The 72,089-nt window shown below is 35.5% G+C and overlaps 1 protein-coding gene across 1 annotated transcript; it reads right to left on the bottom strand.

Annotated features, from left to right (window-relative positions):
* Nucleotides 1-13,481: 13,481 nt before the first annotated feature.
* GABRG1 (gamma-aminobutyric acid type A receptor subunit gamma1) lies at nt 13,482-58,278 on the bottom strand. Its single transcript, XM_036417250.2, has 9 exons — nt 57,896-58,278; nt 42,274-42,422; nt 39,208-39,275; nt 31,361-31,581; nt 30,580-30,662; nt 28,336-28,473; nt 28,055-28,207; nt 24,295-24,506; nt 13,482-16,022 (listed from the first exon to the last, which is right to left on the bottom strand). The coding sequence occupies exons 1-9, from the start codon at nt 57,997-57,999 to the stop codon at nt 15,753-15,755; spliced, it is 1,398 nt and encodes a 465-aa protein (XP_036273143.1). The 5' UTR covers nt 58,000-58,278; the 3' UTR covers nt 13,482-15,752.
* Nucleotides 58,279-72,089: the final 13,811 nt, after the last annotated feature.

The following is a 72,089-nucleotide window of genomic DNA, read 5'->3' as shown; positions in this document are numbered from 1 at the left end:
AGCAATATTCTGTGTCAGCCATTGGCACTGTGATTGCTGAATCCGATTTGCTAGAATTTTATGTAAGATGCATTACCGACACCATTAAAATGTATTGCCTATACCTATGCAGCAGGTCTATAGTTTTCTCAGTTCTCCTTTTTATTTTTCAGATTTTGAAATAACATTTTTTTGATAAGTCAAATTGAAACTCTTTCAAAGCTTATTTCTAGTGTACTCCTTGAAATGTAAGATAATTCCTTTTTATATTTCTCTGGATCCAGTGTCTTGCTCCTTGATTCATACTGTTGTTATAATAGGGAAAACTTTCTCATCAATCACATATGTTCCATGCTGGCTTGTTACCATTGTGTAACTGTACAAAGTATTCTCAGATGTCTCAAGTCTTTCTCTATTTCATGTTTTATCTTCCTTACATTTCCAACTTTGATTGCACAAGCTATCTTTTAATTCTCACCTCTTTTAACAGTGATTTTTCTCTTTCACTTTTTAATTGTTTACCTGTTTTTAGCAATTAACTCATGTAGGTTGTTTTTCTTGCATTTGAAAATTTCCACTTTTCTAATCAATACTGATTGTATTAAATGTTGCCTATTTTTCTGATTAAGTATATATTGTGCCCCACACTTTAAAATACATTTTTGTACAATTATTGCATTGTAATTATGATTGTTTTCTTTTGAATCATTATTTCAGTGATTCTCTTAAATAATAGCTATTGGCTTCCTCTTATGTGGTGTCTAATTCAGCCCTTTGACTTTCTGAGATTTACAACAAACAGGAAAGACAATCAATCACTTAAGCAATCAATATGTATACATATATTTATAGAAGTTACTAATATATAAGTGCTACAAAGTGAATAAGTGAGGCTCAGATCTGTTAGATATGGAGGTCACAGAATAATTGTGGAGGTTCCATATTTAGAGAGGAGTCAGAGGATGCCTCCTTAGGCTACATAAAAACTTAGATCTAAAATAGAGAAAGAAAGGACCAACCAATCAAATTGCAGGGGAAAGGGTAGTCTAAGAAGAACTAATAAATGCCAAGGTTCTTAGTTGTGAATACCCGAGAGTCTTTGTCTTTGAAGAGGCACTAGACAAACTTGTATTGAATAGATGTTGGCAAGGCCTGATACTGCAGGACTTTCTAGGAAATGAGTAACTGAACTAATTTAAATTAACAAACAAAAGTCAAACTTCTATGTAAGTTAGAAGTATAGATTTAATTTAAGAGTTCAGTAGAAATAATGAAGATGCCATTCTCTAGCTCACAGTGGAGCTAGACAGAAATAAATCCTGAAAGTAGAAACAACGGGTATGTAGCAGATATGTGTTTTCCCAGAAAATAGAAATATTATACATATTTAAATACCTTACCAACCCACCAGTCTGAAGTAAAGGATGAATATATATCCCTACGTTCGTGTAGTTCACATTTATTCAGAATAATTGAAGGATGCTATTATAGACATATATAGGTTATAGTATTATTACCACTAAAGAATCCTGAGTCCCTTCACTCAGAGTTCTGTAATTTCTAAAGAAGAAAAGTTGCAACAGTTACTATTACTGCTTAACGTACTCCAAAAGCTACTGCATGAAATAATAATGTTAATATGCTCACACTGTTTGTAGATTGACTTTGGGTTGTGCATACACTATGCAATATATAGATGGTATCTCATAAAATTACACCCTTGAAACAAAATTTAATTAACCAATGTCATCCCAATCAATTTACTTTAAAAATGAATCTTGATATGGCACAATGGGAATGGCTTGTCTTAACTCTACAGCATCCTGGTCTTCAGCAGGAAAAGAGTAGAAGGCTAGAAATGATTCAATGCTTGAGGACTGAAATTTTCTGGTCTCATCTTCAGTCCCAGGTTGAGTAATTTTGCTACTGGTTATCAGCTGGGACTTTAGCTATTCTAATAGCTAGAAACCAGCATATTATTTCTCCATGCAGTTTCACTGGTTGGCCTCTAACAGGCTTATTCACAGCATACAGGCTAGGTTACAGGACCAAGTGCCCCCAGAAAGCCAGGCAAAGGTTGTATTACCTCATAGGTTCTAACACTGGATTGCTCACACTATCTTCATCAGAATCACAAGCTAGCTCCTTTTAGAGGAATAACATTAAGTACTACTTCTTAACTGGAGGAAGGTCAAAATCAAATTGTAAAAAGATCATGTCTGTTGGGAAATGCTGCATCCATTTCTGGAAAACATAATCAACTATGCAACTGATTCAATAAATAATGGAACTCTGGAATTACGATTTGATTCACATATTTTCAAAGAGCCAGTCACATCTTTACTTCATTGAAATGTATCTCTTTAAATGTTATTTTAATTTCATCTGGATCGTTTAAGGAAAGTAGGTCATGGTTGAAAACCACACCATTTAAAGACTATTAGAAACATACATTTTTCCAAGATAGCAGAAAAACATTTCAACTTACTAACATTTCCTATCATGAATCACAAAATGAATCGGCTTTACAGTAGGCAGTCAGCACGGCTCAATAAGCTAATCAATGAACTAAGGCTTGAGCATATGCTATAACATTCCCCTAAGATATTTTAAGCCCAACAAAATAGTTCTAGCAGATGCGCACCAAATATTTTTAATGCAACAATAAGATCCATAACAGAAATACTTTTTTGCAAACTCTTTGGATTCTCAACTGTCTACTTTCATTGCTGTTCAACTAATCTGTCAAGTTATATTAAAGAATAGATCTGAAAAAAATTGAGAATCCTATAATATGATTGCTATTTCAAAGTTATGTATTATTGGCAAAGGTTACAAAATTGATAAAAATATTGAATTATAACTTCCATGTAGATTGACACCAATGCATTCTTCATCTTCCATATGCTCACTACTAGAGAATAAGAAACAGAAGGTGTATGAGATTCACATTCAACTAGGCATACATGTCTGCCAGTAATAATTTGCTGCAGGGAAGTCATGCAACTATTATTTTCTTCCCTTTGCTTCTTTTAATGTTTGCAATAAGCCTGCACAGTGCCTTAAAGAATAGAGTGTTACTGTTTTTAAAACTATAAATACATGAAAATTTGGAGTCCAAGGCTTATATGGGAAATTGGCAATGACATAATAACCCTTATTGTTCCTATACATTGACTTTTGCAACTCCAGGTCTTAGATCTGAATTCTAGAAAGAGGGGGAAGGCCAAAAGCTGACAAGTCGCAAGACCTATTGCAGTATAGGTCCTAGTATAGGTCGTAAGAAGAAAAAGAAAAGCTTGCTATAAAGAATACCCAGTTACTTTCTTACATCTAATTAATGAAAACTTAATCAAATGGTCAACCTGAAATTATAAGAAAGATTTGGAAGACAGATATTTATTTTCTTTTTTTGCTTCTATAGTAGAAATAGACCAGGGGATAAAGGGACTACAAATAGATATATACATTTTTAAGCACCTTCTTTGGTGTCTGCTGAACATCCTAGAGTCAGTGCATTTATTATCCTCCACATTTTACCATTGAGACAAATAAAGGTTGGGGATGGTTAAGTAGATCCCCAATGCCATATAGACCTAAGCAAAAAACTGGGCATCTGAATTCAGAGTCAAATTTTCTTTCTTTCTTTCTTTCTTTCTTTCTTTCTTTCTTTCTTTCTTTCTTTCTTTCTTTCTTTCATTCATTCGTTTATTTTATTTTATTTTATTTTATATTTTTGTTGATTTTTTACAGAGAGAAAGAGAGAGGGATAGAGAGTTAGAAACATCCATGTGAGAGAATCATTGATCAGCTGCCTCCTGCACACCTCCTCCTGGGGATGTGCCCGCAACCAAGGTACGTGCCCTTTACCGGAATCAAACGTGGGACCTTTCAGTCCGCAGGCTGACACTCTATCCACTGAGCCAAACCAGTTTTGGCCAGAGTCACATTTTCAACTGCTCTAAAATGCTTTGTATTATGGCCTTGGATCAAAAAGTCATTATTTCAAGAAATCTCCCTTTCATGTGCTTTGCCATTCCCATAAACATCAGAGGCCAATATAAACAGTTTGGGTACATCTAAGAGATGCTAACTTTACATAAAAGTTATCTTTGATAAATCTTTTGAAGTATATATATTAGCTCCAAGTTTTAAATTAAAAACAAAACAAAATACCAAGGTTTCTAAATTTAAGTAATTTATCTACAGCCACCCCAAAATAAAGGAGAGCTAGGATTTGATTCCAATTCTGCATAATTTTAAAACTTTTCCCCTCATTTTTGCTATACAAAGCTTGTAATTTTCATAACTATAATGGTTATTCCTCATGCCAGCCTTCTATGCTCAGTCTGCAAAGAAGATTGTAGAGGTGATTACAGTAGATCCTTGAACAACACAAGGGCTAGAGGCTTTAATCACCACATAGTTGAAATCTGTATATAACTTTTTATTTTATTTCTTTATTGATTAATGTATTATATATGTGTTCTTATCCCTCCCACCACTTCCACCTTCCTGGTCTCTGTGTCATTGGTTATGCTTATATGTGTGCATACAAGTCCTTTGGTTGATCTCTCCCCTTTACCCCTACCCTCCTTACATACCCTCTGAGGTTTGAAGGTCTGATCGATGCTTCTCTATCTCTGGGTCTGTTTTTGTTCATCAGATTATATTATTCATTATATTTCATAAATGAGTGAGATCATATGATATTTATTTTAATCTGACTGGCTTATTTAACTTAGTATAATGCTCTCCAGTTCCATCCATGCAGTTGCAAATGGTAAGAATTCCTTCTTTTTTCTTTTCTTTTTTCTTTTTTTTTTTACCACAGTGTAGTATTCCATTGTGTAGATGTACCACAGCTTTTTATATAACTTTTACCTTTTCCAACACTTAGCCTTCCTTCAACCTCTCCCTCCCAACTCCCCACCCCCACCTTCCTCTGAAATACATCAATATGTTCCACCCTTCTATGTCTCTGCATCTATTTGTTCATCAGTTTATTTTGTTCAGTATCCATGGAAGGGCCATTTAGATATTTATAATATCACTAGAGGCCCATTGCATGAAGATTCTTACAATATGCCTTCCTTCCCCTGGCTGTCGACACTTGGTTTTCCTCCAGCACCTGGGACCCAGGTCTTCGCTCTGGCTGCCACCTTCCATATTTGCTCCAGCCAGAGCCTTCAGTCTTTGCTCTGTGTGCCACTCCTGTAGCTCGGCCTCCGCCCAGTACCCTCCCCCTCATAACAGGCGCCCTGTCCCGCATCTGCATGCATGTTGCCCAAAGGCTTTAAGTGGCTGGGGGGCAGGGCCATCAACATCTTTGTTGGGTTAATTTGCATACTCACTACTGATTGGCTGGTGGGTGTCATGAAGTGATTTTCAATTTGCATATTTCTCTTTTATTAGTGTAGTTTAGCAGGCCATACAAAATTATCAACCTAAAAATTAGCCTGCTGTAATTGGTCAAACATTTAATTAACTCACCCCTAATGCCTTGGCTGGGGCCAGAGCAAATGATTTTGCAGACATGATATAGACATTTCCCACCCCTGCTGTGGTGAGAATATATTTTCTTATCTTCATTACTCATCCTTGAAGAGATAAAGTAAGGGAAGATGGGAGAGATTAGTTGTGCAGTAAAAATATTCAAAATTTTTCATATATGCCAAAGACTCAGATTTTATGTTATAAACAAAATTTATAGGCAAAGAAGTTGAACTTGCGATATGGTATGTTGTATAAATCACCCTTGCTCTCTGCTGTCTTCTTATTTGTCAGATTGAATTGCTTACTATTGGTCACTCTTATGCCATAGGTTTTGCTACTTGCCAGCTGAGATTATCAATTAAAAAGTGCTTGTATTGTTCAGCAATATGCTAATATTAATAATTACTATTAATGCAAAGTGAGGTTTTCATTGTTTAAAATTTTTTTAAGTCAGAATAAATGATTAAAATTTTAGCATAGTAATTTGAAGGTGAAAAGCTAAAAAATCAAAATTAAAATTCTAAATCTTAGTGTTAATGTAAGAACATTATAGCAGTATATTTGATTTAGTGTTCAGAAACTTGGTTATGTAAATATTGAGTATTATTTCAAAAGTTACCTATTGCATAGTATTATCTTAAAGAGCTTTCCTGTATTATTCAGTGTGAAAATTTAGCAAACTATGTTTTGTGACTATTTGAAATGTAAATTTTGAAAAGTAAAATGCATATACTGAGATGCAGAGGGAAAGTACATGAGTAATGTGCAAGGCAAATTAAATATTTATCCCAATAAAATTATTCAGAAAGCCCTGCTCAGATTTTAATACTGTAAAAAATTTTAAAAACAATATTTTATATTGAAACAAACAAGTTTAATGAAGAAACATACTTTAGGCTGTCTCAAGGGGAAGAATATTAAAATATTTTAAATTTTGCATTTATTACTATTTTTGCTTAAAGTGTATGTCCATGTTAATGTTCATTTATAAAACATTTATAATAATCTTTGTACTATGTCCCTTTGTTTTAGTTTTTTTTTTCTCCACTGACCCCCTCTACCCTGCCCCTCCCCTCCCAGGTTTTCACCAGACTATTGTCTGTGTCCATGGGCTATTGTTATCCTACCTAATAAAAAGAGTTATATGAAAATTAACCATCACTCTGCTACACCTACCAGTCACACCCACCAGCCAATCAGAGCAAGTATGCAAATAAACCCAACCAAGATGGCAACAGCCACAGAGAGAAGGAGGGAGGCTTGGGTTTCCAAGGCAATGGAGGAAGTTAAGCTTTCTGCCTGCCTTTGCCGGCCTAAACCTCCACTCAAGGCTACAAAGTTTCAATTATAAAAGGTAAACAAATCCAAACAGAAATGGTGGTAGTCACAAAGCTGGAAAGAATGGGAAGCTGGGTTGTCCTTGGCAATGGAGAAAGCAAAGTTTTCCGCACACCCTGGCTGGACCAAGCCTCCACTTAAAGCTAGAAATTTCGATTATAGAAGATACATAAATTCCAACAAAAATGGCTGCCGACCATGGAGTAAGCAGGAGGCTTCACCCTGCTCCAGGCTACAAAGTTCAAATTGTAGAAGGTAAATAAATTCCAAATACCAGGGCCTCCACTTGGGTCGCCAGGGGGCGTGGCTGGCCTGCAAACCACCATAGGCCCCTTGCCCAGGCCGCCCAATGCCCCAAGAGAACCCCCATCCTGATCTGGGACATTCTTCAGGGCAATCCAGCTGGCCCCCACCCGTGCACCAGCCTCTATCCTATCTAATAAAAGAGTAATGTGCAGATTGACCATCACTCCAACATACAAGATGGCTGCCCCCTGTGGTCAAAGATCCTGTCTCCATATGGACAGAAGATGGCCACCACAAGATGGTCAGCAGAGGAGGGCAGTTGAGAGGGACCAGGCCTGCAAGGGAGGGCAGTTGGAGGTGATCAACCCTGCAGAGGAGGGCAGTTAGGGGTGACCAGGCCAGCAAAGGAGGGAAGTTGGGAGCAAACAGGCTGGCAGGGGAGCAGTTAGACATCAATCAGGCTGGCATGGGAGTGGTTAGGGGGTGATCAGGTTGGCAGACAGAAGCAGTTAGGGGCAATCAGGAAGGCAGGCAGGTGAACAGTTGGGAGCCAACAATCCTGGATTGTGAGAAGGATCCCAGATTGGAGAGGGTGCAGGCTGGGCTGAGGGAACCCCGCCAATGCACAAATTTTGTGCACTGGGCCTCTAGTATGCATATAATTTCCCTGGTTAATTTCTCCCCTCCCAAACACCTCACACTACCTTTCCTCTGAAATTCATCAGTCTGTTCTATGCTTCTATGTCTCTCGATATATTTTGTTTATCAGTTTATTTTGTTTACTATCAATAGATTCCATATATAAGTGATATCATGATTATCACAAATATGCAAATTAAATGACAAAGAGATATAACCTCACACCTGTCAAAATGGCTATCCTCAACAAATGATAAGTGAGGACGTGGAGAAAAGGGAACTTTAGTATAGTGTTGGTGGTGCAACCATTGTAGAAACAGTATAGAGTTTCCTCAAAATATTAAAAATGGAATTCCCATTTGACCCAGCAATCCTACTTCTAGGAATATATCCTAAGAAACCTGGAACACCAATCAAAAAGAATATATGTACTCCTATGTTCATAGCAATGCAATTTTATCATAGCTAAGTGCCCATAAGGAGATGAATTGATAAAACAATTGTGTTACATTTACACAATGTGATATATTTACACATCTGTAAAAAAAAAAAAAAAAAAAAAAAAAAAAAAAAGGAATTCTTACCATTTGCAGCAGCATGGAAAGTGCCAGAAAGTAAATATTAGGCTTGATTTCTGTTGCACCTACTTAGCTCTAACATTATAGTGCAAAAGCAGCTAGACATATGCAAGTGAAAAAGTGCCTTTGTTCTGATAACCACAGCTGTGGCCATACTGTATCAATTCTCTTTCTAAAAAAGTTAATACTTAGCTTTTTCTGTCTGGCTTACTTTGCTTAGCATGATATAATAAAAATCCACCCACGTTGTAAAAAATGGCAGCATTTCATCTTTTCTTATGGCTGAGTAGTACTCCATAATATATATATATATAAATACCACACCATCTTTATCCAATCATCTATCAAAGGGTACTTTGGTTATTTCCATTTTTTGGCCACCGTGAATAATACTTCAATGAACAATCTTTGTGAATAAATGTTTTCAAATTTTTCTGGTAAATATTGAGCAGAAGGGCTTCTGGGTCATATGGTAACTATGTTCTTAATTTTTTTGAGGAGATTCCATATTGTTTTCCATGGTGTCTGTACCAGTCTACATTCCCACCAGCAGTGAGTAAAGGTTCCTTTTTCCTCACATCTCCAACACTTGTTATTACATGTATTGTTGATAATAGCCATTCTAACAAGTGTGAGCTGGTATGATTTCACTCATATGAGGGATATAAAACTGAAAGCAACAAATAAACACAGAAGAAAAGCAAACAAACACTGATAGACACCGATAACAATATGGTGATTACCAGAGTGAAAGGTGTGAAAGGTAGTTCATTATATTTAAATGTTAAAGATGATATGCTGAGACAAGAATTGACATTGGGTGGTGGGCACATAATACAATATGGAGATGTGCCATTGAACTCTACACATTAAAACTATGTAGTTTTATGAGCCAATGTCTTCCCAATAAAATTAATTTTTAAAAGTCAATATTGTATTATATTTTATTGGACAGCAGGGATAAATTTTCAGAACACTTTAAGTACATGTTTAAAATTAAGTTTACATTGCAAATAAGGTGATAACGATTATGCTCTTACTGAATAATGTAGCGTTTCTGTGCTTTACACAGAATTGAGTAGGTTGTTTATTTAGCCCTAAATTTATATTTTGTGAAGGAAACCTATTCTACCATTGGAACATGAAGAATCCCTTTGTCATCAGAGTACTTTCATGTAATTGAAACAGCTAAAGGGACTTTAATTTCCAGTTACAGCTATATGAGCTTAAAGAATGCACCTAATATACTGTGTCTTGGTTTATCCAACTGTTAAATAGGCACTTTTGCTTTGAAGAGTAAATTATTAATATACTAGAGTCCTGCTGCATGAAATTCATGTACTTGAGTGGTTCCCTCATCCTGAACTGTGCCCTCTCACAGTCCAGAAGCATGCAGGGAGGGCCTATGCTATCAGTCGGACATCCTTATCATTGCCATGGAGGTGGGAGAGGCTCTCACCACCACTGCTACACTTACCAGCCATGAGCACTGCTTTTGGCTGAGCGGCACTTCCCCTTTGGGAGAGCACTGACCACCAGGGGGTAACTCCTACATTGAACGCCTGCCCCCTGGTGGTCAGTGCACAACATAGCGACTGGTCATCCTGCCATTTGTTCAATTTGCATCCCCTTTTATTATCTGGGATGATGCAGTTAAAGTTCCAGAAACATGGCAGGTGCTCAAGAAACATTAACTCTCCCTCCATATTCTTCAGCTTTCTATGAAAACAGCATTGGACTTGAAGAAAGAAACACATTTTTCTAATAGTGTGCTTTGGTGGCAGAGAAGGGAGACCTAAAAGGTGGAGGAAGAAGATAGCCTTGATCCTTATTTTCTGATTCTTAATTTTCCTTCACTGACTTTGTTCAAATGGAATAAGATGTCTTCACAATGCAGGAGATTTGGAATGGCCTGAGTATTAATCCTGGCTGATATACAGTGCCCTCAGCAACTCACCTGGGGAAAGAGTATCTGACAGTTTAAATTAGGATAAAACCATAGATTATGAGAAATGCATAGTCTTAGCAGTGAAAATCATTCATAAACTTAACTGTCTTTGCCCAACCTTCTATAGTTCAATTTATGTTCAGAACTATCTGACAAAAACAAATTCTAAATTTATTTTTATAATTGGAAAATTGTGAAATAACTGATCAAAGGTCTAATGCTAAAATTATGATTATATACTAAGAATAAAAGAACATATCTGTGTGAAACTATTGTATTAAAAGACACATTTAAGAGAGCATAACCCTTTATTTCATAACAAGTCACTGAATTTATTTTGTACTTATAATCATGAAATTACAGAACACTTTGAACATTTGAGATAACTTTGTCACATTTACAAAATGCTCCTAGAATGATGAGGCAGAAGCAGACCACATACCCATTGCAATAACAAGCAATAGAATTTTATTCTATGAAGCATCTATGTACATTCAGTGAACACAAACAGCTGTTATTACAGTGATTTATTAAGACCCAAAATATATCCATTTAGGTGAACCATGTCTTAAAAGTCTGTTAGTTAGCCCTTTTTCCTCAACTGCATTGTAGATTCTTCTTAGCCATTCACAGACTCAAAGGTTGGATATATATTTCATTGCCCAACAATAAAAATGTATTTATTGGGGATATTTTGAGACAAATATTTCAAAAATAGTTTGAGTCAGAAATCAATCCTGGATTTGTCTGGTTCCACAGCAGCCCATTTCTATTCACAGTTCTGTTTCTTTCCTCTCTTTGTCTAAACACACCCTTTAACCTCAGTTAGAAAGAAAAAAATATATATTTTAAGAAAAAGACCTTTAATAAGTAACATTACTTTAAAAATAAGAACTGCCTTATGATTTTACTTTAGGATATTATTTTTTTCTTTATCTTTAATGTGGGAAAATCTAACATTAATAGAAAAAAAATAAGCATTTGATTAACAATACTCAAAGTAACATCAAAGATTGTAATTATATCCAGAATTTCCTTGCTGTGGTCTAGTGTCCAGTATAAATAGATGTGTACAATATAGGACCTCCTCTCCCCTCAGACACTCCATGTTACTCTGTTAAAATTCTCTATTAATCACAGCTTCATGTCATTTATACTTTCTTATTCAGGGGTGGTCTTTCCTCCTTTTCCATTGAACTCTATCACCAGAGTACTGACCTTCATCCTCTCTTAACCTCATATGGAGCTTCCTAACCAGCTTTTCTTACTCCAAACCTCACACACGGATAAGATGAAACTTATGCAGTATCTCTGTGGCTCTTTTGTACGTAGGCATCTTCATGAACTCTTCAAATGTCTGGTGTTACCCAACCTCCTCAAGATCATATTCTTGTCTCTACCATAGGCCTCTTTCTAGCATCATCTTTGATCATCTCCATATAAGTCTTAACCTCCAATAAACCTTAATCTTAAAATAAAATTTTTATTTAAGCCCATGCTTCTGTTTCTTTATCCAAGCTGTTTACTCAACTGGAAAGTGTGAGCTCTGTTAACTTCACCTATTGACATATTGATTCCCGAACTCCCATCTCTAAACACATCCTCCAAGAAATTTCCCCTCCGATCTCTTCCTTAAATTGTAAAATCATCTGATTACATGTTCCTTGAGAGTTCATCTTTATATATTCTCTACTGTATCTATGTATCTTATACATAAAAAACAATTACATAATATCTGAATTAGGTTATGTCACTTTCAAAATGCAAACACAAACACAGCAGAACTGACCTTGCATTTCTAGAGCAATATGGCCAATAGTGTTTGGAAACTCCATTTGGAAAGGTATTTTGCTTTGTTTTTGTATTCTTTTGTTTTTATAGAGACTTAGTAAGGATTTTGTGATGTTGCAGTGTCTTCTCAAGGGCTTCCTAGCAATGAAAAACGGTAATAATCAATAGAAATATTATACCAGTATGCCTGGACTTTGGGTTGTATGACATTGAGGAGTGACATGAATTTGATGATGTAAAGTGAAACACTATTAGCTTGGTCAAAAATTATTTTCTTCATGTTTTGGGTGAGATAAATGCTCAATCATTAAACACCCATTGTATCACTTCAACTCTAGCACTATGATCCATGAAATAACCGCAAATGTGGTATCTTGCTACAGGAAATTTAGCAAGAGTCAAAACAGTCACTGGTATAAAACTTAAATAATTTTATACGTATGTATTCATTTATTATATGATTATTAAATTTCCTTCTATATAATCAACATACAAGATGCAAGTACTCTTAATTATTTTTTTTAAATGCTAAATCATTGGCAAGCATGCTGCCCTCATTTTGGCCTTGCTCTTAAGCAAATATATAGCATATTTTATGGCTATATATTGATGTCAGAACATGGGAACACATTAAAGAAAAAAAGAAAGCCCGGTGTTTGCCCATTTATTTACACAAATTTACTTTGCTTTAAATTAGAGTTCATCCATTAAAAAAAAAACAAACTCCTCTATAAAATATATTTTTAAGTTAAAACAAATCCAATAAATTGTGGAATTCCTATTTAAAATAAAACTTTGTATTTAGACGGATTTACTGAGGAATTTGTCCCTTTCTTTAGTAAATCCCTAGATAATCTTGTGACTTTTGTTTGTTTGTTTGTTCTTTTCAGAAACTATTTGGTATTTTAGGAATTAATTTCAAGTGAGCCTAAGTTTATCTATGCAGTTGAAGAATAAAGTATTATCATGTAATTGTAAATCCAAGAGAATAAAGGTGGCAATATTCCTTCTCAGAATGTCTAGATCCTGGTCACTTTTTTATATGGTAGTCCATGTGAGTTAACTTTTCCCCAAATGATTCTAGATCCTTCTGCTCATTATTCTTCCCACCCTCACTTTCCAATCTTTTTAGGCTGGTGTTAAAAACATTTAAAGTAGCTAAAGAACACAAATTCCAGAATACAATAAAAAAGATTCTTAAACAATTATCTCTCAAATGGCAAAACATTTTAAAGAGAAAAGAATAAGAATTCCATTGCAGTCCCTTTGAAAATAAGCTCTACACAATTTCTTGTAAAAGGAATTGAATTCCACTTTTGACTTTTTATTCTCACTTTTAGGAACAGGATATGCATACCTCTGTTTCTGATGTACGAGTTTACATAAAACTGCACAAAGTACCACTGGCCTTGAAAACAAAGTGGTTGTTTGATGGTATGTACAATGAAAGGATATAGAAAAACATCTTTTACTATTTTTATCAATTTTATTTCCTCTTGTAAATATTGCCAACATTCAAAGCCAGGTTCATGGAACACCAATGAGAAAATCAAAGTTACTTATACTAAGCATGTTTAAGTATTTTAAAATATAATCATGCTCAGACAGACTAGGAAAAAACAATCCCAGAATTAACTTTGCCACCATGATAATGAGCAAGTTGGAGCCAAAAAAACTGTATTCCCTTTGAAAATGCATTTCAAATGAATGGCTATCATACATTTGAATGAAGTGTTTTATTCTTCATGGGTACTTTTTTATTTAACTCTAAATTAATGTTCACCTTAAGGATATCTGTAAACACTGGATGTTATACAAATGAATGCATGAATAACTCGTAAATGGTTATATTACATGGCCAAAGTTTAATTTGGCTCTCCATTCAAAACAAGCAGTGTCGGTGGATATTTGGGCATTGTTGTTTAATTTATGCTTTTTTCCCCCCAGAAGTAAATAAGCATAGTAAACATTCAAACATATCTGGGGAGCACACAATGACATACATTTAGATTTTTAATAACAATACTCTAAAAACATAAGTATATCATGACTGACCCTTACTCATGTATTTATTAACCATGTGAAGGAGTTATTGTATTAAAAACTAGAATGTCAACTGTACAGGCGATAGCTTCATCCACTTAACAAGATAGGCCTTTATCAAAACGCTTCATCCTGATAGTTGCTCTTGGCAATGGAAGGCATTCTTAACTTTTATCTCCAAGACCACTCTGGAGATTTTCTAGAAAATTAGGTGATAATGAATGAATACAGGTTTTTCATAAACAATTGATATGCCAAACTAGTTACAATATTATAAAGATTAAAGCCTACAGTTAACTCCCTCTTAACAAAAGACATGTTTTGGAAGCTATTAACCAGCAGGCTTTACATTAGAGTGAACCGTTCTTTGCTCCTGTGTCTAGTAATGTAGAGCCTCCACACTCAAGCTCCTTAGAGGTGCTTCTAACAGTACTCCACCTGTAACCTGGCTTTTGGGCCTGCGACCATCTCCTAGAAGAGAAGATTATAGAGAATTATAACAAATTTGTAAAACTGGCAGTGTCCAAATTTAGGAGATGGGAAAGGCAATATATGAAAATTCCTAAAACAGTGTTTCCAGAACTTTTCTAGTCTGAAAAATGTTAGTAGTTCATATTTAAGACCATGCCCTCAATATGAACTGTTGCTCAATTTGCTAGGTAATAATTCTTTAACCACAAAGCACAGTTCCTCAGTGTTTTTGTTAATTTAGGGAATGTAACATTTGCAGAGCATACAGAAAAAAAAAAAAAAAAATCAATTCTTTCTCCATTTAATTCCAGGGTTGGGAGAGCTAAATATTTCAGTGTTAATTCCTTTTACTACATGAATGCTAAGAAACAGAGCATAAAATGGTTGAAGGTAACACTCTTATATTTTTTTTACCTTGTATTTTAAAAAGATGACTTTGGTGGTTCCCATCCTAGTTTGTAAATTATCAAAAAATTCTATATAATCTTATTAAAGAATGTCACCTCAATAAATTTAAGTAAAAAAAAAAAAAACAACACAATAAATGTAACTAGAGTTCTATTTAATACTGTGTCAGGAAATAGATTTCACTAAAACAGATAAAAAATTGGCCTTTTAATTATGTAAAATGGGAATGTTGTTATTTAATTAATAAAGAATTTATAAGTAAGTTAATTTTTTCCTTGGAGTCAAACATCTTGAAACTAAATCCCAGGAAATCATGGCTTTATGTTTAAAAAAAAAAAAAAACAACCTCTATTCCAAATAGGGCTTACAAATAAAAAGAAAGAAAAAAAATTGACAATATTTTTTAGGTGAAAAATTACTACATAAATATCAGACATTAGAATAGGCTCACTCATATATAGATTGTATTTAAATAAATTATGTATTAAAATTATTATATCTTTAAAATATGAATCCAGGAACATAGTCCAAAAACCCTAATGTGATTTAAGTAATATAAATAAAATTTAAGTAAAAATATATGAGTATTTTAATAGACTGCATTTTACAAATAATCTGTGTTACACAAATTTAAGTAACTTAATATGCAAATTGCTACTTTACCTAACTATGAAAGTCTTAAAATGATGACAATAATATTCACATTTTGGTCATCAGTTCCTCTGAATTTTAAATTTAAACTTCATTTTACTGAAGTACAATAGATTATATTGGATTTAGTCAAATTTCTTATGCTCTTTCTTAGCAAGTAGAACTTATAAGTAAAGATAGGCAACCCAATAAACCAGATTGAACAGAGCAAAGGCTGTTGGGAAAAATATTCGCGAGTAGGAGTCCATTTTGGCAATGCGGATGTGGATCCTTCCCTTCCTCCAGGACCCCGTCTTGCAGTCTTCAAAGCAGCAGAAGAAGCTGGTACAGTCTTTGCCCTCCAGACACTGGTACCCGCGATCATCTTCTCCGTGTGGCAGAGAGATGCTGTTCATCGGAATCAGCGTGGATCCAGGGTGGAGTCCAGGAGATATCTGTGCAGAATAACAAATGACAAAGAAAGGAGCATTATAAAAAAGACCAACCTGTCCCAGCAAGGCAAACTCTAAAAGAATGCAGTGAAAATAATTTTGGTTTGAAAAAAATCAAAGAGGACCCATGGACACGGCAATAGGGTGGGAGGGACCAGCAGGGGGTGGGTAGGGGTTGCTTGGACGGGGTAAAGGAAGGGAGGGAAAATGGGAGGCATCTGTAACACTGTCCACAATAAAACATAGATATATTATTTAAAGCGTAAAAAGAAAAAAAGAAAAATATTCAATTTGAGTGTGTTTTTATGTTATTTACTTTGTACACAACTTAATATTATTTTACATCTCAAAGAGTTTGCACAAAAACGCCTCAGAGATGAAATATATGCTTTATCTTTTAAAGATGATCCACTAAAATATTAACCATAACTGTAATTCTAAACAAACGATATTTCTATGATATTTTACTCTGAAACATTTACAATGCCATAAATGTCTACTTGCTATTTATTATATTATGCAAGTTATTTATTTTAGTAATATTGAGAAAAATAGCAAAGATGACATTTTGATAAACAAGGTTTGAGAAACGGTGAGCGAATTAAAAAATATATATTGATATATTATGGGGTTATAGTAGTGGATAAGCCCCAGGCATCAAGCTTTATGGAAAGAATGGGCAGGAGATAAAAACTCAGGAGTTCAAACTTTGTCTCATTTTTACCAATGTAGCTATTCACAAAACAAAAATTGTATTAGCATCCAATTTTTTTTATAGCTGTGATGAGTATATTTCATAATTTATGTAAAATGATCAGGCTTCATCTTTCCCATCTTACTATTATTATTATTATCAGGATTATTTGGGATACATGTCAAATTAACTTTTATGAATAAAAGGTAACAGGATCTGAATAATAATTAAATGATAAAATATTTTTAAATATAAAAATTAAGCAATCCAGGATACTATGATACATGAAAACAATCACTTTGGAGTCAGACCGGCTTGGGCAGAAATCCTAGTTCTGCCAGTAGAGCTGAGTGTGACCTTGAACAGGAAATGTGACTGTTCTCATGCCTCTGTTGCCTTCTGCTGTACAAGTTACAATGACAATACATGGATCTATTTGGTGATAAGATGGGATAATGTACATAAAGCACCAAGCAAACCATTGGAAACATAGCAAGCATTCAGCTGCCGATAGGCAATACGTATTGTTGGTATCGTTGCTGCTCATATTGATTCCTGAACAGCATCTATATAAAAGCCTAAGTGACCATTACAACAGAATGACAGGAAGGACCGGAACGACCGGTCCTATGATGGTTCTGGGGGGCAGATGCTCAATGCAGGAGCTGACCCCAACCCATAGGCCCCATGGAGCCTGCTGGCCAACCTTCTAGTCCCTCCCTCAGGCCAGCAGGCCCTTATAACCCAATTGGGGCCAGACCCTGGGCTGGGACAGGAAACCAGCTTGGATGGTAGCAGACATGGCCCCTTCCCCAGGGGGGCTGAGGGCCGGCTCCCTCCTTGGGGCTGGTGGCCGACTTCCTGGATCCCTCCCTATAGCCAGCAGGCCTTGATAGGCCTGCAGCCCGCCTACCACAGTGAAGATTGGCCCCTCCTCCAGCCTGCAGGCCCTGATCTCCCTGATGGGGTCAAGACACAGGCTGGGATGGGGAACTGGAGGTGATTGGCAGCAACCAACCTCCCTTGGCGCCTGGATGGAAGGCTTTGACCTCTTGCCAGATACTTGGGGGGAGGGGGATGACGAGGATGAAGTTCAGTGAGAATTCAGGGTATCCACCGAGCTCTCTCCTATTCTCCCTACCCCCTCCCCCCCCCCCCTGGGACACCAGGGCTCACCCACTGGGGAAGCCCCTGTGCTCAGGTGCCGGGCACCACGAAGAGCCCGCCTCACCCGTGTGGTCTCTTCCAGGAGAGCAAGGCCACTGAGATCACAGGGGCCAATTGGGATCCCCATGGGTTCATGCAGGAGCTGGTCTGTGAGGCTGGCCAGGAGAGAGGATGCTGATCGCCTGGCTTCCATATGGCGTAGCTGGGCGGCCTAGAAGCCCATGCTGTGCCCTGGCCTGTGGTGTCCAGCCACGCTCACCACATCTCCACATGGGGACTCGGGCACCGTGACTCAGGTGGAGTGGGACACGGGCGGCACGGGGGCCCCGGTGCTGCTCCAGGGCAGAGGTCAGCTGGGACCTGCCCTTCCAGGCCAGATGCTCACACTTCGATCACCTGCCAGGCCCAGGGACTGCACCCATGCACAAATTTCATGCACCGGGCCTCTAGTATATCATAATTGGCTATAACGTATGTTAAAACAAGTAAGAGCAAAATAACTACAAAAACCCAAAATCTTTTTATTAAAAAAAAAGATTATCAAAAAACATTATTAATGTTTTCTTATTGAATAAAATGGCAATTAAAATATGAATGGAGTTTTAGTAATACTTATTCTTTCAAAACTTCTGCATATTTAGAGTTTATCTTAAGATGAGATTTTTACAGCTTATTATAATCAGTGGTTGTGTTGTCTAAACAGTAAGTACAATGCTGCCATTTTTAAAATTGTTTTAACCTTATCTAAATTCTTTCTAATGAAAATGTCCATATATTTTTAGTCTTAAATCTCAAATAAATATTTCACAAAGCCATGACAAATAAATATTGTACAGGAAGATTTTAAAAGTGAAAACCAAACCTTATAACTTCTTAAAATGTGGATTTACATTGAAATCCATTTTATTTCTAAAGAGGAACATAGACTCCAAACCACTAAATTATAAAAATTCAGCGTATGCAAACAGAAGCAAATAATCACATTTTGTGATATTTTAAAAAGATAAATGCATCAGGCAAGTCATAATATTCATATTAAAAACAAAATGTGCAGCCTGGAGATAAGGAGAAATGCCCTCAATACAAATAAATTCATGACTTCACCAGCTTAGATGTATCATAAAAAGCAGAGACAGTGTTTATTAAACGTTAATGAGAGATGTTTTCAGATGGATACTGGGAATACTTTATGAGACTCCTAAATTTTAGTGGAGCACTAAAATGGTGTAAAAACCGGAAACATTTGTATTCATTTCCCTGTCACTTAATACTTAGTTCAAATGCTCACCAGAGTGAAAAGTGATTAAAATACAAGTTTGTTATTTGGGAATTTCAAGGTTATAAGGTATAAAACACATTTCATATATCACTCAGAACTGCCATAAGTGGAAATATAGTGTGTCTGTCAGAAAATATTGATTGTATATGAAAGGGATGATTAAACACTAAAGTGCACAAAGATAGAGAAAAATTTCAAGTGAGTCACTTAAAAAATGGATTAATCTCTAGTGGTCAAAATCATGGAGACCTCATATGGCAGAGACACCTTATACTGACAATTTTCTTGTTTCTTGCTGTCCCACAAAAACACCCAAAATTCAGAAATTGAAAGAAACTACACTTTAATGATTGATTAATGTGAATAGAAATAGACATTATAAGTGCTGAAAAAATAGTCTAAGAGCTGATGCGATATCAATAAAATGAATATTTTGACTGGCAGACCTGTCAACCAAAAACTACTGAAAGATTGCTCTGAAGAACACAAACATTCCAAACCTTATTTATCTAAAGTGCAACAATATTATCCAGCTTGTAACTCTTCAAGTAGATATCCTCTTCCTCCACCCCCCAAATAGCAAGGATTGAAAAAATAAAAATAAATCAGTTTAAATGATAAAAAAAAAAGAAATAACAAAATTAAATAAAATTTACTCTTACTTTGAATGATAAAGTTTTGAGAACATACCTTTCTTTTGTTATTTCAAAAATCACTAAGAATATAGCTGAATGTAACTTTTTGAAAAATGGATTACATTCTTATTACATAAGCTTTATTATCTGGTTGTATTTTAAATATTATATTACATATATTAGTAACTTTGTTAAATATACAAAATATATTTTAAGTACCAAGACATACTTCTATCAATTAAATATTATTAAATAGTAAATAAAAAAATTATGTACAAATTATATTTATATGTATGTACATGATATAATTATTACATCATATGTTAAGATCATTAATTATATGTTATCACATATTAGTAATATGAATAGAATATATTATTAGGTAATGTTATTAATATTATATAATAGTGACTAATATTACTATTATCAAATATTTATTTAAAAAGTTGTACTTGAAAATGCTAACCTAAGCATACATTTTCTCCTCTCACAAAATCAGGCAGAAATTCATAACTTACAAAATGCACTTCAGTGTTAAAACCACATAAAGGTGAGTCTTGGTGATGCTGAGCTGCCCATCAGCATGACAGAATTTGTGATGAGTTTATAAAAGGCAAAGAACAGATGGAAATAGGCCAGTGGATAAAATTGACTCAAAGAAGCCGCATTTCAGAAAGGGCTCAGGAAATAAGAACAGGATGTGGGATTTGTTCTGTCCATCAGAGTTTCAGAGTGTGGGAGTTTTGCCCATCAACACTGACTTTAGGCAGGAAGAATGGAAATGATAAACAGGACCACAATATGGCCTAATGTTCTACATGTCCATCCCCAGAAGAACTACTGCACACTTGTTAGTCCGAGTTCCACTTTGTTGGAGCATGAGATCAAGATATTTCAATAAATAGATCCTTTAAATTATATTTTAGTTATGCACATCATAGAAAATATTCTGCGTCTGAAAACATATTTGAAATTAGTCGTTTAACTACTAATTCCCTTGGGGTATCTATTTACTTTTCACTTTTACATTGGACTGTCATTTGTATTGCACTTTATTATCTGGCATTTACATGTCTAATGTTTTTTTTCAACAACTAGATTTAAAGATCCTGAAAGCAGAGAACACATTCTATCATTTTTCTCTCCAAAGTGTCTTGTTCATGGCTGGTGAAATAAATCTCTATCATTTTACATTTTAATCAAGTTGAGAGATTACTAGTAAGTTCTGTCCTCTAATGGGTATAACAAGTCACTGGTGTGAGTATAAGATGGTTTCCTGAGATTTCTAATCATCTATAGGCTGAGTGTTCTGATTTCATAATGAACTATTCTTCAGCTGGTAATGACTAGTTTACTACTATTGTATTCCTGTGACCTTTACCTGATTCATAAATAATGTTAATTACATGCTCCCACATAGTTAACTTCTTAGTTTTTTGTTTGTTTTTGTTTTTTAGGCGGGGAGGTATATGTTGACACAAAGATACACAAATCTTGTTTTAAATGAGTAGAAATAAAAACATAATGATATATTATATATTGGATGGGAATATGGACCAAATTAAAAATGTCTTTGATGTTCACAATTAAAATTAAAGAAGAAAAGAAAAAGATATGTTGAAAGGAGAGAAGGAAAACTTAAGAAAGAAAGGACAGAGTAAAGAAGGAAGGAAAGGGAGGCAGGGAGGGAGAGAGAAAGGAAGAAAGAAAAGAAGGAGGGAAGGAGGAAAGGTCAGATGGAGGGAGGGAAGAAGGACACACTAATATATCAAATGGCTATTAAAGTAGAAAGCACCCTAATTGATTTATGTTTTTCTAAGAAGGTTCATTGAAGCCAAAAATCTATTGTGTTAAAGTATCATCTGTTTATAATGAAAATAAATTGGGGTACTCTGGGATCCTCAGTTAAGTAGTCATAGATACATCAACAAAGGGGATTTTCAGTTTTGCTCAATAACAGACCTTTCACTGACTCTAGTCCAAGTTCTTGGTCCTGGTCTGACTATTGTCATAGTAATTTAAGGTTAAAAAAGGGAAAAATACTGTATTTTTTAAATTACTCAGAATTTTTAGCTTATAAAAAAAAACATAGATAGAAGGAAAGTGAAAGAAGGAGGGGGGAGAAAGGAAGAAGAAGGAAGAGAAGGAGAGAAAGACAAGATAGATAGATGAGAGAGAGAGAGAGAGAGAGAGAGAGAGAGAGAGAGAGAGAGAGAGAGAGAAAGAGAGAGAGAGAGAGAGGATTTCTCTGTCTAGGTTGTGCATTTGATTACTGTGGCTGAAACAGGAGAAAATCAGATACACGAAGCTCTTAGGACATTTGAGAAAAGAGCAAGCAGAGGTCTATTCTTTATAAAAGTGTACTCATATTGATTTATCTGATTAGCAAGAATATATGACTGAACTAGACAGGGAGTCAGATTTCATTACTGATCTCAGTTTTTCACCCAAAGTGACATTTACTATTGAAAGAGCTCATGAATCACAGAAAGTAGGGACTATAGAACTTGCTTATGGATAGCTCTAAAGAAAATAATTTTGGTACCCAGGTAGTCAATTATAATAGGTCAAATATAACTTTTATCTGGCTTTGAAATACAGTGCTTTAAAGGGCTCATTTAATTTTTAATGTGTTACATGTATTTTTTCCTTATTTATTAAGGTATTACATATGTGTCCTCCTTTAATTTTTATTCCTTATTTTTCCATCTTTAATACTTTGTTTCTTGGGCCTTATGCTAAATTTTGAATTCTCAGCATGTATATTTTGTATTAAATAACTATTCTAAAGCAGTGCTTAGAACAAGGGTGACTTTAATAAATATTTGTTGAATGAATGATTAAATAAACATCATAATAGTACAGTTTACCCTCCAGTTTGTAGCTTCCTGAATAAATGTAACATGCAATGTGACTGAGAGTGCATGACATAGGATCAGAGTGATTAGCTGCAGCCACTTATTGGTTGAGTGTCCTTAGATGCTATAAAAATAACACCTACATTATATTCTGAGAATGAGATTAGAGAATGCAAGTGAGTTTGTACACCAAAAGTAAAATTTCAAGGTAGTATCTGAACATAGTTACGGATGAATGTATGATGATATGGAAAATCCAGAAGAGGATGATTGGCTTTGATTCAAGGAAATGATAGAAAACCTGCATTTTTTCTTTCCTAAAATTTAGCAGATCAATATTAACATTGACATCATTGTCCTTTACAATTTGTCCATTTATGGGCTATGATATGTGCTATGCATAAGTTAAAATAATTTGAGACACGCATAGGTTAATTCTACAATGAAAGTTCTCAAATGTGTACCGCAAGTTAATCCACTCTGCTTTCTAGGAATATTGTGGTTACCTGAAACAAATTCACAAAGATCTGTGCCTTAGCGTATAACATGAAAAGTAAAGTATAATTTAGAAGTATGGCAAAGCTTTATAAAGAAATTAGTGAAAATGGGGAGGGAGAAAAATCATCATATCCTAGAATTTACAAGTTTAGGAGCAAATATGGAAAACTCAGTGCCTCACTATATAAACACTGTGGTAAGCTTATCATGGCTATTTTATACCGTTGCCATTTATTTGGGTATTTTGGAACAAACCCATATTGGAAACACTTTCTGCAGTCAGCAATGAAGTGCCTTTTAAAATTAATATTGGAGAAAGGGATCTTTACTTTCCAAGTTCTCTGAGAAAAGGTAATAAGGGTCACAAACTTGAGCTCTGGCACTAAAAAAAGACCTGGGTGTGAGTCATGGATCCTTCACTTCCTGCGGCTGTCCTGTGCAAATTACTGAACTTGTACTCCTATGAGCATAATGAAATCACACATGTAAAACACTTAGAGAAGCAGCTGACATGAGCATTGTTAGATATCGCTTTAAGGTTTTAAAATGGCCATTATCACAAGAAATGATAGTCGATCACTCAACACTTGAGTATCTTAGAATCAATTATATCAACTTGATGTGACATAAGTTAGGATGTAAAAAAACAGTCGTTACAAAGGTGATAGGGAAGAGGGAGTGATAAGAGTATAAACATGCAGGATCCAAAAAACAAACAAACCTGGATGGCTATGACTTTCAAACACAACCGAATACCAGTGTGAAGGAAGAATCTTTGTCTCCAAAAGGTCAGTTAATTTTGTGGGCCATCTGTTTTTCAAATTCTAAACACGAACGTAGGATCTCTTTAAAGAATGATCTCAGTCAATTTTTTAGGTATAAGAACCTAGCACTTGGAAACATTCACAGCACACAAAACCAGTCTTTACAAAGGTGATCCAAGCGTCTCCTCTAAGAGGAAATATACTAGTAAATGCACTTTCCTGGGTGGGCCCTGTGAGGTACTCCAGTTTCATTTGATTTTTGCTTGTATTTTGTCAGGGTACCTCAGCGCCCATATTTGTCTAAGGAAGTATAACATGAGCATTCAAGCAGCACCTCTAATATTAAATTGCCATTCATAAAATAAGGATTTTTAACATACCGAGGCCTTGTGTCTTAGCTTTCTGTCTCTAGCAGCCCTTGCTCTTTCGTTGCTGGTAAAATAATGCAAGGTGCCATATTCCATCAAGGCTGCAAAAACGAAAATGAAACACACAGAAACAAAGAGATCCATCGCCGTCACGTAGGAAACCTTAGGTAAGGACTTCCTGGCAATGGTACTCAGCGTGGTCATGGTCAGCACGGTGGTAATGCCTGCGGAGGGAGGGAGACAGTAGAAGATGAAAAATAACCTAACAAGCCATTTTTATCTTTTCTCCTGATTTTGCAATATTGTGAGCAGCAATAAACAATGGACACAAAAGGGTATGATTACTGTGATTTGCAGGGGGAGAAAAAAATACTGGTAACCATAGCTACGTTCTGTTCAACGTGTTCTCCTGTCTGTGTTTTAGTCATCTCAATTCCGTGGACTGCAAGTACTTGACTCCCTGTACCCATCCTTCCTTTGCTCTGTAGTAACAGAGTATTCCATTTTTAAATGTCACAAGGCTGCCTATAAACCCCATCGTGCCAAAAGGAATTTATTTGTTCTTAAAAGGGATATTTAGACTATAGACTTTAAATCTCTCCTCCTTTCTAATATAGGCATTATAAAGCTATAATTTTTTCCAGGCTGGGATGGCTAAATGGATTGAGTGTTGTCCCATGGACAAAGAGGCCCTGGGTTTGATTCCTAGGTCAGAGCGCATGCCTTAGTTACGGGCTGGATCCCCAGGAGGGGGCACGCAGAAGATAGCCATTCAATGTGTCTCTCTCATTGATGTTTTTATCTCTTTCTCCTTCTCCTTCCCTCTCTCTTAAAAATAAATAAAAATGTATTTAAAGCTATAATTTCCCTTTAAGCAATACTTTACCTGGGTCTTGCAAATATTTATATATATTACATATCTATGAAACTTATTTTGAAATATTTTCTACTTTCTCTTTTGATCCAAGGGTTATCTAAAAGGTTATGCCTTAATTTCTAAATATATGAGGGCATGATTATCTATCTTATTTTTAGAAAATTTTTTAACTTACTTCCATTTTAGTTAGAAAATATACTCTGGAAAATTTTAGTCTTTTGAATTCTATCGCATTATTAAGCAGATTCATTAATGTTTCCTCCATGGCTTTCCTGCTCAAAAATCCTATAATAATCTTCTACCACATTTGGAATAAAAACCAAAAAGTTCTTAGAAAAACCTACTAAATTTTATGTAATCTAACCACTGCCCACCCTCTCCAATCTCTCTCTCTCTCTCTCTCTCTCTCTCTCTCTCTCTCTCTCTCTCTCTCTCTCTCTCTCTCTCTCTCTCTCTCTCCCACTTGTCAGTCAGCTCTAGCCACAGTTCTCTTTCTGAACACCAGTCATAGCATCGTGAGGAATATCCCACTTGGGAACCGTCTATTCTCTCAGCCTGCACCATCTTTCTACCAGTTATCCGCCAGGCTAGCTCACATGCTTCCCCAAGTCCCTGCTACCTCCTCCGAGAGGTCTAGCCTGACCACCAGACAAAAGAGCAAACATTATGTCTATCAACCTCTAGTGCTATTCTCTAGCCATTTCTCTTTCTTTTTGCTTTCTCTTTATAACCGTTAGCACTCACTGACATTTTTTCTATGCTTTTTATATCTGTACATTAACTCTATATGCCACCAAAACGTAAGTGCCATAGACATGAGGATTTTATAAATATTGTTCACTGTTAATACTAAAGCACCTAGAACACTGCCTCTTTTATCAAAAGCATTTGATACAAGTTTATAAAAATGAAATCCTATATAATAAAGAGCTAAGCAGACTGGATGGTGAAATCACCTTCTGGGCGACCTTCCAGAATGACCAGTGGGCGGGGCTATGAGGCTGGGAGGAGGTAGCCAGGCTGCAAGGGCTGAGATTTCTTGCACAAATTTTATGCATCGAGCCTCTAGCATTGAATAAGTGAGCTCAGGGAATTTTCCTTCAAATGTAAAAAACTTTATATTCCAACCACATAGAATCCATAATTAGAAGATATCCTTCAATTTAGATCTATCACTTCTCTTTACTAATATAAAAAAATATTAATTCATGCAAAAAAGATTCCACAATTGGCTATGCTCTTTCATGAAACTGTGGGCTTCAGACAAACCCAATAGTATAATTAATTTATTCAAATAATTTTTAGATACATACAATAATAATGTTAAAAACAAAAATATAATATTTAAGTTATATTCAAAGCAGCATATAAAAAAATCATTTCTTTTTTCCTTGACATGAAATGTATCGATAATTTGAAATTATAATTATTTTAAATAGAAAACAAATCTCAGGTATGAGTGCACTTTATCCACTAGTTATGCCTACACTTCTGCTTAGATTCCCAGAGGAAATGCATTTCCAAACACAAAGCTGGATGCCTCAGGCTTTACCTTGCTACTTTTATGAGATTTGCATTTTACTGTATTTATGAGTAAAGTTATTCACTGCTATCTATCATAGAAACAAAATGAAAACCTCTTTGCTGTTGAAAAGAGCAAAAGCTCTTTCTTTGTAAGACACAATTTTCAGCAATGTGATTCACTTCCTGCACTATTGTATTCTTGGGAATTGATCAGTGAGTGGTCTTTGTATATTAATGCATGAATTTAAGGTGTCATCTATAATAATAAAATAATAATATGCTAATTATACTAGACATCCTTCCGGATGACCTTCCTGACAAAGCCAGGGCTGTGAGGGAAGCCGGGGTCCTGGCTGCCAGAGGAAAGTTGGTGTTGGTAGCTGGGGGAAGGAAGGCCTATTTACTCTTGCATGAATTTCGTGCACCAGGCCTCTAGTTTTCTAAACAAATGTATAGCAATTAGAAAAATTTTCTTATATGATGATTATTGTAATGGGTTGCTAAAGAATGAAAATAAAAGTCTATTATATCAAGTGTGAATTACAAATTACCTTTTAAAGTAGTGTTATATTACAGGAAATTCAGAAGTATTCACAGACTATGTCCACAATCTATAGATTACCAAAGCCTATAAGATAATTGTTTCTGATCTGGCCAGTGTTGCCAAGTGGCTAGAGCATTGGCCTGTACACCAGAGGGTCACAGTTTCATTCCTGGTCAATGGCATGTGCTTGGTTTGCAGGTTCCATCCCTGGCCCTGATCAGGGCTCATGTAGTACACATCAATATTTCTCTCTCTATCTCTCCCCAGCCTCCGTCCCACTTTCTCTAAAAATTAATGGGGAAAAAATATCATTGGGTGAGGATTAATAACAACAAAAAGATTCTTATTCCTCTCAACAACCTGCCCTTCAGAATAGATGACTATTCATTAGCACCACTGTAAGAGTAAGGCGCTTCAAAGTCTTCTTAGCACACACTAGTCAATAAATGTTGCCTCTTAGTGATCCAGCTAAAAAAGAAAATAAAATCTTGAAAAGTGATTGAAATTGCTGACTAAATTAAACTCAGTGATTATGTATGATTTTTATGTATATTAATTCTTGCAGTGTATGCATGCTTTCCTTGGCTTCTAGTAATAGAAACAATGAAAATATTTTCTGAAGTTCTAAGTTCTTTGCATTTCTATTTCATTTTGTTTTTCGTGTATGCATTTCAACATTATATTATAATAGAGTAACTTAATTTTTGCTTGATTGCAGTGTAGAGAAATATTTTAATATATTCAACAATAAAGTTTATCACATTAAAATATTTATAAAAGTCCCATGACACTTAATGGGACTTATAGCATAATATGACATGTCATACCCAGTGAGGTTCTCGCAGGTACTGCATCTTTATTGATCCAGAAAGACACCCAAGAAAGAACAACTGTCAGAATGCATGGGATGTAGGTCTGAATAGTGAAATATCCCATTCGTCTGCTCAGGTCAAAAAAAATCGTCATGATCATATAATCCCCTGAAAGGAAAAAAAAAAAAAGAAAAAAGAAAGAAAGTTTTATCATGGTTATAAGTACAAAAGTATAGATTCCAACCCATAAGTTGAAACACAAATGCTATTTCACCAATTTTGTGTTTCTTTCTTACCAGACATCGTGTGATAAACTTGGGTTGAGTTCCGCAACCCTACAAATGCAAACTGATATAATCTCCAAAATTTAGGATCAGCCACTTCTACAGAAGTTTTTTTCCACTTATAGACAATTTCATCTTTAGGGTATCCATCTAGATAACATGTTAAAATAAAATACATAAATTAGCAAGATCCAAATCTGTAACAGTTGCCATATCAACATTATCCAAAGACAATTTTTTTTGAAATTCTTCTTCACTGTTCTACTATACTATATGCCAAAAATACCCCATAAAATGTACGTGTATATTTTAAAGAACAATGACAATTCATGTAACTCCACATAAATTAGGAAATAGAACCCTGCTAGTATCCAGGAAATCTCATATGACAACCCCAATATAGCATTTTCTCTCCCACCTGGAGGTAAACACAAACCTTCATTCTAGGGTAATTCTTTAATTTTTTGTAGTTGTTATAGATATTTTGGTATGCATTTCTAAAAAATAGTTTATTTTTTGAATTCTATTTGATTGCTACTTTATTGAATGTATTATTATATATTTTACTTCTTTTAATATATTTATGCAGTGAATTTTTTTTCCCAGAAGATTTTTTTGTATAGTGATTTTGTATCCTGCAACTTTACTGTATTTACTTATTGTTTCTAATAGTTTTTTTTGGTGGAGTCTTTAGTGTTTTCTATTTATAGAATCATGTTTTTCACAAAAAGTGACAGTTATACTTCTTTCTTCCTTATTTGGATGCCTTTTTTTTTTCTTTCTCTTGTCTATTGCTCTTGTTAGGACTTCCAGTACTATCTATATATATATAAAAGGCTAATGTGAAAAGTGTTTGACAGGGAGACCGGGAGTTGGATCACTTGCTATGATGTGCACTGACAACCAGGGGGCAGTGGGGAATGAAGGAAGGCCCCAGCTGGCAGCCGACAGCTGGGAAGGAAGACCCCGGCCAGCAGCCAAAAAGTCCCTCTCGGCCCTGATTGCCTGCCAGGCTTAGGGACCCTACCTGTGCACGAATATTGTGCACTGGGCCTCTGTGTTGAATAAGAGTGGTAAGAGTGGGCATCTTTGTCTTATGCTTAATCTTAGAGGAAACACTTTCAGTTTTTCACAACTGATTATGATATTAGCTGAGGGTTTCTCATATATTGCCTTTATTATGTTAAGGCACTTTTCTTCTAGGCTCATTTTATTGAGTGTTTTAATCATAAATGGATATTACATCTTAGCAAATGCATTTTATGTATTTATTTGATAAGGTCATATGATTTTTAATATTCTGTTAATGTGATGTATTATATTGATTGACTTGCATATGCTGAAACATCACTGTGCCTCTAGAATGAATTCCACTTAATCATAATGTATTCATTGTTGAAAGTATTGTTGTATTCCATTTGATAATATTTTATTTAGGATTTTTGCATCTGCATTCATCAGGGATATTGATCTATAGTTTTCTTTCTTGTGTTACCCTTGGCGATTTTTGATATCAGCATTATGTTGCCTCATAAAATGTTAAGAAGTATTGCCTCTTCGTCATTTTCTTTGGAAAACTTTGAGCAGGATAGGTATCAAATCTTTTTGAATGTTTGGTAGAATTCACTGGTGAAGCCATATGATCCTGGACTTTTATATTTTGGGAGGTTTTTGATGGTTGTTTTAATTTTCTCTCTGTTGACCAGTCTATTTAGATTTTCCAATTCTTCATGATTCAGTCTAGAAAAAATATATTTCTAGGAATTTCCCATTTCTCTTAAGTTAATGAATTTGGTGGGATACAGACTTTCATAATGTTCTAGTATGAACCTTTGTACATCTGTGATGTCTGTGGTAACTTTTCTTTCATTTCCTTTATTTATATGAGTTTTTCCTCATTTTTCCTTAGTGAGTCACTCAAGGGTTTGTCAATTTTATTAATCATTTCAAAGAACCAGATCTTTGTTGTGTGTGTGTGTGTGTAGTCCTTTTGTTCTTTATTTTAGTTTGGCTTTAATTTTTACTATTTCCTTGATTCTGTTAATTTTGGGTCATTTTTGTCCTTCATTTTCTAGTTCTTTCAGGTTTTTTACTTGAGATTTTTCTTGTTTCTTGAGATAGGCCTATAATGATATAAGCTGCCCTCTTATTACTGCTTTCACTACATCCCAGAAGTTTTGATAAGTTGTTTTGTCATTCTCATTAGTCTCTATATATCTGTTGATTTATGAAATCATTATGTATTTTATCACTTACAGCTTGAAAATTCTAGTGGACAGGAATGTTCATCCATAGGAAAGTTATGAAGCTGAAGATAACATTCTGCATTAATGGTCAACCTATTTAGGTGGAAAAAATAAATATTAAAAATGAGACAATTTCAAGTATTGAAATTATTTTCTCTAATTATCAAGCACAATTTTGGCCTACAATAATGAACTTTGATATACTAGGAAATAATGATTCTATAATCTTGAAGTCTTGTGTGGCAATATTATAACACTCATAAATGAGTTAGGTAGATAATTCTAACATTTCCCTCTCTAGCCAACTAAGCTACCTCTGCACCCATTTAGTCTAATGTTTTTTAACTATTAAAAATTTGTGCTTCAGGAGATCAATACACATACATATGGGCTTGTGCATGTGCACACACACAATTAACAGAGTGTACATGGTTAAGTATGATAGGTTTTCCTCTTAATTTATCATGAACATCTTTCCATTATGGATTATCCTTAAGAAGTAAATATGTTCATGACAACAAATTTAGATAAACCCGAATCTTACATATCAGCATTCATTTAATCTTTTATTAAGGGATTTTTTTTTTACTACATTATAAAAATCATTGTGTTACTGTGAGCATAAACAAGAGTTTTTTGTTTTTTATTTTACCATGCTAAATTTTAATGTATAAACGAAGCATCATAGTTCTTACTTACTCTGCAACTTTAAAAAGGGGAAATTCATGAGTTGACCAAATATTAGTATGAAAAATAAGTTAGAGCAATGACACTTTTTAAAACAGTACCACCTTAAAGTATATAGGACTCGTCCATCATTCCAAATTCGAAGAAGACGATTAGGAGTCGTTATCCAATGAGCATCAGATTTTCTTGAGTTTCTGAAGAAAGTGTCAGGAATCCAAATTTTCCCAACCATATTGCTGTTAAGTACAAGCACTTTCATTGTACTATTGAATTTTAAACGCCTATCATACCAGCTTTGGGCAAAAATAATATCAATTGTGTATTCCTGAAAGACAAAAAGAAGAATAATGATGTGTAATAGAAAAGCCACTCTTTTACATGTTTTCTTTAGATGTTTGAATCTTTATATTAAAAAAGTTTCTTTAGCCGAAACTGGTTTGGCTCAGTGGATAGTGCTTCGGCCTGTGGACTGAAAGGTCCCAGGTTCGATTCCAGTCAAGGGTGTGTACCTTGGTTGTGGGTACAACCCCAGTAGGAGGTGTGCAGGAGGCAGCTGATCAATGTTTCTCTCTCATTGATGTTTCTATTTCTCTATCCCTCTTCCTTCCTCTTTGTAAAAAAATTGATAAAATATATTTGTTTTAAAAAGTGACACTTGATGACTACCTAATCAACCCAACTACAAAATTTGGTTGAATTTTTCTAGTAGCAGCTGACAGGATCTTCTCTAGAATACCTGTTTATAAAAGTGCTAACCACTGTTGAAAGAGCTATGATTTCCAAAGGGTCACACTCTCTCAAGCAGAGAATATTGAGGACATCTAAAAACTTTTCTATACAAAATTATCCCCTCAATCCAGGATCAAGAAGACAAAGATGTCTTGATAAACTGTCCTTCCCAAATCCATAACAGAAGTTAATAATTACAAAGTCTTTTAAATTACTAATTTTTAATAAGTGTCTGACTAAGATAAGAAGGTCATTACAGTTTGTGCCATTTGATATCTAACCGAAAATACAATTTTGTTTACTAGTTTGTATTAGAGTAATTTCCAGAACATGATTAAACTGTTCTTGTACTTCATGTTCCCAGTTAGAGGTTATAATAAGCTGCATACTAAATAAGCAAAATAAACATGAAAAGAAAATTCCATTTACCCAGAACCAGTGCAATAGCCTCTAGGATAGATATTTGGAGATAAGGAACAAGGCTTTTAACATGTGAGAGCCAATGAACATTATGAAATTTACTTTGCTTCCTTGAAAGTTAGCTGAGAACACAGCATTGGTAAGTAAAGATGAAGAAGTGAATCATTTTGATTTCTAACTCCATTAAGTCAAACAGTAATTGATGAAAGTGTATGTAGTGTAATCTTCCCATTACACTGTCAGTTTTCCAATTATGCATGGGTCTCATACTTAACTAGCTAATTCAATATTACTGTCTTTCTAGTAATGAAAGAAAACTTCATATAAAATGCAGACCTGCTTAAGAAACTCTGATAGGTGAATAATTTCATTATGAAATTTGGGTGATTGTGACCTGGTCTTCCCACCTGGAAATTAATCTCTCCCTATACTATCTATTCACATGTCCACATATTACGAGGGGCCAGTTAATGGTTAGCAGTAAATCAAATCTAAGGGCTACAGACGTGTTGAGAAAAGGGTACGAGTGTGGTTTGCAGGGAGGCTATGAAGTGTCAGTCTCCATCAAATGCAGCCTGGAGAAAGAATTTCTCTTCCTCAAGGGACCTCACTCAGCCCTTTCTCTTAAAGCTGTCATCTGATTGGATAATATCCACATTCCTTAGAAAGGATAATCTGATTTACCTAAAGTCTAGTGATGTAATTGTTAGTTGCATCTAAAAAATGCCTTTACAGCAACATGCAGAATTTGTCAAGCCAAGCTTGATGTCAGAACCACCAAGCAGGACAGGTCCATCCTACCACATTTGCATGCCCACAAATCTATTATATAAAGACAAAATTGTAACTAACCTGGGTCTCTATCTTGAAAATAATTCAAAATAGACACCGCTAAAGTCTGACAAAGATGTATCTGAGGTCTCAGAGGTGTAAGTATGTATCCAAGGTCTCAGAGGTATAAGTAGCATGACAGTTGTAATATAATGAGCAAACGGACTCAATAGTATAAAATATTCATAATATTATGGTATTTAGTAAAGCTATCTCCATAGAGTTATTAAATTAGAAGTAACAATGCTGAATCCTGGATAACAACAATCTAGAATATTTTGTTTCTTTCACTTATATCAAATTTCTAACTTTCCCATATTGGACATAAATTCCTTCTATAATAAACAGATACATTATTTTTACGAATTTTTTTTATAATAAAAACAGCATAAAGTCATCATTTGCAACTTAAAATATATTTGGGCTCATACACAGCCTTTTTCTTGGCCTTTGGCCATCTATATTGCTGTATTTTTCATTGTGTAGCCAGTCTCCCTGCTAGGTTTTAGCTTCTCTGAAGGAAGGAAGCAATATAATTTAGTGGAAATAACCACCTGTAACAATATATGCAATAAATATATGTAAGGCAAAGAAAAACCTGAAATAAGAAATATATTTTTATATAAAAAACTAATATCATTTTATATTAAGAAGATCAGAGGTTAATTTAATTTCAAATTCTAAGATCTTTAATGCCATCTATATGGGTAAATGAGCATACTAAGTAAAGAGGCATAGAAATGAAAACAACACTATTCATTTATAATTTCTTATTTGATCTCTTGGTGTTCAATCAAAATGTACTTATATTTTATATTGTTTTAAAGCCTGTAAAAAGAACTAGATTTGTCGCTAATGCCAAAGAAATATGTTAATGCAATATAAAAAAGTAACAAAATTAAAACTATGGTAATAAACCTCAAAGTATTGTACAAATCAAGAAAATGAAGTCTAAACTGCTAAATGTAAATTCTTTCCCCCCCCAATTATTTTAATTCATCAGGTCCAGAAAGATTAAACTTCTTCTCTTTCCCTCCATTAGCATATGCAGGTCAATTATCTAGATCGGGGGAAAAATCTCGTTGTTTATGGTTTTGCTAACTCACAATTTCTCAAATTAATATACCTATTAAGAGGTAACAGTTTCCTGTTAAAAGAGTAAAAGAAATAATCAGGATTGCTTTAATATGCACAAACTATGCTTCAGATTCTATTTTCTTAAATCTAGAAGTTGAAATAACAAAAAAGAGAGAGGGAAGGAACAAGAGGTATGAGCAGAGAAAAAGAGAGATAAACATATTGAACATTAGGACCTATTGCACAAATCATGCTGAAGAAATTCATGGGGAAAAAACTAGTCTGTGAGCACCAGCTTCTCTATTTAGAATGTTTGAACACAGTTATATGTTTCAGAGGTTTATTACCAAAAATGAGGTAGATATAACAAGAGAAAGCAAAAAAGACTTAAAAGTCCTTTCTCACCATATTTAAACAGATTATTAAACTATACACCTACCCCTCACAAACACACATACAAGTTTGATACTTGGCCATCCCACTTGTATAACCACTCTCTTGCTTGCTTAATTAGACTCAAGTCTGCCTGCTTGATTGCACTCATATTCAAAGCAATTTTGTTCATTTGATGAAAACTGAATTTTAATTTTTCTGTATTGTTTAGTTAAAACAGTCTTCTATGTAAACTGCTCCTCATTAATCCCTAATACTTCTCTTTTAATAAACAGTATCAAACATTCTTAATTTTTCCTGTATGTACTTTAATATCACCAGTTTTAATAACAGTTTAATTTAATTGGTCTTTAAAAAAATGCTCACTGTTCCAGATCATACGTGTGTAATTATGTCACTGGGAAATGAATCTTCAGTACTATGAAACTTTTATATAGTCAGATCATCATAATTGGCTCTTGGTATTCATTTTTGTCAAATATCTCTGGAACCCTAATACAGCCTTGAATCCTATTTTGGTTTATTTTAACAAGCATATATTTTTTCTTTAATGAATTCATTAAAATGGAAAACAAAAGCCCAGAGCAAAAAATACACAATTCATGAAACTGTAGACTTCCATATGCTCTTACAGGCTTATCTCCTCTAAGCATTGGTTAATTAAAAATGAATATTTTAAGGTTCTCCAAAAGAAAATTAACATTTCAGTCATATATTGTTTTATGAAATCTCATATTTTCATAAAGTTAAATAATACGCACACAGATACTTAGAATGATTTGTCTTTACAATAATCAACCGGTTGTATAGGAGTTCCATTTAAACTAGGGCTAAATGTTAAAAATTTCATCGAAACTTTCTTTTTTCTTGGCTTATTTGCCACTGTTTAATCATAATTTTCTTGCCAACCTTGCTATTTTCTTTACTATTATACATCAGCCTCGTATTTTGTATAGATTCCTTAGATGTACATATTCCTTAAAGTCTGATACTCATTTCTTTTTTCTTTTTTTTCTATTCTTTATAAGATTGTTTTCTCTGTGTCTCAGGATTTAGCTAATTACTGAAAGATATTGCTGCAGTGCTAACATTTCCCTGAGAGTTAGTTTCTAATTTCAGACTGTCAAATTCAACTTCTCCACCGCCTGTTCATATTCATTTGCTGGGAGGTAACAGAGAGGTCCTGCTGTAGCCGCAATGCTCTCAGTCAGTACAGGCAGCTGTGAAAGTTCATGGCAATCATATGAACATCATACTGAGTAAGAAAGAAAAAAATAAAACCACACAGAGCCTGACTATAATACCATGAGAATGAGCAGACACAGGCGCTTGTTAGGTATGATGACTGTGCAGATATAAAGGGGTTAAACCCTTGTAATAAAGAAACAATTTGACTGCTGTAATAACGAATACGTAAAGTAAAGGAGCAAACCAGCAAAATCTCAGAGAATTCTATTCAGATGGTGTGATGGGCTGAAGTGTATTGCCACAAAATTCATATGAAACTCTAACCCTCAGTACCTCAGAATGTAAAGTACTTGGAGCTAAGTCTCTTAAGGGGGTTATTGAATTACAATAAGGTTGCCAAAACCGGTTTGGCTCAGTTGATAGAGCGTTGGCCTGTGGACTGAAAGGTCCTAGGTTCAATTCTGGTCAAGGACATATACCTTGGTTGCAGGCACATCCCCAGTAAGGAGTGTACAGGAGGCAGCTGATCGATGTTTCTCTCTCATCGATGTTTCTAACTCTCTATCCCTCTCCCTTCCTCTCTGTAAAAAAATTCAATAAAATATATTTTAAAAAATTACAATAAAGTTATTAGACTGGGCCCTAAGCAAATCTGACTGGTGTCCTTTTAGAAGATAAAATTCGAACACACAAAGAGACACCAGTGATGTGCATGCAGACAGAATAGCTCCTGTGAGGACACAGCAAGATGGTAGGCATCTGAAAACAAAGGAGAAAGGGTTTTTAAGAAACTAAACTTGCTACAGACTTGATTTGGGCTACTGTGTTTCAGAATTGGAGAAAGAAATGTCTCCTGTCTGAGCCATCTAGTCTGGAGTGTGTTCGTTCGTTCGTTTGTTTGTTTGTTTGTTTGTTTTTGGTGACTTTTGTTTGTTTTTTGCTGTCTTCAAAGACTAGCAGAGATGAAAAAATCAAGGGAGATAAATATAAGACATTATTGAATCCACTGAATAGGTCCTAGTAAGTAATTTGACTCACATAAATGGGATTATTAGGGTTTGGGGCAGATCATTTTTAACCTATTTTTTAAAATTTCTATGGGTTCTATTGGAGGAGTTAAGTCTTTAAACCAGTAGTAAAATGCTATCTATTCAATTTGGTAAAACATAACTAACAGTCCAAGCTGGTTTGGCTCAGTGGATAGAGCATCTGCCTGTGGATAAAAGGGTCCTGGGTTTGATTCCAGTCTGGGGCACAGGCCAGGTTGCAGGATCGATCCCCAGTAGGGGGCGTGCAGAAGGCAGCCAATGAATGATTCACTCTCATTATTGATGTTTCTATCTCTCTCTTCTTCTCCTTTCCTCTGAAATCAATAAAAATATATTTAAAAACCACATAAATAACATTCTTTATCATTTCCCATCCTAAATGACCTTCCTTTAAATTTTCTCCTATTTTCTCTCATCTCTCCCATATCTACCACAATACTCATCAAATTCTAAGTGAAGTATGTCAAAATCATAAAAGTACTACATTCCCACTATAGACCCATCAACACATGTTGCATGTCTATTCCTATAGCTCATGTTATGTCTTCAAGGACCTGTGACAAGAAGTGGGATATGAGACCAATTTTGAGGATGGAGGAGAGATGTAAAATTCAGTTGTTATTTCTTTTCTACCTTCACCATTCCATGGAATTTCATCTAGCAAAGTTAACCAGTATCATCTGACAGCCAACAGCCGTGGGCCCAACTTAATCCATTTTTCATTGGATTATCACTTACCTTGATAATTGATTATTAGTTCCTTCTTCTTCACATTCTTTAATTTTTCTGATTATATAATATCATCTGTTGCTGGTTCTTCTCCTACCCCTCTCATTTTTATGCATCCCTTTATTTGCACCCCTCTTTCCTCCATTTGTATTTTATAGACATTGGTTTCATTTTAACATCTGGTTCTTAGATCTATGTCCTTCTTCATTTCCATTTTCTCTTGGATCATTTCATGTAGTATTGAGGTTTTAAGTATTCTGTATTCTGCTTGCACCTCTTCCCTTCCCATTTACATCTGTATTCACTCATAACTCTTCCCTGACCAGCAGTCTCAAAATCCAAATGATTGCTGGACAGCTCTTCTGGCACATAGCTATATTCCCTGTTTCAAACAGTAACTCTACCATCTGCAAAGTCTTGTCAGTTACATACCTTGGAGTCAGCCTATGCACAACAAATGAAACTCTAACGTCTGTAAAGTTCACTCATCTAATATTTCTTAAATGTACTAGTGTCTTCTCCTGCTCAATTGCTACTACTCCAGGTAAGGCCTTCATGATCTATTATCCAGACTAATGCAATAACCTCCTAAGTGGCCACTCTAATGCTGGCTTAGCACCTTACATCCATCTTCTATGCTTTTTTAAGAATGGCCTATTAAATACATAAATCTGTAGCACTGGCTGGTGTGGCTCACTTGGTTGGAGCACCAACCTGTACACAGGAAGTTTGAAAATTCCATTCCCGGTTAGGACATAACTTAGGCTGTGGGTTCATTCCTGGTCTGAGCCCTTATGAAAGGCAACCAATCAATGTTTCTCCCCCCGCCCTCTTCCTCTCCTTCCCTATCTCTCTCTCTCCCATCCTCTCACTCTAAAATTAATAAAAATATCATTGAGTAAGGATTATATATACATACATATATGCCTTTCACCCCATGTATTATATATATATATATATATATATATATATATATATATATATATATATCTGCCTATAATATGCTCATGATGAAAAGCTTCCAGTCAATTTCTCTTATCCAAGGGGATATAATTCAGATAATACACAAACTTCCTATTCTGACTTACATGATCATCCTTAATAAGGCATCTAAACATTATTTTGATTCTTTTCCTTGCATTTATGTTCCATATCAATTTTATGAACATTCTCCTGATCTTATCAGACTGCTTTAGTCCTCTATGACTCTGTTCATGCTCCGTCCTCTGTCAGTCAGTCCCTTTCCTTCTCCAACTACTTTTCCCTCAGTCCTTGTGGTTTTCTTCTCCCAGATTTCTTCAGGAATCCACTCTTGATGGCTCAGGTGATAAGTTTTTGTTCCCTAGCATAGTTCCTACCAATGAAGTAAAGGGCTAGACATTCTTAGAGTTGGGGATATTTTAGCCCCAGTGGTTCATACCTGGCACATAGGAATTGGAGGTATTGCCCTCAACTGATTAAGAATTAATGATCAGAAATACTTGCATTTTCATTCCATTATGCGAGAGTTTCGTTTTTTAATGTTCATTACTCACCATATTTATGGGATCAACCGGTCCAATGCTGTTTACATAAACATCCGTTTCAATTACTGTGGGCCTCACTGCAAAACATCAAAGAAAACATGATCAAGGACATGGCCAGAGGTTTCCCGAAATAGAACTTAGTTATTAAGAATCTAAATGAGGATTGCTATTTATTTTTAAAATAATAAAGCATCCCTCACTAGAAACGAAGAAACATAGCATTTTACAGAAACATAAACACCTTTCAGTTTACAAGTTGATTTTACGATGTTTATTTTTGACTGAAAACATCCCACTGCACAACCTAAACATATTTTAAAATACCTAAATAATTTATTAAATCCAAGGAAGTGAATTCAATAAAAATTGCTAGATAATTTTCTCTATTAACAGCCATAGAATTTTAGAATTTGCATGGATTTAAGAGCCTAGTGTTTTCCTAACCCCTTCCCTCCCTTGTTGTTAACAATATTTCTGTAGGTTGTTCAAAAAGGTAGATTTTTACTTAATTCCCACAAAGTATATGCTATGACTGTCACTATGAACTTCATGTTTATACATACCATTTGTGTTTTTTAGTATGTCTTTAAGGCTTATATATAGTATTTTATATTCTATCAAAATGTGTAGCACAGGTCAGCATTACAAACATCTATCAAATGATATGATTCAAGAATATCCATAATCATGCCATATTTGATTATGATTTAGGCTTTCAACCTTTGCCAGGCATTTTTGGTTCCTATAATGAGATTTACTGTAATAATGATAATTTCTACTCATAATGTTTTTTGTTTGCTATGAGAAACATTCTCACATAGTTTCTTTTATCCCTCTTTCCCCACAAAATGTGATATAAAATTTTTATTCTATGATATATCAAATGCTTCTTGAGGAATATCTGTAAAAGTCTTACAAAGCAGACAAAAAGGAAATATAAAGAGAGTGCAAATGAAATAAAGCAGAAAAAAACAAAATAGTAGTATAAAAGTTTCTAAAGTAGCATGTTATTGGTGATATTTACTCACTTCTCCTTTCTAAATTTTGATTTCTCTCCCTGGACTAGTATTTCCCACTCTTACCATTCTGATACTATGTTCCCCCTGCAGGACGCTGCTCTCCCTCTAAATCCTTGCTGAGTTGCCTGTCTGAGTCTCTGTTCAGCCCTGTGTCTCCCTGTCTCTGTACCTTCCAGTCTGGCTGCACTCCCAGACTAGCGAGCTTTAGTGAGAAACCTGAAGCATTTGAAACATAGTGCCTGTACAATTATATAACAGCATTTAATCTTACCCTCTGCAATTAAAAAGAACACACAACACTACACTTAGAAATCCATAACATTGAAATTGTTTTTCTTCAAGCAAAGAAATTATTTTATGGCATACACATTTCTTAGCTAGAAAAATAAATGATTTGTTAGAAATAGTTTTAGAACAAAACTATAGGTTTATAGACCTATACATGACAGTGCAATTTTATTTGCTATCCAACAATTTGATTTCTTAAATAAAAGTAGCTCATATGATTTATACAAGGTTTTATAATTTAACTAAGGCTAATGACTGCTGAGAGAAGGTGCTTTAACCACTTGCCATTTATTTTGACCAGCTATGAATTGCAGCCAATAACTATAATGTAATTAAGCAAATTAGAGCTAGATTTACAGAATGGTTCTTATGAAAGTCAATTAATAATGAGGCAATAGGTTTATTAGTTTCACTCCTAAGTATATTCCTTACCATTTATAAGCAATTGAGTGCAACATACCAGTCTTACTTAATTAGGTATTTTCAGTTCATTTGATAAATCAACAAACACTAACTACCTGTTCTTTATTTCATGATACTAAGGACTGAATAGTTCTATGCCAAGGAGTTAATGATTCCTGAGGACATTTTTATATGTAGGACATACTTTTCATAATTACAGTTAGAAAGTTTTAGATATGAGTGATATATTCTGGTTTTCTGATATCAAAAGAAATGTATTTAAACAATGTATTTACACTTACATTGAAACTCCAAATATAGAGAATTAAATCTAGTAAAATATACTACGGTAATACTTCTTTACAGGAAACATTAATAAGAAAGAAATATGTACATTAAACAACATATAATGCTCATGAATTTGGTATGATAAAAATTTGATAAAGATTTCAATTTCCCTATAACTGGCCATATATTTAATACAATCTCAAAAATAATATTTGCTGTTTTATATATTTTGTTTGTTTTAAGGATTTGGTGGGGGGAATTTAGAAGTTAATTATATTATAAAATTTACATATGAAGGCAAAGGACCTAGGATAGGAATCTTAAAGTAGAACAAGTAGTATTAGTTATACTAAATACTAGAGGCCTGGTGCATGCATTTGTGCATGGGTGGGGTCCCACTGGCCAGTGAAAGGGCCCTGGGAAGTTGAGGAACTAGCCCTGCCCCCAGGTTGAACTTCAGTTGAACTCCTGGTTGAGGGGACAATTTGCATATCACCCTTCTATTTTATAGGTCTAGAGGCCCAGCAGACAAAATCATACGAGACCCAGATCTGCTGTGCCTGTGGGATCCCAGGGCATGCTGCCAGAGCCTCGTGCCCTGCCTTTGCGCCATGTGGAGCTGTGGGCCCCACTTCCACCATGCAGCTCTGACTGGTCATTTGGTCATGATGCCATTAGGGCCTCACGACTTCAGGTCTTTTATAATTTGATAATATCAAGGATTATAATTCTACATTAATTAACACAGTGTGACTTTGGCACAAAATTTGAATTCCTATTTCTCAAATATTCCTTTTATAAAATATTTCTCTAATCCTCAGATAGTTCCATTAAACTTTGCTGTTGCATCTTTCATTGTAGTAGTTGTAAAACAATTACATCAGAAATGTTTACGTGCTTTTATTCTCACATCAGACTATGAACCTCACAAACTAGTGCTGTTCCAGTTAATACTCGTCACACCCAGCACTCTATCATGCATCCGAAACCCAAGAGATAGATGATCTAAAATTAAAATAACATCAGTAAATATGGTTTTGATAGTCCCCCAGTCTCAGAAAGATAACTGAAAACTTACCTCCTATATCTGGGCGAAATTTATTGTCATAGCCTTGCAGCAATGAATTGAGAATTTGTGTTATATCTCCTTCATGAATCTTTGGGGCCAAGACCCAAGTTTTGTTCGCTGTTAAATCCTCATCATCTTCATCATCTGCTTTATCAACACTAAATAATTCCGAAAATAAAACGAACAATAGGAAGTGAAACAAATTGGGTATTTAAAAAAATAGTTCAAGATTATTACACTTTTGTTAGAGAATAGTAAGTAAGAGGGGGGAAAAGCATTAGAAATATTTTATATTCAATAAGATTAGTGTATTCATTATATGAACTCTACTAATATAATAATACTAGAATGTTAAAAATGTATTACAAGAAATGTAACACACAATATTAAAATGAAGTGATATTAAAAATAATACAATAATTATTGGCCATTCTCACAATGACCATTAAAGGCCGTAGAAGTTATGCACTGAAAATTTGAATGCTGGCCCTAGATTTGTGCAGGACAATATGAATGCTGGCCCGAGATTTGTGCTTTCCACTGACTTCTAACTTAAACATATATAGTGGTGACACTAAATAACCACACCCCAAAATAAAAATTAAAAGATAAATAAATACAGGTATCGTTGCAACATTAGTATGATCAAATGTATAAAAATGCATGCATACAAAAGAAGAATTAAGGAAAGATGAGTATAGAAAGGGCTGAAGTAAAAAGAAACAAGTATTGGACACACCTATGCTTATTCTTTTAAGTTAGAAGAACAGAGACCTTTTTTCCCAAAAACTTCATCAAAGGTTGTCATATTATCAGATGCAACATGGGTGACACCCTCCATGTATATTTGGGAGGCAAGTCTCTTAAATTTTAGACGGAGAAGTTAGAATTTAGGGACCAAATAGCCCACTGCCTTTATAATGCAAAGTAGAAAGCTGGAAACAACTGGAATCTAACCAAGCACAACCCTGAGAATCAAGCTCTAACTCTCCAATTAATGCTTCCTGCTAAGAATGCAGCTTACTTCTGAACCATGGTAGAAAATGAAGTGATATAGATATTTATCTATAATTCATCATAAGTAACAAGCTACTCTTATTTTATTACCTGTAAGTAAATCCATCTTTGTTTGAAGAAGATAATATGGGACTTAACACACCCTACTTTAGTAAACCTTAGTCCTCCGGTGAAAACGGTCAAAACACTAAACCCTTATACTAGTAAAATCAGGTAACTTCATACTGTAATTGTTATTTACATATATTTTAAAGATTGGCTTCTGTCCAATAGTGAATATGCAACTTTGTGCTATCTTTAGTTAATCTTTCTACATTATCCATTCAGACCTATTTTGCTTTGGAACTTAAACATCTTATCAAATGCAGCTCCCACACCATTTCGATTTTTTAAAAAATTCCAGTTTTATTCAGATATAATTGACATAGAATATTGCATAAATTGAAGGTATATAACATAATGATATAATATATGTGCATATTGAAAAAAATGATTACCAAAATAAACTTAGTTAACATCCATCCTCTTCATCCTTAATGAGTACAAATTAGTATTAGAAATTGTAACTTAAGTTTACATTATTTGCTATTTCATTTGATCTTCACAATAAGTCTATACTGATAGTCATTAACAACAGATAATGGAGTGCATTATTATTCTCAATATTTCTCCTCTCCTTCCTCTCTGTCCTGTCAGAGAATTATACTTTCCATTCCACTGACTTCTAACTTAGACATATGGCTTGAAATACTTCTTCTTACAAGAGGATTATACACCCCTGTCGCACTGAACTCGTGTGGCCCTGTGATTTGCTTTGACTGATAAAAAAAATGTGATATGTGTCACTACTGATCAGGAGGCTTAATGCAATTTCACGATTCGCAATATATCTCTTGTCCTTCTACCAGAAGACTAGCCATGTTGACAGAGGCAACTCTATTACTTCATTCTGGGAGTGAAGGTAACATGGACAGAGCCGCAGTTAACACACAATGAACTTATAGACTAGATAAGAAATAAAAAAATTAGTGTTGTAAGCCACTGAGATTTGGGGGTAGTTTATTAATACAGTATACAATTTTTATTTCTATGTAAACTACTAGGGTGTATTTAGTTAACAGAATTTTGAAGTGCTCATTTATATTAATTATTGTGACATATTTAACTTCAAAAAATACATACTACTGGTACAGTAGTATGATTTCTTTTTACATATTTGTATTTTTTACAGTATCAACATTCTTGTATTCCAGAAAGCACATGCTCATAGTGATTTATATTCCCCTTTTCCCAGCTAGAGGTAATATGAAAATTGACCTCATGATATTACAAAGCTATCTTTTCTCATATTTGGCAGTAACAGGAAAAGATTTATTAAGGTTAACTTTTCCCCATCTTCTTTCAAAACTTTTAAAATTATCTTCAATCTGTATTAATTACTTTGAATATCATATTAGTATTAGTTTAGTGATTAAAGAGTACTTATCATAATTTCTAAAATAGTTCATATAACATATCTGACATCTCAATGTTCTTTCATAGACTGAAAGACTTTTGTAGCATTTATATATGTTGAGCGAATGAGTGTTCAAACCATTTTGGGAAAACAATTACGATTTTAAGTAATAGTCTGAGAAATTCTGCACATGTTCGTGGAGTCCTTTTAAATAATTTGAATGCACATAATCTTATCATTTACATTTAAGTTCTTGAATACTTTAATTTACCAATTGCTTGTTTAGAAGATTGATGTATTGTTGTTAGTATCTGCTACTGAATGCAGATAGTGCATCATTAAGTGCCAAACTGTGTACTAAGATCCTTCCACATGTTATGTAATTTACTGCGGAGCAATGTATTGAAGAAAATTTTAATATTTATATTTCAAAGATGTAAATGGGTTTATTGATTTCCAAGGATATACACTATTAAATAATAGCCAGGATTTAAAACAATATTTAGTTTGAAGACTTGTTTCCTGTTTCCTTTGAAGTCTGCACAATAAAATTTCATTTTATCTTTGTTATACAGACCAGGGTGGTTGGATTTGGAGTTTTCTAATTCATAAACACATGCCTCAATGATGGTAAGTAATTGGAAGTGCATTAGGATTGAGCATGGGTGGGGTGCCTTGTCTCTGCCTTTGAGTTCTGAGAAATTAAAATAATAATCTCAAGGAATCATACACTCTCTCTGTTGAGAATGACTATCTAACATGTGTATGTATCCAATCCAATGCTGTAATTCACATATGGAAAAAAAATATGTTATATACTACAAATGTGGTAAGTGCGAAAATACAGAGACTAATAACATTACATTCATGATCTAGACTATCTTATTTTTTAATAAAGGAAAAACTAATAAGATGATACATAACTCATGTAATGGACAGCAGTGTGGTGACCCAGGGGAAGGGGGAATGGAGGTAGAAGAGGACATAGAGGGGCAAAATGGTGGTGGAAAAAATAAAATAAATAAATGATACAGAAAAATCACATACAAAGATGCTTATCACTATTATCTGTGGCAAATCTTAAACATTATGAGTACGTTTAAGTAAGTTATGATTTATTCATATGATGCAATTAACATTATCTGAAAAATAACATGTAACACTCAATTTTTATTAAAACTGATTTATAAAATGGCTAAAGATTTAATGAAAAGCAGCCTTTACACTAAGTATGCTACAATCATAGAAACATACAAAAATTTTTGGTATATTAATAGCATACTATAAGCTTTTTGTATGATTCTGAAATATAAATATACAACAATGAGTTAATTTGACATCCCTTCCTATCTTTTCCTATACACCACCAGATAGTGCTCTGAAATACCTTTCTAATCATAAAAAATAAATAATTAACTACAGCCTTTTATAGAGAGAAGCAGAGCTTTATAACCTGCCAAGAAATCGATAGTGGCAGCTCTGAAAATTTGCAACTCGATTCTCCTGCCATGGGGATATAGCTGATTGACAGTCCCATCGCTAGTCCTCTGGAGTAGCCCTGTGTTTGCAACAGACCCCTAGCAAGCCAATCAATTAATGTAAATGATTTTTTATACATATGACAAACACGCATCGAGTTTTGCCCAGGATGGCCTGGTTTACACCTGTTTTTCCAGAATAATTATTAATAGCACCCTTTTCCACTGGCAAAGTGACCTAATTTGGATGATAAATTATACAGTCACCTGAGTATAGTCCATATAAAAGCCCTGGTTCTGACTCCAGGGAAAGGCTCTTCCATAAATCTGTTATGATACGGCAGATGTGCCAAAACCGGTTTGGCTCAGTGGATAGAGCGTTGGCTTGCAGACTGAAAGGTCCCGGGTTCGATTCTGCTCAAGGGCATGTACCTTGGTTGTGGGCACATCCCCAGTAGGGGGTGTGCAGGAGGCAGCTGATCGATGATTCTCTCTCATCGATGTTTCTAACTTTCTATCCTTCTCCCTTCCTCTCTGTAAAAAATCAATAAAATATATATTTTTAAAAAATTGTGTTTATTTATGAACATCAGCTCCTATAAGCATAGTAGGCAAGTGACAAGTTTCAGTAAAGAATGCCAGTTATTATGTTTCAGTGGAGAAGATACCCTAATGTCAAGGCCTCTAAGTACCAGCTTTTAAAGAGTAAGTATAAGCACTGATTTTTAGATCTAGAAGTCAAAGAAAACAGAAGTAAAATAAGAAATGTAAGCCCAAACTGGTTAGAGCATCGGTCTGCAGACTGAAAGATCCCATGTTCGATTCCAGTCAAGGGCATGTACCTTGGTTGTGGCACATCCCCAGTGGGGGGTGTGCAAGAGGCAGCTGGTCAATGTTTCTAACTCTCTGTCCCTCTTTTTTCCTCTCTGTAAAAAATCAATAAAATATATAGGGGGGGGGGGTGGGAAGAAATTTAAGAAAAAAAGGTTTGTTATTTTTTCACCTATATATTGCATTTGTTAAATTCTTTTGTATAAACAATTCTTTGTAGGTTTGTAATGGTTTTATTACTTATAAAAGTTTATAGGGAAGTAAAATAACTAAAAAAGTGATATATAACAGACTTATCAATTTGAACTTTCAGGGTTTTAGGGAGATAAAATAATAGTCCACTCGATGTGGTGATTATTTTATTAACACAAAGAAATATGGCGCCCATCATTTGACACACAGAGAGAGGAATGCCTTGAAATTTAGGAGGGAAAAGGTAGCCAAGCCAAGAAAGTTAAGCAGCTGTTCTCTGCTATGTGTTTCCAATCTGTTCAGTGCTAACCTATACCAGTAAGTTGATCACATTGGATCTTCCTTTAAATTCTTTATTGTTTAAAGAATTACGTATGTCTTCTTTTTCCCTGATTGACCTCTCCCCAGCCATTCCCACCCTCAAGCACATTGCCCCCCCCCCCCTACTGTCTGTGTCCCTGGGTTATGCTTATCTGCATGCATACAAGTCCTTTGGTTGCTCTCTTATTCCCCAGCCCCACTGCCTTCCCTTTGATGTTTGATGATCTATTTGAAGATGCTATGTCTCTGGTTCTACTTTTGTTCATCAGTTTATGTTGTTCATTATATTCCACAAATGAGTGAGATCATGAGATATTTATCTTTTTCCAACTGTCTTGTTTCACTTAGCATAATGCTCTCCAGGTCCATCCATGCTGTTGCAAATGGTCAGAGTTCCTTCTTTTTTATTACAGCAGTGTAGTATTCCATTGTGTAGATGTACCACAGTTTTACTATCCACTCATCTGGGCACTGAGACTGTTTCCAAATCTTAGCTATTGTAAATTGTGCTGCTATGGAATTCTCATTTCATATTGCATCTTTTTTCAAGAAACATTTTTATTGATTTTAGAGATGGAGAGAGAGATAGAAACATCAATATGTCAATGTAAAGAAATTGAAAAGTGAATTGAAGAACATAACAGAAAAAAATAAAGATAAAAGAAATGTTTTGGCTATGAAACAATAACCTATCTAATAAAAGAGAAACATGCAAATTGACCATACCTCCACTATACCAATAAGCCACACCCACCAGCAAATCAGGAGTGATTATGCAAATGAACCCAACCAAGATGGTGGTTAATTTGCATATCCAGGCACAGACAAAGACTGAAGACAGTGTAGAAGGAAGACAGGGGCTGCAGAAGGGAGCAAAGCTGCAGAGTAGCAAGCAAGTGGGGTAGGGGAGGGGGCAGAGAAGGAAAGGAAGCAGGCAGAGTGGCGGAAAAGGCCACAGGAAGCCCTATTCTTGCAGGAATCTTCCTTCAATAGACCTTAGTTGTTAATATATAATTCCCAAATTAGTTTGCAAATTTAATGAAATTTTAATCACAATTCTATAGTTCATATACTATTTTAGGTTAAATTCAATATACTTTACTAGAAGAATCAAGTTGAGGGGTTAAATAAATTATTGAAAGAAAGTTTTGTTAGATGAAATCAGTCAGTATGTGGCTCAGTGGCTGAGCATCAACCTATGAACCAGGAGGTCACAGTTCCATTTCTGGTCAGGGCACATGCCAAGTTTTGAGCTCAATCGCTCAGGGTGAGGCATGCAGGAGGCAGCTGATCAATGATTCTCTCTCATTATTGATGTGTCTATCTCTTTCTCCCTCTCCATTACTCTCTCTGAAATAAATAAAAACACATGAAAAATGTGCTCTGCCAGAATACAAGAAAAACAAAGTTACTGTATTCTATGTCACATTGTAGTAATACCGAAGGAAATGACTGTGAACATAATCTAGCCCTCAAATTCAGATCCAAGTGATTTGAAAATTTACTATATGATAAAAGTAACTAGCCAATTTGGATATAAAAAAAAATTATTTAATAAATTGTATTGAAATGGTTACTAAGCCACTTAGAGGAACATAAATTAGAATCCTACTTATATAAGAAATTATAATTTATATAAGAAAAATCAAAATATAATAAATAAAGTATAAAACTATTAAGGAAGATATTGGGGGAAATTGACCTGTGGGGTAAGGAGGCATGTATCCAAAAGAAAAAAGAAAAAGAAAGATATAAAAATAGAAAAATAACTTATAGATGACATGACTAGAAAAAGACTAGAAACACAGAATAAACTGAGACAAAGACATTTACAACGTAATTGGTATATATTATTCACAGGAAGGAAAAGACAAAAAAATTGATAAAACCGTGCTAACATTTATTGTTACCTAGGGAAAATAAGTTCATTAAAAACATGACAAATTTTAGCCAGCACATTGGCAGAACATTAAAAGATTCATTACTTCAAGTATTGATGGTAATATGGATAAGTAGCATTTTTGCAACCTTAAAGAGAAAACTGAATTATTTTATGGTAAGTAATTTGGAAGTATTAGTGAAATATTGAAATTAAAGAGATGTATACAAGTACACAAAATGATGTGTTATAAAATAAAATGTATTATGAAATAATTTAATAAGTTATGATTCTTCTATAATATAGAATACCACATTGTTATTGAAATGTATATACAACTGATTTCTAGATTAATATACTCATCAAGAAAGATATTTCTAATATTAAATATGTGCCAAAAATAAGTGTTAGATTTCATTTACATAAAAATGTAAATATATAAATGTGCATACATATGCCGGTTGGTGATTGATCTTAAATATCGCAGTAAATTTTAATAATAAAACATTATATTTTGCCAATTTTGGAGTATTGTTTTTGTTTTCTTTATTTACTTTGTCAGGCAGGCCTACTCTGTTCTTTTAAAAATGTTTAGCACCCTGGCTCAGTGGGTTGAGTGTCAGCCCTTACACCAAAGGGTTACAGATTTGGTTCCTGGTCAGGGCACATACTAGTAACTGGGTTGCAGACGATCTCTGGTGTAGAGCATGTGAAGGCAGTCAACAGATGTTTATTTCTCTCTCCCTCTTTCTTCCTCTCTCTCTAAATATAAATAAAAATATTTTAAAAAATTTTTAGAAATTGGAAACCATGAGTCCGATGAAAAATCTTCAGGTAGTTGGTGAATATCCAAAGATTATAAATGTTCTTTTGGAACCATTTTCTTGTGTGTGTGTGTGTGTGTTTTATTTGTTTGTTTGTTTTGTTTTGTTTATTTGTTTGTTTTTGTGTATGTGTTTTGTTTTTTTGAGGATGGTAAAGAAACCTTAATTTTCATTATGGTCTTTAAAGAAATGACAACTGGATTGAAGGACTTATATGCATGCATATTAGCATAACCAATGGACACAGACACCTGGCAGTGGTGGCTTGCCCTGGGTGGGAATGGCTGGGGGCGGGGGGCTTAATTGGGGAAAAGGAGACATATTTAAAACTTTAGACAATAAAATAATGAACATCAAATTTCCTACTGTTCCAATTTACATCCATAGAAATTGACAACATAAATTGGACTTAGAAACAATACAACTCTATGACATTCGCATTCTCTATTTATATGCTCTTCCACATCAGATAAATTCTGTAGGTCGCTAAAAATTCCACAAAGTGGAGGCATAATATTGACATTTGTTACATTATAAAATTTATTAAAAGATGTTGAAATTAAATGATAGAAAGTAACGGGAATTAGATCCTCTAAATGTGGAAAGATATACCTTTCCCCCTAAATCTTGGGGTCATAAAATTAGAGATAAAATATTTTCATTGACATAAGGATCCTTTTAGATTATTCACTTCAAAAAGGAAAAAATACAAACGAGTAGAACAAAAACACTCTAGTTATTTCTAGTTATGACAGTTGGAAGTTTTTTCAAAACAAGTTCTAACTAAGGAAATGGCAGAAACAAATGCACATTCATAAGCCACCTGCACAGAGCAATAAATTGGTTTAAAGAACACATGTCAGAATAACACAAATGTAATCCAGAAGGGGGAAAAAAAAAAAAAGCTTTTTGCTAGTTGAATTTGGCTATTTTGTGGAATAGATAAACCTTATTCAAGAAACTCTACTGCAGGTGTTGAAACTTTTATCTAATAATTAAATAATTCTAGAAGGACTGAGTGGTGAATTATGTCCTTGTATTTAAGCAATTCACAAATTGTACAACCATCAATGATGGTTTTAAAAATGTGGCCAGAGATTGAACTCTTTGGCTAGAGCCCCTGATTATAGCAGGCTTGGAGAACCAAATCACACCCTGATCACACCAATATTAAAATACTTACAGCCTTTACTAAGATGTTACCATTCTATTGCCGTATGTTAAATGACAAGAGTAAAGGCTCTCCTAGAAGATATAGGTATAATTGTTTTCAAAAGAAACTACCAAATGTTGAGACCATACCTAGGCCACATAATAGCAATGCTATCTCTCTGCCTCTCTTTTCTTCAGTAGCATCGACCCAAAGTATCCCCCTGAAATCTGAGACTATTAAAGCTTTCCCAGAGTTGCAATTCCCAGCCTCCTTGGTGTCCCCACTATAGTTCATCTAGAATTCCGAGTAGAATTTATAGCATTTTATGCCTTTGCTTGTTTACATTAATGACTGTGTCTCAACATACACTTCTAGAGTTTATGTCCACTGAAAGCAGAGACTCTGTCCTCCTTGTCCTGTGTATCTAGCATATTTACCACCACATACATGTCCTCTATACACTGTTCATACACTACGAAGGCAAGGATTGTGTCCTGATTACCATTGTTTCTCAGGTCTCAGAACTCAGCACATAGTAGTCGCAACAGGAATGCATCTGTAATACTGTCAACCAAAAATAAATAAATAAATAAATAAAATTACAATTTTTAAAAAATTTTATTGAGTGAATTAATAGCTAAGAGTACTTCCTGAAACATAAGGCTTCGGATGATAAAAACTATTTGTATACCAACAGAATTACCCTGTTTCCCTGAAAATAAGATAGTGTCTTATATTAATTTTTGCTCCCAAAGATGCGCTAGGTCTTATTTTCAGGGGATGTCTTATTTTTCCATGAAGAATACAGTACACATTTATTGTTAAATGAAAATAAAGGAAATTTATTACCTGTATATGGTACGGTAGTACGGTAGTTGTCAACACAAACCAGACAAACTGTGAATCCTACAGTATCAATAATTTACTCATTTATTCAATGACAATCATGTCATCATCTTCTGGAGCATCATCATAATAATCCAATTCCTGAATTTCCTGGTGAATTTCTTGTGACTCCATTTCTTTCAGAATCAGTGGACCAAATCTCTCATGTTTAGCCTGGGGGGCCTTATTTTTGGGGGAATGCCTTATATTTCACTCAGAAGGGAACTTGTAAGTAGGTCTTATTTTCGGAGAATGTCTTATTTTCGGGGAAACACAGTAGGTTCTGAGATACTTACAAGTAGAAAAATGCCATATATTGTCATTTGCTTCCCACGGAATACAAGCTTTTGCTTGAATGAGCCTAGTGATAAGGCATCCTTGATTCTGTTACAGAGCATTTGATTTAAAAGAAAAAATCCCTGCACACAGTGTTCACTACTTGGTTATGGTGTGTCTGTTTCACATAGACATAAGAAGAATAACTCTGATTTTACACAGCATCCTAAAAAATAAGTAGCCATCAGACTCCTCAATAAAACTTAGCTAGGTTCAAATTTCTTGCTTTTAACTCTTTATCTTATGGTGTTTTGTTTTTTTTTTTATAGGACAAGTACTCCAATTTGTTAGTGTTACCTAAATAATGAATCTAATACTACACATAATATGTCAATCATGTGATTGGTACACAGTAGACTTTTATACTTACTGTACTTCTATCGATTGCACTAGCCTCCCTTTCCTTTCTTTTCCTCCTTCTCTCCCTTCCTTTTAGTTTCCTTTATCCACAGTCACGTGTGTTTTTTTTTAAATTTCTTTATTGATTAAGGTGTTACATATGTGTCCTTATTTCCCCATTATCCCTCTATCCCCCCACTCATGCCCTCACCCCCTGTTGTCTGTGTCCATTGGTTAGGCTTATATGCATGCATACAAGTGCTTTTGTTGATCTATTCCCCTTACCCCCACCCTCCCCTGCCTTCCCTCTGAGGTTTGATGGTCTGATTGATGTTTTTCTGTCTCTGGATCTGTTTTTGTTCATCAGTTTATGTTGTTCATTGTTTTTTGGTTGTTGTTTTTTGGCTTACATAGCATATGTGATCTGAGAGTTGTGCTGGTTTAGACTGAATACTCTGAGCATAGAATACGTGGATTTGGGTGTTGAATTCAAAATTATCAGCAAAATGATCTTTAGTGAATTTCTAAAAAACGTTGTGTTCTGTGTTCCCATCTGTAAAATGGGGAGAATGACAGTATGTCAGCTTCATTCTTCCTTCATATTTGATTGGTAACTTTGCTAAGTATAACCTTCAAGGCTGAACATTTGCCTTTAGATTTTTAGAGACATCTCCCCGGAGTCTTCTGGTATTGCTGAGAGACATCTCATAGTTCTCTAACTCTTTTTCCTTGATTGTGATCTTCTCCATCACCATTCTCTATCCCTAAAAACTCAGAATTTCCTGTTTATCTTATTTTGACTACAATCTGTTTTCTTTTGATGCCATAAGTCTAGGTTTTTGCAGTGAGTATAAGCTCTCTTTCTCTCTCTCTCTCTCTCTCTCTCTCTCTCTCTCTCTCTCCCTCCCTCCCTCCCTCCACTACCCCCTCTCCTCATTCCCTCCCTCCCTCCCCTCCCTCTCCCTCCTCCCTCCCTCCCTCTCTCTCCTCTCTCTCTCTTCTCTCTCTCTCTTCTCTCTCTCTCTCTCTCTCTCTCTCTCTCTCCTTCTCCCTGTCACACATGAACTAAACTCATGTCTACTTCATTCACCACTGTAAACCTAGCGTGATGCAGGTTTTCAATAAATATTTGTTGTAAAAGAATGAAAGATCTATTTTAAATCCAAAAGATATTAATGTACAAGAATCCAAAGACTTCACTTTATTGCACTTAAACCACTGTAACTAGGATAAATAATACTAGAATCAATGTAACTCTACAGAGTATCTGCTATTATGTTTTTTCAGTTAACATTTTCAGTGTTATGTTCTTTCCACATATGTTTTATCTTGGTCTTGAAACAATTTGGGAAGATATATGTCATTTTTATTTTTCACAAATGAGGACTCTCTGCCTCAAAGATTGGCCTGAAATCACCCTGGTGGGAAATGGTAGAGCTGAAACCAGAATTTATATAAAGTCTAGGGTTCTTTACTGGTACCATGCATATACTGAGTTATTCTCCTGAAGCCAGGACATTCCATTTATGTCCACTTTGTCCTTTTTCCCCACAGTAGTGATTTGTGATATTTTGATAATATTGTCAGTTTTTCAGTTTTCCACCCTGCTATTTTTTCTCTCCTTTCAGACTCCACCTTACATATTATTTTCTTAGACAAGTTTCAACCACCTTTCTATAAGTGTACAATGTTACATTAATCTTCTCAATATTTGAATGAAAGGTCAAACAGTTTCTTTCATTAGTTAGTCAAGTGTGTCTCATAGTATAAAATAAAACAAAAAAACAAAATGATGGCATGCCCAACAGACTCTATACATAGGTGATTTATCAACTATAGCATTTGAATTTTAGCTTCAAAAATCTTTTTTTCAGTCTTTTGAAAATTTAATTATCATGAAACATCATAGTTAGTTTTTTTGCCCTCAAGTTTGAGTGGTTATCATTAGTATCAGAAAATGAAGCAAATAATCCAGATGACTAAGAAAAATGTCAGTGACAACCATCTCCATGTATTTAGTCTATATACTATATGACTAAAATTACTTTGAAATTATATATGTTCTAAAGCGAGTGTATCGATATATGAATATTTTTATTTGGGCAACTGAATGCTACACTGTATATAATTGATTAATAAAATTGTCTTAAAAAATAAAAATAAAAACCTGTTATTTTCCTTGCACTCTCTCAAACATAGCTTCTTGGTCAAAGCTTACAATAAATTATTTCTTAAAACAGCTGATATATCAAAACACTTCTCAACTCTTTTAAAAATCTGATTATAAATAGAATATTCCCAACATTAAAAATAAGTTAAATCAAGCTTAAGAGATTTTAAGCAACTTGTCAAGATGCCTTATAGTCTCATGGAGAATGAAAAGTAGGAACCATAACTATAGCTTCAGTTACAGCAATGAGACAGGTTTTCATAGTTCGGAAATATGAAAATCAATATACTGTCCTTCCTTTGTGCTCTTAATAGAAACTAACAAGGAAATAAGCTCTTGTCTCTGCTAAGATATAAGAAATAACAGGCCCTAATTTGGTAAATCTCAAAATAGATGACTTTGATGATTTATTTTAGAAACCAGCATAAAACACAAAAATTCTTACACCCAGAACCACCTATGGTTAGTTTTGAAAAGGCTTCTCAAAAGGCAAAGAAAGGGAGAAAATGCATAAATGTAACTGGTTTGTAAACGATTACATCAATTATCTCCAACTAAATATTATAAAGATGAAAAGTTCACCACACCGTAACTACTTTTAAAAAAATGAAGGCATGAACTCTCATAATTGAGGCCCTACGAGTTCATTATAACAACAAAATATAGTTTTATTTTTAGAACATTTGTCCACTGGCTAGAATAATTCAAATGATCTAGAGTACAAGGATAAAATGAGTCATTTTTAGATTTGAACAGCATAACACCTCTATCTGACTCACTAATGCAGATGGTATGAACAGCATAGGGAATTTCCTACTACAACTCCCTTTTTAAAAAGTACTGAGAAAAAGACAGTGAAACAACTATTGAGTTATTTTCATGTTTCAGCTCAAATCTTGGACATATTACATGTGAAAAGTTAAGCAACCATAAACCATCTACTCCTGCCCTTCATTTCCTAGAAGAAGAAACTTTCCAGAGGTTAAGGACTCTTGACACATAAAATCTTGTCTCTAGACTGCCAGAACCCATCTCTGTCCACTGCAACACACAACTTTTTAACAACTCCCAACTTTCTAAATTATGAGCAGCCAGAAGAGAATTCTGGGGCCAATTATGATGATCACCACAAAAGTATTCTCAAACACAAAATTACTGTTTAAAACAACACATCTCTTTATGCCCTTAAGTGAGCCTGATAGGTTGTAAGGAAAACTTGCACTTCTAATGATAAAGGAGCACACAGGTTGTTATTTCAGAAAACCACTGGCTAAATCTGCTTTTATTTTTGAGAACACAGATTCATTTGTAATATTGTGCATGAGAGCCCTGACACCTATTTTATAAAAATATTTTCTGTAATTGTCCAATAATATATTCAAAGCAATAAGTCATAATGACAAAACTTATATACAAGGAATAATTAATCAACAAGTACATTTGTGTCCATGCAAAATATTTTAGTTTCTAAAGAAAAAAGTATAAATAAACTAAAACAAAACAACAAAACAGCATTGAGTGTCAAACATTTTTCTGGTATGTCTGGTATTACTTAGCATAATTCAATCCATTCTGTATTTTCAGAGAGAAAATAGTTATTCTATCTGCTGGTATTGACAAAACTATTCACTGTTGGTATATACTAAAATTAATCATAATAATAATTCATTTTAGCAATGATGCAAGTAGTCATAAAGGCATGTTTTCATCTGCATAGCAATTGTGTTTTATTCTTGAGGGTCACATCATACAACAATATAATTTTAAATGTAGATTTATATAAAACAAAAATCACACAGCATACTCATTTATATAAAACAAAATCACACAGCATACTCATACTTGGACTACTCCGTATGTCCAAGACCTTTATAGGATCTATGTCCTAATCTATATATTTTAACTTCATGCATCAACTACTCCTATAGCTAGATACAATACCTCAGCAGTTTAAAAATTTTCCTCCTAGAATGATTTAAAAGTTTTATTGAAAGGTATTGCAACCCAAGCAGACCTATTAAATTGGAGGCTTGGGGTTGATATTCTCAGTCTCTCTGTCTTTCACACACACACACACACACACACACACACACACACACACAAATACACAGCCAGAACATCATTTATATCAGCATACAATTTTTCATGTAGACATCCAATTAAAATAAAAATCTTTGTAATCTGGTTGAATAAAATATGCATATTTATTTCTAACATAAATATAACACGTGACCCTGGTGGATTTTAGCCATATTTATTTATTTTGATGTAAAGCCCTCCCCCCCCCCATAGCAAAAAAAAGAGGGAGGGGTAAGGAAAACAAAAACATTTGTATATAGAAAAGCATCATACATACTATGCTATGAAACTCCTCAGTTTCTAAAATAACCATATCTATAAAATGCAGAATCATTAGAAAGTTCATCAGTGTCATTTTTTTTCACTACATTTAGCAGTAAACCCATTTCTCCTCCTCCTCCCCGTCCCAGTAACTGAGTCTTGACTAGTTTTGACCACGTTTCCAATCAAAAACAACTGGACTACCCTCCACGCTCCACACACAGGTTCATGTCCTTCTAATCTGAAAATGGGCAGATCTAACCAGAAAAGAAAATGATGGTAAAATATTGCACAGGTGCCTAGGGAAACGCCAATGACTTAGACTGGTTTGGGGAAAGGAAGAAAGAAAAAGCAAGAGAAAGGGGAGCAGGCGCGAAAGAATAGTTCTCTCGGTCCTTGCGTTCACTCACCAGTTTCCCAGATGCAGGGTCAGCAACAAGAACATCAGCCTCACGCCTCTACTTGGACTCCACAGAAGGAAAGGAGAGAAGAGGAAAGCTTTCCAAGAACCCATCAGAATCGCTTTTTCTCCCCCTCAGCCTCCTTCCAGCCGGGACTTTCGCTCCCACCTTAGCCGCAGCCCAGGGCAGGAGCACCAGAAGGCAAAGTGTGGGAAGGCGCTACACCTCCCAGCCAGGTAGGATGCGACTCCCAGCGGAATGGAGCCGGGCAGCCAATCGCACCGAGAGGATGCTGGCATAAATTATCTGCAGAGCGTGTGGGCCAATCAGCGGCCCCGGGAGGCGGGCCTCCCCCTACTAGAAACCGAGCCCAGTGGGGAAAAGGGCTCCGTCTTCCTAAAAGAAAAACAAACCTCCACTCCCTCCTCGCAGCCCAGGGAAGCAGGCATCGGAGTGGCCCCAGACAGATTTCCTCCGGGGAGGGGAAGGAGGGGTCCCTCTCCCTCCCCGCTGCCTCCTTCCTCTCCCGCGTCTGGATCCGGAATCTGTCTTCCGAGACCCGCGGGAAGATTGCAGAAAACCCCAATTGGTTTCCCCCAGGCTCGCGAAGGTTCTGCTAATTGCTGTTCATTATCCTTCCTTTGGGAGTGTAGGATGGGGTCTCCCTTTTGGAAGCAGCCCCAAGGCCTGGCACAATGCCCGGCACACAGGAGTCCCTAAAATTCCGAATGAATGAATGAATGAATGAATGAATGGACGGGCGTGCTGGATGCAATCCTGGTGATCGCGTTTCCTAACTCCTGACCCTCTTCTGTAGGAGGGAGGTGATTTGCATGCTCCTCTCCCAGGGCACCAGACGAGGATACTAATGAATAATGCCAGGCACGAACTATCTCGTTTTATTCTTAAAAAAAAAAAAAAAAAAAAAAAAAAAAAAGTAAACAAAAACCCGGTTTGGGAAAAGGTCCCAGGAGCCACAGGAGTGATAGACCTCGTGCGTGGGTAACGTTGTTCTCTTGTCCCTCCCCAGTTGCCTTTGCATCTGCGGAGCTCCCGTGTTTGGTACCCAACTTCAGAGGCTCCGCTTCGAGTTTGCAGCAGAGCTCAACAGTTGCCAGGGCAACCGGAAAGCCTCTGGCAGCCTGAACCACTGTACAGGCGAAGGCAGCGATGGTGGTGGAAGCAGGCTCGCTGCCCAGCCATTTCTGCTTTTATGGCTTCCTAAATCCCTGCTTTCCCACACAGGGCAGCTCGGGGTTGGGTCTTTGATGGCCTCGTTAATCACCAGGCAACCACGTGGAGTTGGCCAGATTCAGGGGTGAGCTACCATTCACCGCATAGTTACCCGAGAGCATTTGTCTCCCCGCACACAGTGTCTGCCCAAGCTTCTGAAATCACTTCCCTGGTTTGGCGGCAGCGACGTTACAGATATGTTCTCGCCCAGGATAACAGATGGTGCAATGCTGGGCTTTTCCTCCCTCTTTTTGATTGATTCTCCATCTTTTCATTCTCCTCTGAAAATAGGTATTGACTCCCCTCTGATTCTCCCACTAAACGTTAATTAGGCAGCATTATTCTCTTCCATAAAGCGCCTTAGTCAAGGCAGCGAACACCAGATAATTTATATAAGCAATAAAGTTCCATTATCATTGATTTTGGGGTGAGTGAATCAGTTAAAGGCGATGCCAATAGAAATTTGTGTTGTTTTTCTTTCTATGTTTCCTGCTTCCATTAAGAATGCGCTTTGGGTAGCTAGTGCCACTGTTTTATTGGATGCACACACTAATTCACTGAGCTGAGTAACCTGGTGAACTAGGAATTAATTCACTAAAAGTACGTAGGGAATAACAATATTTAGTTAGTCTTAGTGTTTTGATAAATTTTTGCGTATATTAATGGGAAGATGATAGTGCATAATGTTGCACAATAGTAATAATGGTTCCTCCATCAAAAATATGTACTAAGGTTTTACCCTGGTTGTTTTATTTTATTTTATTATTAAAAAAAATATTTTATTGATTTTTTACAGAGAGGAAGAGAGAGGGATAGAGAGTTAGAAACATTGATGAGAGAGAATCACCAATCAGCTCCCTCTTGCACAACCCCTACTAGGGATGTGCCTGCAACCAAGGTACATGCCCTAGACCGGAATCGAACCCAGGACCTTTCAGTCCGCAGGCTGACGCTCTATCCACTGAGCCAAACCAGTTTCAGCTACTCTGATTATTTTTATATGTAATTGAAAGATATTGAGAATAGTTAAGAGAAGTTAATAGAGGGAAAAAGTGAAGGATATACCCCCTTCAGTAGTTACATGTTGCCTGCTTATTCATATAAATGATAAAGAACTAGAGCAATTTTCAGCCTAGACTGGTTTGGCTCAGTGGATAGAGCGTCAGCCTGCGGACTGAAAGGTCCCGGGTTCGATTCCGGTCTAGGGCATGTACCTTGGTTGCGGGCACATCCCCAGTAGGGGTTGTGCAAGAGGGAGCTGATCCATGACTCTCTCTCATCAATGTTTCTAACTCTCTATCCCTCTCTGAAAAAAAGTCAATAAAATATATTATAAAAAAAAAAAAAAGAAAGAACTAGAGTAATTTTCAGACTGGGAAATTTCCTGTATTTTTCAAAATCTAGTTGTTGGCCAATTTTGTGCTGAACTTTTTCAGGTTTATCTCATTCCTTTCTTTCAAGCACTGTTACCTGACTCTTTCTTTCTATGTCTCTCTTTGATTTTTCTTTTCTTTTTTTACAATATGTGTCTCCTGGGAAGCTGATCTTATTCTACTGTCACAGTTACAATTCCCTGCAAACTGTGTAAAAGGACCCAAGTCCCCGAGAACCTAAAGAAGGAATGATGACTTGGGGTCTCAGTCAGGTGTCGTGACCCTGACCATATATATCATTCAGTGTAATAAATCAGCTCTGTGGGGGTGGAGGGAGAAGGATGACATATATTATGAGTTCTGAAGAAAGCTAAGAAGGTACACTGTACCCTTCAAACAAACCATACAGTCTCATAGAGGGAACATTAACCAGAAACATCACGTGTCTTACACGATTCTAGATCAGAAGGCCAATGGCTGCTTATAAGTAAGGGAATGAACGAAATTCTCTTTCTTCCATTGTGGTAGAGGATTCCAAATATAGGTAATTTGATAATATCTATCAATGCCAAAGATATGTTCAGTTGTCACATCTTGGGAGGTGGGCTAATCTACTGGCACCTAGAGGGTAGAGTCCGGAGTTCCTGCCTCACAAACAAAAATGCAAAAGCAAGCCTTCACCCAACAAAGTATTGTAAGGTTCAAACTTTCAACAGTACCAACGTTGAGAAGCCTTGCAATACGGATGGGTAAACAGATTTCATTGCAGCTGAAGATTTCCTTACATTGTCACTGAAGTCACCATTGTCCTTCTCCTTCCTTTGAAAGACTGGGCCATAATCATTATCTGGTAGTTATATATTTAGCTGTAATTATTATCAAATCATAGGGAGCAGTAATAGTCATTTTTTTTCTGCAAAATTTGGACAAGTATTACCTTAAAACAAAATACTTGGGATACCTATTAAAAATACAAAGTAATGAACTTCTCTCCAGATCTATATATATATATATATATTAGTAATTATAACTTTGGAGATTATCATGGCTCAGAAAGTTTGAGAAATGTTGTTCTATAAATGTCTTACAAAATGATGAGTGAGGCAGAAACCTATTTCTGAATGCACTTTCCTGGCCCTAGCAAAGTTGGACCTTGACATGATTCATCCATACATTGTTAATTTATTCATCCAAAATATTAATTAAGAAACTCTGTGCCTGAGATTAGAAATACAATGGTGAGCAATATTTACCTCATTGTGCCTCAGTTTCTTCATGAATAAGAGGGAGATGAAAATTCTATTTAGCTACTAGAGTTGTTTTAAGGATTAACTGGATTCATACAAGGTGGATCACTTAAAATAGTACATGTATAATAGAAATTCCTCAGAAAAAGGTTAGTTGCCATTGTTATTAACTCATTGAGAGAAGGTTTCAAATCTAATTTATTCACTCTAACCCTTAGTACAATATTTGGAACAGAATAGTGAGAATGCACAGTCAAATAGGGAAGATGGAGGGGATCAGGAAGATGCCCTTACCTCTTCCTCATCTGTTTAGATTCTCTTCATTCTTCCTGATTAAGTTTAGGTGTCACTTTAATTTTTCCTTTATTGATTGTTCACTTCATGCTAGCCTGTGGTACAGGTCTGTCTTTTAATAATAATTGATATTTATTGTGTTCTTAATGGTTTCAAATTACAGGTACATATAGTTCTATTTTCACTTATAACTGCCACTTCATATTTCTACTATAGAATACACCATTTTTGAAACTATATTTCTTCTCAAACTGTAAGTGATGTGTTTTCAAATTTTATACCCTAAATACATGAATGTATTTAATTACTGTATATATTTTTGTAGCCATTAAGGGATCTCTTTTACTAGCATAGGTCTCAAGGGCTCATATCTAAATAGACAAATGTCAGATTTTATTGCTTGATTTATTCCTTCCCAACAGAACATGGGAATCAATCATTTTTTTCCAATTTACAGGTTGCCATGATCAAAACTTTAAAAACCCAGGCACCTTAGTTTATGCAATCAAATTATTATTTAATGTAAACAGAAGAAAAAGCCAGCACAGAGATTTGAAGACTGAAGGCACATCCCTTTCTTTGTTCTTCTGCTCAGTCTCAATCTTGTACATGGTCCCTAGAGTGCAGCCAATAAAGGGAGTTCAGAAACTGATCCTTGGTGGCAGGTAGCAATGGATCTATCTATAGCTTCTAACCTTAAGTCTATCCCTTTGTTGTTGTTTGTTTCTGTATTATACTTTCTGAATCTGAATGTTTGCCACTTGTTCTCTTCATTCTTTTGTGTACCTTCCATAGTTTCCTTTTTTACACCAGCATGTAAGTGTGCTCATGCATAACATTAAAATATACATAGATATTGTATTAACCTTCTTTCTTCCATACCTATCATGTACTCTCATTAATAGTAGTCTTTCTCTACTTGTTCACCAACTAAACACTCATCAGTCTTTGTGGTCTGACTTGTGTCCCCATGACACCAATGCCTCCATGCTGCTATAGCCAGTAGAAGTTTTTCATACTCACCTGTATGGTCTGTCCTCTGTATTCAATCCAGTTGACCATCCCCTCTTTATCAAAACACTCCCAGAGGTTAGGATGCAATGCTTTCCTGGCTTTTCTGCTAAGTCTTTTAGCAAACATTTTTTGGCTCCTTCTACCCAATTTCAACATTTAGAAATCCCTCAAAGATCAGTTCTTTCCTTTTCCATCACACTCTCACATTGTTCAGAATCATCTATATCTCAAGTTACATATGTTATTTTAAAACGGAAATATAGTCCCTCAAATAATAATGCAAGTCCAGAAATTTCTCTTGGGCTTTAGACACATATATCCAACTAATACCAGCCAGCTAGTCAAACTGGAGACCTCAGTTTTGCTTAATATATGTGTTGTCTAATTTATCATGAATTTTTTAAATATTTACAAATACTATTTTTTAAGGCACCAGTGTAAATAGATTGCAATAGTCGTGGACTCATAAATAAGATAGCCTGGGTTCAAACTCAAGATCCTTTATTAATAAGAGTAGGAAGCTTATTTTGTAATGTTTTAATTCACATACGGTTGTGTGAAATAGTCAATTTATATAAAGCAGAACAGCTCCTCACACATAGTAAGTGCTCAGACAACTTTAAATTAATACAAATAAATAATGCTATTGTTAGTATCACTTCTATCTCTACTGGCACATAATCCAAACAGCCATCATCTCTTACTTGGATTACTCTAACACCTTCCATTTTTAATGTTGCCTCTCTTTAATTATCCTACCTAATAAAAGAGAAACATGCAAATTGATTGCACCTTCACTATGCCCACAAGCCCTGCCCACCATCCAATCAGGGCGAGTATGCAAATTAGCCCAAACAAGATGGCAGTTAATTTGCATATCCAGTCCATAGCAAAGACTGAAGACAGCATAGAAAGAAGCCAAGCACTGCAGAAGGTAGCAAAGCTGCAGAGAAGCAAGCAAGCGGGGTGAGGGAGAAGGGAGAGAAGCAGGCAGGGCGAGGATAAGGGAGGAAAGCAGGCAGGGCAGGGAGAAGGGAGGAAAGCAGGCAGGGCAGGGAGAAGGGAGGAAAGCAGGCAGGGCAGGGAGAAGGGAGGGAAGCAGGCAGGGCCGCGACCGCTGCAGGAAACCCTATTGCAGGAATCTTCCTACAACCGGGCATCTAGTTCTTTATATAAATATCAAAATTGTCTTTGTAAAAGTATAAATCTGATGGTGTTCTGCTTAAACCACTCAGTGATTTCCTATTGTACATAGGACAAAAATTGAATATTATAATCATGGCCATTGAGACACTACAGATTCTGACCCCTATCCCACCCTCCCCACTCCACCTCGGCAGCTCTTTTTCCCCCTCAATATGTTTCAGCCACAATGACCTTCCTTCAGTATTTTCATTGCCATTGCTCGTTAACAGGGTCTTTGAAGATGATTTCTCTCTAACTGGATAACTATTTCTTCACCTTTGATCTGGCCATTTTGTTGTCCCCCGTTAGTCTCAGTTTCACTGGCTCATCTTCAAAGAAAGCCCAATTTCCCCAAATCAATTTAAGTTCTCATTATGCCATCTAGAAGCATTCAGTATTTTTCCTTTCTTACTCTTGCTGAATTGTATAGTTCACTGATTTATTTAATTCAAGTAGTCACTGAGCCCTGGGATTACAAGCAAGTTTCTACATACTACAAATACCATAATAAATTAAATTTGCATTCTATTGAGCTTTCTACAATATAAATTATACACTTTTATTTTTAAACATATTTTTTAAAACCATCTATTTCATTTGTTGTCTCTTATCTGGACTGTGACTTTTTGATACTAAGAGAATTGGTCCTTTTTTCTTTTTCCACACTTTATCAATGTCTGGTATACTGTCTTAGTATAGCCATTTGTTGAATGAATAAATGAATTAAGGAATGAACTAAAATGTTCATGCACTTACTATCTCTATAACTTTGATTATTATTTTTCATTTCTGTAAGCTTACATTTATTCTCTGTAAAATTTTGAATATTAATATGAAGTTTGTTGAGTTGATATATTATTAGATAATATAAGAATACTTAACACATAATGGCCTTCAATAATTGGCAAGAATATATAATTAAGTGGGTAAATGTTTATAAACTTATGTATTATGTAATTAAATTACATTAGAAAAAGGAAGGAATGTAAAGTCAGGCAATATAAATTTAAATCCTGTCTACAATAATTATTTTTGTGACTTTTGGCAAACCACAATATCTGTCTGAACCTCAGATTTCTCAGTTACAAAATGGAAATGACAATTATTTCTACCAAAATGGGTATGAAGAGCAAACAAAGTAACTTTAGTATAACTCTTGATAAACTAATAAGTGTTATAGAACTATCAGCTATTGCTTTAATTATTATCATATTTTGATGATCAAAATGACAGTAATTCTAAAAGTCATGACAAAGAAATACAAAATATCAAGAGCTAACCATTATATAGTCCTCACAGTTTTCTAAATGTTAGGTATCATACTTGATTTAGTTAACTTATTAAAAGCCTCTAACAATCCATTACTTTGTAGATGAGAAAACTAAAGAACAGAGATTTAGCAAATTCCAAGGTCACACAGCAAGTAAATGGCAGAGGGGGATTTCAGTCTAAAGAATCAGCTTTCAGAGCTCATTTTATGACCTGCTATGCGATGTTGTCTTTTGGATGACAGATGAGTCATGATTTCTGCTTTGAAGGAAATTGTTCATATTTCTGCCAAAGGACATCTCCCCCCCCCCCCCCCCCCTCAGGTTAACCAACATTGTTATTTCAGTGACTATATACCAGGGCATTATTGTCCCGAAGACCTTTCATATTTTATTTTAAAAGGCCATCCCATAAAAATGCCAAAGGTGGGAAAGGGTGTTTGAAGAATGACCCTTAAGCAGCCATGTTTCAAAGGTATATAAGTCCTGTTTAGGATATGAAACACACACAGGAAAGAGGTCCAGCACTTGAAGATTTATCAAAGTCTGACATTTAATAACATCCTAAAGGTCCTGATGAAGTTTTATTATACCAATTATTCATTTGTCTCATATATAGCCTAATATATTTTATTTTAAAATGTCTTGCTAACAGGAGCGGTGTTGAAATAGTAGCTCCCTCCCATGTGTGTTGGAATGGCTCCTAACTAGTACCCTTCTCATCCAGTTCATAGCCCAAAATGCATCTACTCACGTGGGTTTGACTAACAGCTAAGGAATAATGTAGTTTCCTATGGCAATTAAATCCCAGAGAGAGAGCCTCCTTCTCCTTGCATTTTTTTCATCCTCACTTTCTCACTGTAGCTCTTGGTTCAACAAAGAATGCGACAACTATGTGTAAATAGTGGGAAACCATGTATAAATTTAGAATCATCAGGTCTCCTCTTAGTCCCATGAGGAAATGCCATGTGCACTAAGAGTTATTAATAGCCATCTGGAGCTTATTTTTAAAAGAATGTAAGTATGTTGGGTCAGCGTATACGGAATATAATGCTATATTACCAAAATGCATTGAAATGAGTACATGTTCTAAGCAAAGAAACTGGATTCAATATGTTTAATCAAGAGCTAAAGGTATTTGCTTTAATGGTTGATTAAACCTTGACCCAAAGGTAACAAATAACAAAATTAAAAAAAAAAATCTGTGATATTGAAAGTATCCCAAAGTTTTAGAAAAAACAAAACAAACAAACAAAACAACAACAACAAAAAAGCATGTTAGCATGGATTTGTCCTGCTCATGGACAAATGATGCCTCTAATTTGGTCCAAGTTCAAGTTCTTGAGCTTCATGTATTCATCAAGGAACCCTCAGCAATCTTGAAGAGCTCCCAGGTGCCTATGACCTGTAGACCAGGGACAACTGTAGGAAATGCTGCTATCAAAATAGGTTCCCAAATTCCATGGACAGCAGAGGCAATACCTTCTTTTTAACCTCTAACCAGATTGCAACTACTAAAGAAGTAAATTAAATGAGAAAGTTAATTCAATATTTAGGTTGTTTTTCTCAAGTGTGGTTTATTTTGAATTTCATATTTCACTCTTCCTCTGATTTGTAAAGAAATTTTTCTTAATCTAATTAAACTGTTGCCGTATGTATGAATTAATGAGTGTGAAGTCATATTGTATATATTTTCTGTTAAAAACACTTTTAAAATATTAATGGAAAATGATTTTAAAATTGCTGTAACACATTTACTCTTATTTGAAAATGGTACAGGTTGTGCTTTACTTCTATATATGATACATACTCTTGGCTTCTATGTGAGCATACATATTTAGTTCCTCTCTATTAGTTCCCTTTATGTTTGACCCCCTTTACCATTGACTATTACTCCCTTTCCTCCAGCAGCTTCCATACTGTTGTCTGGATCTATATGAGTTTTTGTTTTTGTTTTTCTTGTTTGTGCATGTGTTGCTTTCAAGGAAAAATAAGAAAAATCTTCCAGAACTTAGATAATCCATCTGAAGGATATTGAGGCCCATTTACTGTGTTTTTCTTTAAAAAAAGAAGAAAGAGGCCGAAACCTGTTTGGCTCAGTGAATAGAGCGTTGGTCTGCAGACTGAAAGGTCCAAGTTCCATTCAGGTGAAGGGCATGTACATTGGTTGCAGGCACATCCCAGGTCGGGGGTATGCAGGAGGCAGCTGGTCAATGTATCAATGTTTTTGGCTCTGTATCCCTCTCCTTTTCTGTGAAAAATCAATAAAAATATATTTTAAAAAAGAAGAAGAAAATAGCAGAGAACAAAATGCATGTTGCTGTCCTTTTTTGTTGTTGTTTCCTTTTCCTTTTTCTTTCTTTCTTTCTTTTTTTGTGGGGTTGGGGGAAGAATTTCCATGGAAGTAGTTCTCAGATTGAAGATCCTATTAAATTATTTCATTTTGAATGAAAAATTTTAATTCTTTCCTTGAAATCTGACCTATTAACACACCGAGAAAATATAAAAATCTTAAAATGAAAATAAAATTTAAAAGCTTTAAAGGGAAAGAAAATAGTAATTTTCAATAATAAAATTTGCATCATATTTCTCTAATTCAATCAGGATATTAGGAGTAACACATGTCTTTAAATTTCTAAATTAAAATTTTCAACTATAAACTGTGTCCCCTGTAATACTTTAAATTTGGAAGATAAACAATGATCGTCAGTCAAAAATTACTCTCCAGATAGTGAAAGCTCATAATTTTATTATTTAAAGAGCTTTTAAATAATTACATGAGAATGTAAGGCAGGTTTATTTTATTTTTTTATAAAGTGACTTAAATAAACAGAGGATACAATAAACGTTAGCTACAAAATAAAATGATTAAAACTATTTGCCTTGACCAGTTTGGCTCACTGATAGAGTGGCAAAACGCCTGATCAGGGTGCAGGGCCAGTGGCCAACTTCCCACGGCCCCTCCCTTTGTCCTCCCACCTGGTTCGGCCGCTCCCATCCTGATTGAGGGAGGGATGATCTGCCAAAGCACCCATAGCCCTTTCCCCCAGTTGGCCCCACTCTCAATGGGCTCCCACCACCCAGATCTGCCTTGCGGCCTCTCCCCCTGCTGGCCTTACCTCTGTTCATCCTCCTACCCCAATAGGGGGCAGGGCCAGTCAATCAACCTCCTACAGCCCCTCTCCCCAGCCAGCCCTGCCCCTTCCCTGGCCACTGATCCCTGATTGGCCCCTCAACCCCATTCAGGGGTGGGGTCAGCTGGCCCACTGTCCCCTTTCCCCCACCTACCCAGCCCTGATCCTGATCGAGCTCTGGTCAGGGACAGGCCAGCTGGACCCCACCTGTGCACGAATTTGTGCACTGGGCCTCTAGGCTATAATAATAAAAGGGTAATGTGCTAATTAGACCCGATGTCTTCCAGATGTCATTCTGACATCCTTCCTGACAAAGCCAGGGCCAGAGGGAAGCCAGCCCAGGTCCCAGGCGCCTGCAGGTGGACAGAGGAGGGAAGCCGAGTCCCGAGTGCCTGAGGTCCCAGCATCAGCAGCCTGGGGGGAAAAGGCCTGCTCTTGCACACATTTTTGTGCATTGGGCCTCTAGTGAATCATAAACACCAAGCGAGGTTTACTGGATAAAAGATATTTATGGATTGAAGGCACAAATTGCCTCATGCAGAACTTAACTTGCATGTGGAAAGACAAGGACTTGCTGAGATGCATGTCAGCCCTGACCAATCTGGTTAAATAGGGATGTTTGGTTCATACCACAGGACTTGTACATAGAAATATTGAAAAGTTGCAAGGAGGCCAGTCTTGGCAGTGCATACTCCTGTTACTGTTGTGTTTATTTCATTTTGTTTGTACAGAGTAGAGACAGGAGGTTTACTCTAGTGTTTTAATGTAGAATTAGAGACCCCGAGCATGAAGTCATGCAGGTAGGGCCCCTAGGGCCTCCCACAGGGCCATATTCTGTCCATTCACCGGTCCCCAGGCCAAACACTGCCTCTGCCACTGGGCTGTCAGGCCGTTGGGAACACCAGCTCATCCCCATCTGCTTGGGGGCTCATGCCTGTGGGAAAGCAGAGGCCAGCAACTTCACCTCCATGCATGTGCGTCAGGCCCACGGCTGTTGGAACACATTGCTTGCTCAGGGGCCGCTCACATATGCACAGCCAGTGCTTCCACTACTGCTGCTGCCGCCACTGCTGCTGGGGCTTGAGGCACTGACAGAAGCTGTGGGGCACACCCATGACCTACCAGGCCCAGCATGAGTGGCCCAGAGGGGCAGCGCATTCCATCAGCAGCCAGCCTGGTGCAGACGCATGGAGGTGAAATTGCCAGCACCTGTTTTCCCACAGGCCTAAGCCCCTGATCAGCCAGGAATGAGCTAGTGATCCCAATGGCCTGCCAGCCAACCAAATCCTTCCGCCACCCACCCCAATTTCCCCATTCACCATCGCTGATCCATCGGAGACTGCGGGCCAGGGGCGAGCACTAAGAGGTCAGCCTTTCAGCCCACTTGCCAGTCCCCAGTCCCACCCCACCATGCTTGCGGGCAGGCGGGAAGGGACTGAGAGGTGCTCAATGCCACCTCATGGTGACCAGTCCTTTGGTCATGACGGTCATCATGGGCACTGGCTTTTTATATATAGAGATTATTAGAGAAAAGTGGGACTGGCTGGAATAAGTCAGGTAAAAGCTACTACGGTGATTTCTGTGAAATGATAAATATCAAAATTAAAGTGGCAACCGGAGGAAATGTGACAGAAGTTTGTCAGACTTTGGGTATTCCCTGATGTAAATGTCCACTTTCATTTTTGGGTAACATATAATATGGAAATAAGTTAAAACCCAATCAGGTTTACTTGCTACATTTCTGACATTTCCATGTCTCAGGCACAATTTTGAACATTAAAATACATAAAATTATTAATGAAACCTCTTTCATAAATCCATAAAATCAGAATGTCTTGAGAAAAATGAGCATATTTGGAAGAGCAACAACTATATTTAATCATAGTACAAGACACTTCATTAAGCACTCAGTGAATATGTGTTAAGCAGCATATGTTTAAAATTGTAGACAAAATAAGATAGCATATATCATATATCAATACTGACATGTCAAACATTTTATTGCACATATACACATATGATTCAGGATTTATAATAAATTTTTAGAAGCAACACACATAAAGTCATTTAGTGTGGTTATTTAAACTAGGGAAATTAGACTACTGATAATCGGGGCTTTATGCTTTGATTAAAAATTACAGCCCTTTGAAAACAAGAACTGAGATTTTATTAATGCAAAAATCTGGGAATTCAATAATTCAAGTTTCGCATGGCTAATACATTTTGTCATGTTCTACATTCTTGTTTAAAATAAACTAGCTGATTTAAAGTAGTTTAAAATAAACTATTATAGGTTAATAGCTAAAGGAGTAGAAGCCTGTCAATAGAGAGCGTAATATGTCCTTGCCTTGAACTAGATGTACACTTATTATCAGGTGGGATTTTATCAATCACCTAGAAGACTGCATTTTAAATAATGTAGTCATAATTCAAAATGATTGATTACTTATGTGTCTGGTTTTATTTTTTTAAATAAATTTACTAATCCTTTTAATGTGTAACTGTTGCTATGCTTTCAAACACATATAATGCCATTTGTATACAAAAAACAAACATTTTACCCCAAATAACAATAAGTTGCTATAAGAGGCTGAATTAAATCGCAGAAACAAACAACAGAATTGGGCAATGAGTACACTTCTCATATATGTTCCATGTGCCATAGAAGTCAGCAGAAGGTTCTGCTCATTGTAGTCACTTACAGGCTCAGACAGACAGAACCCCACCTCAACACCTTCTCAAGGTCACTGTAGCAGGAGGGGTGGAATATGATGAACCATGCACTGGATGCTAAAGATTCCATTGAGAAAATACACATTTAATTAGCCAAAGTAAGTCACATAGCCACTTCAAACTTTGAAGAAGACCTAAAAATAGAGGAATAGCCTTCAGGAGACTCACAAAGATGTGTGAAGTAACTTCACAACTTGATCTGACAATGTTTCTGTAAGAGCATGGCTAAATATAACTTGCCATGATGAATTAACGCTATAAAATACTTCAAAGCTTTGTATTACATAAAAGCTTAAATTTATACATTTTCTCTCTGGTGGTGTGTTAGTAAACAGTTTGTAATCATTCTGAGCAAGTCACTTTTATCTAATGGATTTGCCTCTCCTGAAAAATTTGTAAAATGTTCATTATCGGGGAGGGGGCGGGGAGGGGGGGAGATAAATCTGATTTCATTTTTTGGCCCAATATTTAGCACAAAAAAAAGACCATCAATCTCTTCTAAATGAGCACAAGTGGTAAACAATAGCTGAATTTTTTAAATGAAAAATAAGTCCTGAGAATAATAATCAAAATTTCAATATGCCTTGTCAAATAATCCCAAAATGTGAAATAAAGAAGCCTATGTTTTAGAATATCTTCCATGTGACTTGATGAATACGTCCTCCAAGCATTCCTGAAGTTTTAAGTCATCATTTTTATGGACGCATTTAACCACCGTTTAC

Source organism: Pipistrellus kuhlii, unplaced genomic scaffold, assembly GCF_014108245.1.
Source record: "Pipistrellus kuhlii isolate mPipKuh1 unplaced genomic scaffold, mPipKuh1.p scaffold_m20_p_1, whole genome shotgun sequence".
NCBI lineage: Eukaryota > Metazoa > Chordata > Mammalia > Chiroptera > Vespertilionidae > Pipistrellus > Pipistrellus kuhlii.
The sequence above is the reverse complement of the archived record's forward strand: the minus strand, read 5'-3'. Positions and strand labels throughout refer to the sequence as shown.

Bases quoted from the DNA above. Each gene is read 5' to 3' on its own strand.
- GABRG1 (XM_036417250.2), bottom strand. From the start codon at position 57,999: ATGGGTTCTTGGAAAGCTTTCCTCTTCTCTCCTTTCCTTCTGTGGAGT. The intron at 42,423-57,895 runs GTGAGTGAACGC...GGAATTATTTAG, and splicing joins ACCCTGCATCTGGGAAACTG to TGTTGATAAAGCAGATGATG. The intron at 39,276-42,273 runs GTAAGTTTTCAG...GATGTTTTGCAG, and splicing joins ATTTCGCCCAGATATAGGAG to TGAGGCCCACAGTAATTGAA.